This window comes from Xyrauchen texanus, chromosome 34 (assembly GCF_025860055.1).
Source record: "Xyrauchen texanus isolate HMW12.3.18 chromosome 34, RBS_HiC_50CHRs, whole genome shotgun sequence".
Taxonomy (NCBI): domain Eukaryota; kingdom Metazoa; phylum Chordata; class Actinopteri; order Cypriniformes; family Catostomidae; genus Xyrauchen; species Xyrauchen texanus.
The window spans coordinates 31,033,391-31,105,048 of record NC_068309.1 but is presented as its reverse complement, the minus strand read 5'-3'; the positions used below and the strand labels follow the sequence as shown (position 1 = coordinate 31,105,048).

At 36.8% G+C, this 71,658-nt stretch overlaps 5 protein-coding genes across 8 annotated transcripts in view; all 5 read right to left on the bottom strand.

Moving 5' to 3' along the window:
* LOC127627913 (vesicle transport protein SEC20-like) overlaps positions 1-6,997 on the bottom strand; it is a 7,108-nt gene extending 111 nt beyond the window's left edge. Inside the window, exons 1-6 of one of the 2 annotated variants that reach the window (XM_052104527.1) lie at positions 6,888-6,997; positions 6,579-6,676; positions 3,331-3,422; positions 3,130-3,231; positions 2,830-2,948; positions 1-1,011 (exon numbers count right to left, since the gene is read on the bottom strand). The exon at positions 1-1,011 is cut by the window's left edge and continues 111 nt beyond it. In XM_052104527.1, coding sequence (XP_051960487.1) covers positions 815-1,011; positions 2,830-2,948; positions 3,130-3,231; positions 3,331-3,422; positions 6,579-6,665 — 597 coding nt within the window. In that variant the 5' untranslated portion in view covers positions 6,666-6,676; positions 6,888-6,997 and the 3' untranslated portion in view covers positions 1-814. The remainder of the gene's footprint in view (positions 1,012-2,829; positions 2,949-3,129; positions 3,232-3,330; positions 3,423-6,578; positions 6,677-6,887) is intronic. The other variant, XM_052104526.1, reaches the window with a different exon arrangement.
* A 2,393-nt stretch (positions 6,998-9,390) lies between these two features.
* On the bottom strand, positions 9,391-13,297 carry LOC127627822 (uncharacterized). 2 transcript variants are annotated; one of them, XM_052104388.1, is made up of 9 exons: positions 12,725-13,296; positions 12,277-12,473; positions 11,969-12,040; positions 11,439-11,499; positions 11,283-11,333; positions 10,936-10,980; positions 10,792-10,856; positions 10,526-10,670; positions 9,391-9,711 (listed from the first exon to the last, which is right to left on the bottom strand). In XM_052104388.1, the coding sequence occupies exons 3-9, from the start codon at positions 12,010-12,012 to the stop codon at positions 9,439-9,441; spliced, it is 684 nt and encodes a 227-aa protein (XP_051960348.1). In that variant the 5' UTR covers positions 12,013-12,040; positions 12,277-12,473; positions 12,725-13,296; the 3' UTR covers positions 9,391-9,438. The 2 variants fall into 2 exon arrangements, with proteins under 2 accessions (XP_051960348.1, XP_051960349.1); XM_052104389.1 differs by having other exon boundaries at positions 11,969-12,473; positions 12,725-13,297.
* A 3,380-nt stretch (positions 13,298-16,677) lies between these two features.
* Positions 16,678-40,533, bottom strand: LOC127627599 (CREB3 regulatory factor-like). 2 transcript variants are annotated; one of them, XM_052104040.1, is made up of 9 exons: positions 40,430-40,533; positions 29,485-29,671; positions 29,260-29,385; positions 27,039-28,224; positions 25,360-25,554; positions 24,803-24,992; positions 24,322-24,395; positions 24,012-24,134; positions 16,678-22,555 (listed from the first exon to the last, which is right to left on the bottom strand). In XM_052104040.1, the coding sequence occupies exons 2-9, from the start codon at positions 29,491-29,493 to the stop codon at positions 22,437-22,439; spliced, it is 2,022 nt and encodes a 673-aa protein (XP_051960000.1). In that variant the 5' UTR covers positions 29,494-29,671; positions 40,430-40,533; the 3' UTR covers positions 16,678-22,436. The 2 variants fall into 2 exon arrangements, with proteins under 2 accessions (XP_051960000.1, XP_051959999.1); XM_052104039.1 differs by having other exon boundaries at positions 16,678-22,550.
* A 1,843-nt stretch (positions 40,534-42,376) lies between these two features.
* LOC127627795 (V-type proton ATPase subunit e 1-like) lies at positions 42,377-50,976 on the bottom strand. The gene is made up of 3 exons (XM_052104343.1): positions 50,767-50,976; positions 49,137-49,184; positions 42,377-43,758 (listed from the first exon to the last, which is right to left on the bottom strand). The coding sequence occupies exons 1-3, from the start codon at positions 50,868-50,870 to the stop codon at positions 43,665-43,667; spliced, it is 246 nt and encodes an 81-aa protein (XP_051960303.1). The 5' UTR covers positions 50,871-50,976; the 3' UTR covers positions 42,377-43,664.
* Positions 50,977-51,942: 966 nt separating this feature from the next.
* Positions 51,943-70,580, bottom strand: LOC127627794 (prenylcysteine oxidase-like). The gene is made up of 6 exons (XM_052104342.1): positions 70,225-70,580; positions 69,669-69,875; positions 69,322-69,496; positions 60,193-60,404; positions 57,247-57,387; positions 51,943-56,823 (listed from the first exon to the last, which is right to left on the bottom strand). Exons 1-6 carry the CDS (start codon positions 70,316-70,318, stop codon positions 56,162-56,164), a joined length of 1,491 nt encoding a protein of 496 aa, XP_051960302.1. The 5' UTR covers positions 70,319-70,580; the 3' UTR covers positions 51,943-56,161.
* Positions 70,581-71,658: the final 1,078 nt, after the last annotated feature.

Below are 71,658 nucleotides of genomic sequence, written 5' to 3'. Positions count from 1 at the left end.
AATGGAAAAAAAATTATATATATATATATAAATTACATTTTTATTGCATTAAGAGCACTGCTAATTTTAATCTTACTAATCCTAAAATATACTTATTTTCTTTAAGCAAAACATTTTTGGGGGAGTGAAATGTGACCTGGACATGTTCTTGACAAGTTTCGATGTGATTAAAACCCTAGTTTTACATTTTTAAATAATTTTCTTTAAATTCTAATGTGATATATACAGGACATTAAGTATTTACGCAACTATTACAAGAAGTGGCAGCATCTTTGTTAAGTTCATAAGGCACAGACATCTTGCAGCAAGGTTTTTCTGAAGTTTATGCAGAGGTTACCCATCAGGGTCTGGAATATTACAGAATTAACCTGAGATCAAAACATTCTACTCTTACCCAAACAACAAAGTTGTTTACAGATATTACAATATTTTCACAAAAGCTAAAAACATGCAAATGAAATGGAAACGTAATCGTTAATACTAATATTGGAAATGAAAATGCTGCCGTATCTGCACTTATTTCCTCTTGAAAATCTCATTCTAATTTCTGCACCTAAAATTTTATAATACCACTTTAATGTCCTGTCTTATTGTCCTAGAGAATTTTCAAGCCAGTTAATATGGACTAAATACTTACATATATTTTGTATGCAAAAGATTTCATTTGCTCAGCAACTCCCCTGGCAGGGAATTCTTCATCCACAGAAGTTATTTTGAAGTTCATGCCAGGTCTGCTGTGATAAATGTGAGTCAAATTGGGTTGAAACCTTCACGAGTGAGTTATGGAAAAAAGTGGGTTGAGTTTCCTTTTCCACTAAATAAAAGGAAAGAGTCTCTTTTTCAGGATGTAGAGCACAGTTGCCAGAAACAGAGCGAGAGCTAAAAAGATCAGCAGTTTGTCGGTTAGTTCGCGCCGATTGTATTTTAGGATGAGCTTCCTCCCCAAATGGATGGTGCCCGTCATAGACTTAAACTCATCATTCGTCTCTTGCACAGTCCTTGAAGATGTAGCTGGAAATGGAGGCATTGGAGAAAATAAATGCAAACATGTAAAACACAATAGTCCCCACCATTTTAAAGGAATAGTCCACCCAGAATTCAAAAATATTCTGTCATTACTTACTCACCCTTATGTCATTTCAAATCTGTTTACTGTTGTTATTATTATTGTAAAACAATTAATTGTTAAACTATCTTTACACAGCTCTTTTCCATACAAAGAGAGCTTAGTGACCACATCTTTTAAGTATTAAAAAGGACAAAAAACACCATAAGAAGCTACACATTAGCTTCTGAAGCTACACATTAGCTTTGTGAGAGGAACATACTGAAATGTTCATATGGCTTCGCAAATCGCAAGGATATTAAAATAATTTTGTGTGCGTTGTTGTTTGGTCATTTATACAGTTGTAAGTAAAAGTATGTGAACCCTTTGGAATTTGCTGGTTTTCTGAATTAATTGGTCATCAAAGTCACAAGTATAGACAAACACAATGTGTTTAAGCTAACAACACAAAAACAATTCTTATCTTTCATGTCTTTATTAAAAACATCACTTTAAACATTCACAGTGCGGATTAGACCTGCACAATTTTCAGAGGGAATTTTGAACCATTCTTCCTTACAGAACTGCTTCAGCTCAGACATATTCTTTGTATATCTGGTGTGAACAGCTCTTTTGAGGTCATTCCACTGCATCTCTATTAGGTTAAGATCTGGGCTCATGAACAGAGATGTTAACCAGTTCCTATGATTCCTTCAAATCTTAAATTTTTTACCTCATTAAGCATTCTGCAGTGTGCCTTTTGAGTCATCTTGTCTGGACAGCCACTTCTAGAGAGAGTAGCCATAGAACTAAATCGTCTCCATTTATAGACTGTGAATGTTTAAATGACGTATTTAATATTTACAAGACAAATACAGAAATATATAAAATGTGTGTTATTAATTAAAAAAGATTGTGTTTATTCATTATTCTAATTTAGATGAAGATCAATCCAGATTTTAAGACATACGTATCCAAAAACGCAAGTAATTCCAAAGGGTTCACATAATTTTTCTTGCCACTGTATGTGTGAGAAAAAGAGGTAAAGATTATCTAAGTTCGAATTCTTTTTAACTATAAATTAGAAATAATTCTCATTACTGCAACTTATTACTAAAACATGTATTAATACCTTAAGAATTAATATAACAATTATTAAATGTCACATTTAGATATGTCCATCTAGATGTCAAGCATTAGACACATATTATTAAAAAATATATATTGGATTAATCTGAGGGGGAAAAAAAAGAAATAAAAGTGCGAATTGGTTTGTGTTTCTGTAGAGAGAAAAATAGTTTACCCTTAAGCAAATTTGGTGCATAATGATTTTTTTTTTTTTTAGAACTTTTGACATGTAAAGTTCAAAACATTTTCATTATTTTTCAAAATCCTCAGCTTCTCAGATTTTTGGCCAGGGTTAAATATGTTGTGGTAATTAAAAATTTTCTGGACATGCTCCAAAAAAAATGTTCCAAAAAGAAATGAAATATGTCTTGATTATTCTGTTTACAATTATTTCAGACATCCTATTTAATGCTCATGTGAGAATTACCTCAGTTCAGCATATGGGTTTGGAATGAAATGAGGGCGAGTAAACGATGACAGATTTTTTTTTAGAATGATTCTTTAATAGTGTTACTTAAACTCATTGTTAAATTCTGATTTTTATTTTTTTAAGCATTTCATATCTAGCAGTTAATTTTTTCCATATATACGAAATGTCATGCTAGAATAATGCATGATATTGGGCCCTATGGCATGGAGTGTATAGACTCTTTTACCTAAAGTGCCGATGGTCTCTTTACTCTGCTGCACCTGCTGTGCCATCATACGACTGATGCCCATCAGACTCTCTGTGATGTCACTGGAAGTCTGCACAAGACTCTCCTTAGTGGCTTTCCTGAATCCAAAGCAACATGATGAATTTAATAATTGTAAACTAAATTAATTTATTTAACGGGTCTCTGGAATCCTTGATTCTTATTGATGTAACAAGTGGGATAATGTACAGTCAGAATGTGAAGAACAGTTTCACTAGCATGACTGATCCAACAACAGCAGCTGTAAGCAGTGTAATTTACCGCTGTCTCAAAGAGTCACCCCCCTGAAGCAGTTCATCTTTCTCCAGGTTATCAATGGCCAGCTTACTGGCCAGATTGGCCTTTCTCCATGCCATCTGGTTACTGAAACAGAGGTAGTGATTATATTTTAAAATATAACTACAAAGTTATAAGAAAAAGATTATACCCAATGCAAACCAAACTATTTATTGTTTCTCTAACCTTAACATCTGCTTCCGATGGCCTTCAGTTTCACTCAAGATAGCTTGCTTGTCTGTCTCTCTGTCTTGTTCTTTAGCCATCTGCTCCATGTCCTTTTAAGGAAACATGTTTATTTTTGTTAGTTGCCATGGAAATCCTTGAGCAAAATTGTGTTACTATCAGCAATGATAATTCCAATGAGCATGTTTCATTGTATAAAGCCAGAATTCTGTTCTGGGGTAATATTTACTACAGATGTTTTCAGAGTTTATCATAAAAGAGATTATGTGTTGCAATTTTTCCACTAAGAAAAAGTCTTTTACATTTATTTAAACTAATATATATATATATATATATATATATATATATATATATATATATATATATATATATATACATACAGTATCTCACAAAAGTGAATACACCCCTCACATTTTTGTAAATATTTGATTATATCTTTTCATGTGACAACACTGAAGAAATGACACTTTGCTACAATGTAAAGTAGTGAGTGTACAGCTTGTATAACAGTGTAAACAGTGTAAATGTCCCCTCAAAATAATTCAACACACAGCAATTAATGTCTAAACCGCTGGCAACAAAAGTGAGTACACCCCTAAGTGAAAAATTTCCAAATTGGGCCCAAAGTGTCAATATTTTCCAGCACTGCTTTAACCCTCATGGGCATGGAGTTCACCAGAGCTTCACAGGTTGCCACTGGAGTCCTCTTCCACTCCTCCATGACGACATCACGGAGCTGGTGGATGTTAGAGACCTTGTGCTCCTCCACCTTCCGTTTGAGGATGCCCCATATATGCTCAATAGGGTTTAGGTCTGGAAACATGCTTGGCCAGTCCATCACCTTCACCCTCATCTTCTTTAGCAAGGCAATGGTCGTCTTGGAGGTGTGTTTGGGGTCGTTATCATGCTAGAATACTACCCTGCGGCCCAGTCTACAAAGGGAGGGGATCATGCTCTGCTTCAGTATATCACAGTACATGTTGGCATTCATGGTTCCCTCAATGAACTGTAGCTCCCCAGTGCCGGCAGCACTCATGCAGCCCCAGACCATGACACTCCCACCACCATGCTTGACTGTAGGCAAGACACACTTGTCTTTGTACTCCTCACCTGGTTTACATCACACACGCTTGACACCATCTGAACCAAATAAGTTTATCTTGGTCTCATCAGACCACAGGACATGGTTCCAGTAATCCATGTCCTTAGTCTGCTTGTCTTCAGCAAACTGTTTGCAGACTTTCTTGTACATCATCTTTAGAAGCAGCTTCCTTCTGGGACGACAGCAATGCAGACCAATTTGATGCAGTGTGCGGTGTATGGTCTGAGCACTGACAGGCTGACCCCCCACCCCTTCAACCTCTGCAGCAATGCTGGCAGCACTCGTACGTCTATTTCCCAAAGACAACCTCTGGATATGATGCTGAGCATGTGCACTCAACTTCTTTGGTCAACCATGGCGAGGCCTGTTCTGAGTGGAACCTGTCCTGTTAAACCGCTGTATGGGCTTGGCCACCGTGCTGCAGCTCAGTGTCAGGGTCTTGGCAATCTTCTTATAGCCTAGGCCATCTTTATGTAGAGCAACAATTATTTTTTTCAGATCCTCAGAGAGTTCTTTGCAATGAGGTGCCATGTTGAACTTCCAGTGACCAGTATGAGGGAGTGTGAGAGCGATGACACCACATTTAACTCACCTGCTCCCCATTCACACCTGAGACCTTGTAACAGTAACGAGTCACATGACACCGTGGAGGGAAAATGGCTAATTGGGCCCAATTTGGACATTTTCACTTAGGGGTGTACTCACTTTTGTTGCCAGTGGTTTAGACATTAATGGCTGTGTGTTGAGTTATTTTGAGGGGACAGCAAATTTACACTGTTATACAAGCTGTACACTCACTACTTTACATTGTAGCAAAGTGTAATTTCTTCAGTGTTGTCACATGAAATGATATCAAATATTTACAAAAATGTGAGGGGTGTATTCACTTTTGTGAGATACTGTATGTGTAATTTTACATATATATATACACACACATATACTAATAATTTTTTTTACATTTGCTAAAAAAATTGTAATTGTTAAATTAATGTAAAATGTATTGTTATGAATAGCAAAATACAAACAACAGTATTGATTGACAATGAAACCTTCAATGGATAGTTCACCCTAAAATTAATATTCTCTGATCATTTTCTCACCCTCGTGCCATCTAAAAAAAATTGTTTTTGTTCAGCAGAAAGTAACACATATTGATGTATTTTAGAAGAATATTTCAGCTCTGTTGGTGAATGGTGACCAAGATTTTAAAGCTCCAAAAAGCACATAAAAGCAGAATTAAAGTAATCAATAACACTCAAGTGGTTAAATCCATATCTTCTGAAACAATATGATAGGTGAAGGTGATTCAATAGATCAATATTTAAGTCATTTTACTATAAATCGCCACTTTCACTTTCACATTCTGAAAGTGAAAGTGGAGATTTAAAGTAAAAAAAACTATTAAAATATTTATCTGTTTCTTACCCAAAGTGATTAAATCACTTCTGAAGACATATATTAAACAACTGGAGTCATATGGATTACGGTTATGCTGACTTTCTGTAATTTTTGGAGTTTCAAAATTCTGATCACCATTCACTTGCATTGTATGGACCTACAGAGCTGAGATATTCTTCTTAAAATCTGGGTTCAGCTGAAGAAAGAAAGTCATACACATCTGGGACGACATGAGGGTGAGTAAATGATGAGAGAAATTTCATTTTTGGTTGAACTATCCCTTTAAACTAAAACAAATACAAGTTATCAAAAACAATGATATGCTAAATAAGAATATAAATATTAAGTATTTAGAATACATATATTATTTATAATACTATAAAATGTCAAACTATTGTTATTATATTATTATTCTACCAATTATCCAATTATTATTATTATGCTATTATAATCGATATTATACAATTATAGCTTACAAACAAATCCCATGGTAAAAACAGTCTTCCAAAAAAGGATTTTTCTTTTCTTTCTTTCTTTCTTTCTTTCTTTTTTCCGTAGTTAAATAAATAAAATGACAATGATTCTTAAAAGCTTCACGTTTGAAGGAGATCCTGCATTATCTTAATATTTCAGATATGTAACAATAACTGTACAAACAATGGTATGGTTTAGCTAACTAGGATTGTCATGGTAAATTTGTTAAGGAATATGAAAGGAATTATATGATCGTTTAAAATGTTGACCGTACCTCACCTGTATTCTCTGTCTTAACTGACTGAACTTTTCCTTCACCGTGGCATTCAGATCCATCAGCACTGTCTGCGGCCCAGAACATTCTCTGATGTCCTGATACAAAAATCATCGTATCATTTTATTCAGTCATACTTTTGTAAAACAACAACCTTCAATGTTTCCATATAATGCTCACTGTACTGTTATTAGATGGAACAGCATAAAACAACAGTTATGGCAATATATTTGTGTTTTTACGGTTAGCTTGAAGACAGAATTGAGGATAAAACCATGAGAATGTGTTTCTGTAAAGAATTAAGTCTACCTGAATAAGAGCTTTGATTTCTAAATCGTATTTAATAATTTCTTGGCCACATATTCGGACGTGTACATCAGCGGAAGACGCCATGTTTGTTGTTATACGGAAAGTCAGAAGGTCCTGTCACACGATTGGTACTGCGCATGTGCGAAAATGCGTCTACTTCCTGTCTGAAGTATGTCGAAACAATTTACGGCAATTGTAGACAGTAGTTATTTGAGAAAATTGTTATGTATATTTTGATAAGTCACTTGTGATTTGTATCCTTTTTTTGGCAATAAAGATGACTTTATTAAGTTTAAAAAAAAAAAAAAAAGAAAAAAAAAAGACAGTAGTTATTTGACACTACCCGATCAGTACCGGAGATAGCTTAACTAGTGATTCTCTTGATATAAAGACAATAATTGTATTGTTCCTATTGATGCATATTTCTTATTTCTCCCCTACGAGTGTTTTGAATGTTTTTTTCTTGTTAATAATAAAAAAAAAAATTTAAATACACTTTTTTTGTAAAATATATTTCAAGGTTAAAATGTGGCACAAATTAAATTGATAAAATATATGGAAATATATATATATATATATATATATTTGTATTGCTTAATGTGAACATTCAGTTCACAGTGTGGTACAACAAAGTTAATACACTACAATAAATATAAATATAAAGAATAACAGCAATATAAGAATAGTTAAGGAAACTACTTTACCAAACTCAAAACAGAAACAAAACTAAAAAGTAACTAAAATAATAAACTAGAAAGAAAAAGAAAGTGGGAATTACTTAAATTAAAAGAAAATTACACATTAATTAAATTAAAATGTTTGTAGGCCGTGCAAATTGTACATGTTCTGAGTGCTTTTTTGTTAAGTGAAGTATTATCTCTTGTAAGAATGCCAAAAAAATAGGTTTACAATTAAAAATATTTACATTTATGAATATAAAATCTACATAGTCAAATAATTACATTTATTATAAAGCAGGCATTTGGATCTGCTTCAACAAATTCAAAAATAACAGTTTTAGGATTCTTTGAAAAACTTAGATTTTTAGATAAACAAACTAACATCTTCCCAAAGTTGCAAAGAATAAATGCATGACCAAAACAAATGAAGAGAGGTTTCAGTGTCATTCTGACAAAAAGAGCAATTAGTGTCAAAATCAGATCTAAAATGTTTCTTTAAGAAATTTTTGACAGGGTAAATATTATGAATGAATTAAAAAGATATTTGTTTTACTTTGCTTTTTTGCATAGACCATATATTTTTCCAATTTAAATGATCAAAGAGTCCATTCCAATATGAGATTATAGGAGGGGCAGAGACAATGTTCTCAAGGAATAGAGCTCTTATTTTATGATTCCTTCCTTTTTTTCAGTGAAACATATCACACCAATAGGTGTGCTTACAGGTTCAGGAGAGGGTAATGAACCCATAAGAGTGTGTATTATTTTTGAAAATCATGTGTAAGCCAGATGGAATAGCATCCATAACTGTTATATTCTGAAATAAATTCAGTATACCTAAAAAGCAAACCTTCATTATTAAAGAGCTGTCTTACATGAAATATTCCATTACTGAACCAGTAATTATAGAACAAAGATTTATTCTTAAATAGAATGTTCCTATTGTTCCATATGTAACACAGATGAGGAGAAAAGTTTAGTGCCAAAAGTCCATGCCAAAAGAACTTGTTGGTGAAAGTTAGATAGATTGACAGGGACTTATTGAATACCATAATTACATAAAAAAAAAAAAAATTGCACCACCAAGTTGTGAGAAGGCAAGCTGAGGGAAAATATTCCAAATAGAGGTGGGGTTAAGGAATCGATTAAGCCAGTTTTTTTTAATTGTGTTATTTAGTGAGCTGAAATCAATGAAGTTTAAGCCACCCTTTTTGTGAGAATTTAGTATCACTGACTTTTTCAAATAATGGTATTTGTTTTTCCATAAAAATTTAATTAATATCCCATTGATTACTTTACACGTGGGCTTATCAATGTACAATGCCTGAGTGGCATTAATTAGGCGAGACAGACCCTCTGATTTAACAAGCAAAGATTGTTAAATTTTGTTAAATCAAAGATAGGTCTCTCTGCAGCCCCGCAATTAAGCCGCTTCATTGTTTATGTAACAATTGTGTTCAAATTAGCAGTGCATAGTTATATTTGGTTATTTGTATACCCAAATATGTAACAGCTTTTAACTGAAATACCACAAATTGTATCGTACTCTTTTTAATCAGAAGTAATTCACATGTATTGAGATTAAGAGGTAAAAACCTCAGGCTTTAGAAAAGACATGAACATAGGGTGCATAGGGCTGCTGTTAAACTGAATAGTTTACATTTGTTAGAACCCATTTGGGAAATACAGATGTGTTTATAAGTGTGTGTGCATTTCTTTACATTTAATATTTTATTTTCTAAAGATATGTTCTACTTATTTCAGCATACTTTAACAAATGTCTGCATTTAAGAAACACACAGGATAAAGTTATTTATTCATTCAATTTATTTAATACATTAATTAATTGCTTCCATCCCTCACTGACTCACTCACTGGAACATGGCATTGACCTTCAAGCCTTGTTCATCAACACAGTATGACAAAAATACTTCCATGTCCTTTTGACACTGAAATATAAACAAAAATTCATCCTTTGTATTGGAGAATTCACCCCCCAGGACCTTCCTGAGGGCATTTTGTTGTTCATCCCTGTTCATTTGCAGAAATGCAGGCACTCTCACATCCCCATGGAATAAGTCTCTGTGATTGTGAACCCAGTGCCAAGCTGCATGAAGGTCTTTTACAATGGCCTGCTGTTGCACCTGGTGAAATAAAGGATAGATATATATATATATATATATATATATAAAAATGGCACGTAAACTAATTAAACTATATATCGAGCAAGCATGCATGCAACTGCTATGGTTGTTATCCTTGAACAACAGGTGTATTCCTTTAAAATCCTTTAAAAACAGCATGTATTTCTGTTAATCAGCAGTATTCTGACATATATCCTTGATGTATTTCCTAGATATCCCTTATATGATATGTTCCTGGCATGCTGTTTTGCCTTGATGAGTTAAAATAGCTTTGGAGCTTGTATTTTCTTTCATTAATCAAATGGTAATGTGAAGGAACAAATAAGGCCGCCTCATTGTAAGGGTTTGCTGAAATGGAGGTGAAAAGTAAAAGGTATGGTGAGGACAAGGCTGGTTTGGCTCTTACACAAATGTTTCTAAGTTGATGTGTTCTTACCATGAACTATGACATATGTCCAAAATATGTGGAGTTACCAGCTGATGTATGTTTTTTAAAAAATAGATAGGTGTGGAATTTTCCACCAATATTTAATTAATGAAGGAAATAAAACATATTGGTGGCGAGGGAAAGAGACAAGGGCAATAATCCCATTGGTCAGAGATAGTGGGTAAAAGATAACAAAAGGTATATAACTGAGAACTTAGGAGGATAAAGTCAGGACAGACAGCTGGCTGGACTCATGTTTGTTGGTGTTCAATAAACTACAACTTTGGCATCTGGAACTCAAGACTCCGAGAGTTTTCTTACAACTTGGAGAGATTCATCGTGATTTTCCACGACACTGCTTGATATATGAACAATAAAATCATTTACCTTATCAGCGTTCTCTTCAACCACAACTCTTCTGCTGGGCAACAGGTTTGTGGTGGTGGATTTGGACACCCTAAAGACAGGCTCAAGGGTTCCCTGAAGGAGTTGGGATGCTTCTTCTGTCCAGTATGCAAATCTCTGTCCATAACTTTGGAAAATATGTAAATGTATATGCACTGTATTTGTAAAACAACTTTCTAGTATCACTTTGCCAACAGTGACTTAATACAGCCAAGATACTGAAATTTTATCTGTAGAGTCTGTTATACCCTTCTAGGCAAAACCTCTCCATCAGCTGAATACACCACCACTGGCGAATCAATGGCACCTCCTCCTAAAAACACAAAAACACAAATAAAAATTGGACATATACCAGTAATTTGATGGCATACTTGTGTGAAAATCCAGCTTACCTCTGTGAATGTTAATGGACATAATGTACAGGTGCTGAGAGCATACTGTGAAATACAAATAACACTGTAAGACTTTGATTTTATTATTTACATTTATGCATTTGGCAGACACTTTTATCCAAAGCGACTTACAGAGCCCTAATTACAGGGACAATCCCCCTAGAGCAACCTGGAGTTAAGTGCCTTACTCAAGGACACAATGGTGGTGGCTGTGGGGCTCAAACCAGCTGATTCCTAATTCCTTCTGATTACCTTCTGGTTACCAGCTTACCAGTTATGTGCTTAGACCACTACACCACCACCACCACTCCATGATCTAACAGCTTTGACAAATTAAACATTCTTACCATCAGCATGCAGACACCACAGGAATTCCCTGAACACTGTTGAGGAAAAAACTGGAAAAGTGCATCCAGTTAGTTTAAAAAAACTGATAGCTTGTTTAAACATGTATACATACATACTTAAATTAGCTTTACACAATTCCATCATTTAAAACATACCTCAAGGTCTCTTCCTGTTTTTTCAGTCCAGGATCCTGGGTCAGTGAAGGTTGCAATGTGTCTGGCATTCCAAAGAAAACACAAAATAAACGTGTAATTAAATGATCAGTTCTGTAGCCTAAGAACGAGGCTCTTATACGATCTTGAAGCCTCAGAACAAGGCTCCTATATGATCTTGAAGCCTGAGAACAAGGCTCTTATACAATCTTGAAGCCTGAGAACGAGGCTCTTATACAATCTTGAAGCCTCAGAACAAGGCTCCTATACGATCTTGAAGCCTGAGAACGAGGCTCTTATACGATCTTGAAGCCTGAGAACGAGGCTCTTATACGATCTTGAAGCCTGAGAACGAGGCTCCTTTTGGAAATGTAACCAAACAACATGCCTGGAACAAGGCCAGTAAATGAATTATCTTTAGTCTCAACCTAAATATGGCAAAATTAGCATCAGCCAAATGCTGGGAAAACTGTACACAAGCTTGAGACTAGCTTGTTAATCTCATCAGTATGCTAAATTATTGTACGCAGTACCTTAATGGAATGCAAGACTGGCACAACAGTCTTGATGGGGTCATTCAACTGGCAGTGGTGACAAGATCTGACCTAAAAAGCAAAAATAATTTTTTAACAAAATGTCTAGAAAAATATCCAGTTGATGGATATATGGACAAGTTGGTGATGACAATAAATATAACTTCTAAATCAAGGAGGTATCGAACAATCAGAGGTGGCAAAAATAGACACATTCTTAACTATAGACACATTCTTAAACATAGATACTTGTAAAGAAAGTAAAAGAAAAATAAGAAAGTAAAAGTACCACCAATGTAGTACATTACCCATTCTTTCACATCCTGGATAATTGTAGGCCAATAGTAGCCAGCAATAACCCTGTTTTGAGTGCCTCTGACACCACTGTGATTGCCAGTCCCAGGGTTATTGTGGCACTCCATTAGAACAGACCTCTTCTCTTCCTCTGACAAGACAACTAGCCGCATGTACTGCCTACTAGGACCGATGTAGAAGAGCCTGTCGTCTGTTTTTAGAGGAAAAAAGAAAAAGTTGGAAAAAGTAAAAAGACTACATTATAAACTACATTATATTCACTTTTTTTATTTTTTATAATACCCATGTATTAACACCCAGATACGTGAGCTGAACAAGTACAGTTAACGTAGCTTAATATATTAGCTTAATAAGATATTTTAAACACTATTTGTGACTTAAGCACATGACCCTGGTTGTTCCAGACAGTCAGTTCTCTTTTTTCTTTATAAAATCCATTACCTTTAATAGTGAAATTCGTAGACGCCCGTTTCACCTTCCGACGCTCTGTGGGATTGTCGGGAATTTCTCCTTTTAAGAGAAATTCTTGAATTTGTACATACAACACAAAATAATCCATATTTAAATCAATCACTCTCCAACTCGATTCTATAAATCGAGCACATGCGCAGTACAAATCGTGAGAGTAAAGTCGACCTGTAGAGCAGACTGTCGTAAAAACGTTAGCGATGACAGGAAGTGACATCAAATATGAGTTTTCGCACATGCGCAGTACCAATCGTGTTTCCGGTACGGATCGAGTAGTGACAGGCCCAACCCTCACGGCTTATTCATAACGAGTTTAGTCTTGCAAAATAAGTGGGCATAGTCAGATACATTTCACGAGATCAGACTGGTTCTGGACCCGATGCAGTGGCCTGAAGAGTGAAGTTCTGGGTATATCATGAAATCCGTTTCAAAAACATTTAATTGCATCAGTACTTGATTGAAGCACTTACAATGGAAGTGAATGGGGCCAATTTTGGGAGGGTTTAAAATACAGAAACATGAAGCTTATAATTTTATAAAAGCATTACATTAGTTCACCAGTTAAAATGTGTTTATTATTTGAGCTACATAGTTGTTTAAATAATCATTTTAAAGTAATTTTAGGGGTTGTTGACATTATATTGTCATGGCAACGAAGTTGTCCAATTAGATATAACTTTACGCCAAAAAGATTATTAAGTGATTTTATCACACTACAATAATGTTTACACACATATTGTTTACATCTTGTGGCTATACTTTAGAAATATGAGTATTTTAATTTAAAAAAAAGTGGCCCCATTCAGTTCCATAAGTGCCTCACTGTAACTCAGTAGTAGAAATAATTATTTTTATGGAAATCAACATTATGCTACAAATGCTGCTAATTGAGATTAACTTGTAATGAAAATGGAATATTCCATTAATATCACACATTGTGGAAAAAAAAAAGATAAGAATTTATGTGACTTTTGGAGTATAATGATAGCCTAATTTAACTACATAATTTTAAATGTCACAAGTTTTTTGGCAAAAATAAAATAACCTATAACCACTCAAATAATTTTTCTTCTATTTTTTAAATCTTTTTTATCATAATAAAAAATTACTATAAAATCATTTAGTCCATGAATAAATATATATAAAAAATAAACCTAGAAAGCAAAGTTGGGTCTGACCACGCATCCAATTTTTGTAAAATATTTGCAAAACTTTGTCACATATTATGGTGTCTGTGGTGTTGCTCAGTTTCAGTTCAAAATATGTTTTTCATGAAAGTAGTAACAGTTAGATATGCTTGTGCTTTCTGCATCTGAAATATCTCATCTTAGCTAAAATGACTGGCCTTTTTGAAGAAAATATCTTCAATGTGTTACTACCGGTCACACTAACAGTGGGGTGGTGAGGTAATGCTTTCCAAAAATTTTCTAAAATATATGGAAATATGCTATATATTTTATTTAACTTAAATCTATAAGGTTTTTAGACATTTTTTCAGCTGGTTGGTCATAATTATTGTATTTGTGGGCTCCAAGCATACAATGTGGATTCATTTAAACTATAAGAAAATATGTTAAAAACATTCACACAGTACTGTGATGGGAACCATAAGCGCACAACTATTAGACGGGATAGTAGGTGAAAGTTTGCTGTTTTATGCTGACTAAGAAATGCATGACAACAGAGTGAGGAAGAGTACAAGAATAGGAGGAAGGGAAGAACAGAATGGCATAGTTGGGCATTGGGTCCATCATACTGTACATTTAGTGCACATACATTACTTTTCTCAAAAATATATTTGTGTAAAGCTACTACCTGCGAAGTATGACTTTTGTGACGTAACTCAGAGTTCTTGTGTTCACTTTTTAAGGTGTTCTGATAAAAACACACAGATAAAGTACTGTACGTTCTAATGTTTATTTCTGATAGTAAAATCAATAATAGAATTAGACTATCATGGTTACAAGCAGAATTGTGGTACCAACTCCGGGCTGATCCAATGAAGTGACATAATTAAAGGTATTACAAAACTCGAAATCAAATAAGAGGCACAATAACACAAACAGACACATTTTGAAGATCAAATCACAACTGCTTTTAAGCCTACTTCACATCTAGACATTAGCAAGGCTCAATGAAACCTTGCTATTCTCCAAGAAGTTGTGCCGAAATAAAAGAAAGAAAGAAAAGTTAAAGTAAATGTCATAAGCAGGTCAAAACAAAACCAGCACAACACTGAAACATAAATAGAACAACTGTCAAGATATTGTATTTGAACAGGCGTATATATGAACTACAAATATAGACATGTCTAATAGGATCAAGTAACTGTTAGTTTCAGTAGGATACACTTCTGCAGAGTTTTGCTTAAGAATATCACCAAGAGATCTATGACAGAGCACTTAGCAATGAAATACAGCCTTCCTACTGTGACTAGGAAAACAAAAGAGAGATGTTTTACACTTGGGGAGTACACACACAGTACTAGCTACTGAAGAGTCCCATGCTAAATTATCAAGTAGAATACGTACAACATTATTTAGAAGCACAAGTTCACGGATTGTTTTTTCCTTTTTCTTTTTTTTCAAATGGGTGACAATTACGTCAATCATTGAAAACTGAATGTTGCATGGATTTAAAAAAAGAAAGAAAGAAAATATCGAAATAAAAACCTTTTGGTGGCCTGGATAAATTTTGCAAACCGCTTCCAATGTTGAAGGTCAATTCAGTTGTTGAATGTAAATTTGGCAAAGGTTGGAAGGGGGTGTAAATCATTGCAGCATAATCAATGTGAATAAGTGCGCTGATAGGACAGATACAAGGGTTGGTTGTCAGCGTATTTGGTAACATTGGTTGTAGGGTAGTGAATCGAGTGTGTCCAGTGCACATCACTGCAAAGTTAAGAGATCCAGGGCCAACAGTCCAAGTGACCCTACTAGCTCACCATGTCTTCCTCAACATAAAAAGAAAAACAAAGCAAACAAGCGCTTTCACCGCTACATTTACATGCCCCTTTTCCCACCCTTTGACCACTGGTTCAGTCCAAGTCCAATATGTGGGCCCAGTACACGGGGCCAGGTCTTGGCACAGGTGTTACAGTGGCTTGAGCAGATGTCGTAAGAGCAACATTTTGGAACTGTTTCTAGCGCAAGATTGACAACACATGCCAAGTCATAGCTCTCATGTCACTGAGGGCGTTCAAGTACATTTTATTTTAATTCAGCACCATGGGCGGTGAGACAGGACTCCTACCCAATGTCCAAGAGTTTTTGAACCCAATAAAAAGAAGAGCTTCTTTCCTCCATCACCATGAAAGGAGCCATGCAGCGGAAACCAACAAAAGTAGACTCTGAGGGAGTGACTGGGTGCAAGGAAAGCATGCCCATCCCAACATCGCTGCTTTGCTTATCCACGAGTGGTTTGCCATGCCACCGACAGATGATTTCCCACCCTCCGTGACCGAATTCCATCACAGATCGATCTTGAGGTTGAACAATGCGCACATCTGCTTGTGTCGTTTTCATGTTTTTTGGAAAACCTTGATTATGTTCATTGGAGAACAACTGCTGAAGGCCATATTTGTTTGTTGATGAGTGACTCTGCTCCAAGAAAAGTCATAGCCAGCAATCTGAGGAACAGTAGAACCAGAGGAATCAGGAGGCACAATAATCTTGAGCATTTGTGAGGGGACACAATCTTTCCAAGCTTCAACATTGTTTTTGCAAAGCATCTTCCACTCTGAGGGCTTGTGTAGAAACACCTTATTCACCACTGGGTTTCAGCTATCTCAGATACATTTTACAAAGCATCATGTAAAAATGGAATAACCTGCTTCTACTAGAAAACATCACAGTTGAGGATGTATGGAAAGGATGTATGGCAAGTACATGGTAAAAAAGAGGAACAAAGGCAGAGACAACTCAAACTTGTGCAAGAACTTACTGTTTTGAGCATAAATACAAATGAAATCTCGAGACAAAAAGAAAACGCTTGAAATACATATAGATATTGATGATATAAACATTTTAAAAATGAGTCTATGATTGCAGCACTCTTTGGATAGTCTTTCAACCAAAATGTATGGGACATTGTCTCAATGTGTTGACTTGTTTAATCATACTGAACTCCACTGAAGGAAGACTACATTCACTGAAAACTGTAGGAGGGCAAAGCAGCAACAGTTTTCTCCTGAAGCAAGCTCACTGCACAACACAGCAACAACAACAAAAAAAGAAAAAAGGGGGAAACTCGTGTTTTAATTCTTGGCATATTGGGCGAAAATCTCTTTGCAATAAAAAAGGTCAATAGGTCAAGTTTGGATTTTCATGTTTGAATAAGGCACCTGATTCTGCAGGCATTGTTTAAAAAATAACTTTGGAAAAAATATTTTTTTTTTTTCTAAAACCAAGTGCAATGCGGGTCATTTCAGCTTTTTGTACTTGCAAGTGGAACAGAGTGTAATGGAGATTACATCAAAGTATGTGCGACACATATAAAACACTTCTTTTCCCCTTTGTGCTCATTGGTTCAAAGACTTCTTCTGCCTCAAAGTCCACCGCAAAAGCTCCATGAATAGTCAGTTGCTCTTTACAGTACCAATTTAGCAAGGTTTAACATGCATGAAAATCATGCCATGTATATGCAAACTCCATGGTGCTGCAACAATGGTTTCAAATATTACTATCAAAAGGGATGACAACAGCATACAGATGTGTTAATGGAACATTTAGAAGCAAAAAGGTACATTTAGAGTCATGGTATGAAGGAATGCATGTTTTACTTTAACCTAAAATCATCATTATGCAAGCGTGACAGTTTCTGATGGTCAAACTGCAGTCTGTATGTGAATCTACTTTCAAAGAACAATCAAGTTTAAACAATTACACAAGATACAGAGTAACAAAATGCACAGAGTGGTAGAATGCTTCGTAAAGGTCCATTAAACATCGAGACAAAAAGGAAACCAAAACAGAAACCAAAATACAACATTCAATAGGTTACATACATTGGAAAGAGCATGTTTATTTAGCAACAATAAGACAGGCCGCCTTCCGTGAAATGCTTATCAAAAAATCTAATGATTTCTCAGCTTAGTCACCATGTTGTATATGACCATCAATAAGAACCAATTTTAAAATCCACTTGTCCAATAACCATCAATCAGGTACAATTGTTAAAAAAAATAGAAGTGCTGTAAACTAAAGCAACATCCTTTCATACTACAGAGTAAAACCTGCATAGTGCACCAATAAGATTAATCTTTCTTATATACATCAAACACATATCTACACAAACAGGCATACTTGAACCATATAACTGACAAGGAAAGGTGTAAATGCTTGTTTGACTCCTCTTGAATATATACTGTAGCCATTTTTGGACAAATTGAAGGCAAGTTACTCATTGAGATCCAAATGTATTGGATGAATTTGCGGTATAAAGATTGTGGCATCTCTTGATAAATATTATTTAAATAAATGTTGCTTGTAGCTTGTGAATGGTATATGCATATGCTAAAAGTAACAGGGAATGGTATCTGATTCTCTATACAATATTACAAATATTTAGCAGCTTTGCGTCCAAAACTATTGAATTATCAACAATATGCAGACAATAAATCAAATCAAAAATGGATTTAATAGCTAGCTTACACTTTTTTTCAGAATACATTTGATGTATTTTGAGAGAAACAGCATATCATGGTTTGGGTATCTCTAAATAATAATGCGCATAATAAGAAAATGTAAGTGTAATAATTAAACCAAAAGACCACGCAAATATTTTAAAAACACAAAGCTACATTATTTCCCTTTGAAAAAAGTAATATGATACAAAATTATGGAATATGCATTTTATGTCAGATTACGCTGTGATTTTGAGAGCCTATTATGCATGTTAATGTTAAATAAAGCTATATTTAGCTAAACAAACACACTTTTATAAATGTTTAGGCATGTGCGTGTGTGTGTGTGTGTGTGTGCATGTGTTTTTTTAAAATATCTCTTTATATAAAACAGAAGCAGCAGAAAAAGAAAACAAAATACGATAAAAATACTGGCTTTAAATAGCAACCTTTTCCTTAACTGCTTGAATGCCACAGAGTCCCCTGGTTAAAACACTACATCGCACAGCTCACTACCATGTTGAATGTGAGAGCTTGCAACAGCATACTACAATATCTAATAAAAGCTCTCAATACAGCAGGCCGCCAACAGAAGGACAACATGCATTTCCATCTCTATATGCTCATTGTTACTTGCCATCAAGTTATTGTACAGAACAATTGTCACTTTAGGCTAATTCCATAACAAAATGATTTGAAAGCTGTAGATGGCACAAGAAAGGCCAGTCTTTGCCACCACAACGAATGGCTTTGTAGCTTTTCTGTCTTTTGAGAATGGATGGGTTTTACAAAAACAGAACTAAAATTCAAAATTCAAAAGAAAACCTCAGTCCAATTGATTCCCCATGGCAAATGGAACTGCCTTACAGTACATCGATATAGCTATATATTTTCTTTTTCTCTGAGTTACTGTCTCAAATACCTCAGATTTACCCCAGTAAGTAAAAAATTATTTAAAAAAAATCAATAACAACAATACCCATCTCTGGCCAGAGAGAATGTGTCAACACTGTACATCGACCTGAAGAAAAATCCAAAGCAGAATTTGTATTTTTCCATAGGAAGTGTCTACTGAAGGCAAATGAAGATTGTAACGTCAGAGTCCTCACTACTCATTGAGACACAGTCTGTCTCCATTCAACACCTCTCTGTCACACTGCCCTGGTCAAGATAGTAAAAGTCAAGTACACATCGCAGCATTCAAACGAGGTCGGTTAAGCAGCAACTGGAAGTGGGGAAAAAAAGCTTTTTTGTTTTGTTTTTTCTTTTAGTCTAGACAAAGTGCTTATGCATTCTTCCATGTAATATAGAACTTACTATACATATATACATATATACATATATATATATATATATATATATATATATATATATATATATATACACACACACACGTATACATATACATATACATATATATATTCAACATTTAGAATAAATCTAAAATAATTTCTATCTACAGACAAACAAAAAAACCGAATAAAACACATTGGACGGTATATAGAATGTTTACTACGCTACCAAAAGCAAATAAAGAAAAAATATCTTTACAAAACTCTTTTGATGTTAAAGCAAATAATGTCCTCCCTTCTTTGATCAAAGATGATATTGAAACAACAAACTTCCAGATCAAGAATAAAGTCACTTTAACACGCCTTTAGCAAACTATACAATTGTACCAGGAGGAGATTTTTTTAGAACAAAGCAGCAACAGCCAGAAAATCTGTTGGTAAGGTAAAGCTATCCCTTCCAGATGTTTACTCTTGTGACCCGGGACAGTAACACCCCACTTACTTTGCAGTTTGGGGTTATAACTGTATTTAATTTTCATATTAAATTTTTTTTGGATGAGAATTTTAACTGACAATGCCTCATTAATCAACAAAGATTTTTCGTTTCAGGGTAAGTGATCTAAAAAAAATGTTTTATTTGTACGGGCAACGCAGTATGGAAAGATAAAGGCAATCTCTACAAAAATATATGGAATTATCCTTTTCTCTTTCAATTTTTTCAAGAATACCCAAGAGTAAGAAGATACAGCATAGAAATATTTTATGCTGAGAATTTGTTTTCAAAAACGTGGCATATCTTAATATTCTGTGCGTGAATTAGTGTGTGTACAAACTAGAAAAAAGACAAGGACTTAATTTTGCATCGTTTTTGTATATTCATTCTCCTCAACAAATCGAACTATTTAAAGAATGTAACCTTTTGTTTTTCTGATCATAAAATGAAAAATATTAGCATCTCCTTTAACTTTATAGCTAATTTTCTTTCTTCAAGGGAGGGGAAACTGAACTGCCAGAACTAACTAGGTACCATTTTTTTCAAAGCAAGATATTTGAGAACATAAGAACAGTACAAAATTCTACAAGGATGCAAATTAATGCTTCTTTCTGTAGAGAATTGGACCCAAGCAAATTTCACAGTTGGGTAAAAATTCCTGACCCTACCATTTGTCCTACATTCAATACGGTGTCAGGTAAGCTGTGCAAAACCTTACTTAGACTGGCTAGTTGCCATTTTAAAGTTGCATGTGTCTTTGGTACAAAAACAAAACAATCAAAATATAGTGTGCAAATCTTGTTTCTTTCTTTTTTTTCATATTTTACATGTGAATATTTCTTATATTACGACACAGCCAACCCCGTCCCATCTTAAACGAAGTACCAAAAAACCAAAGTAAATATTTTTTAGAGCCATCTTGTGATACAAATCAGACTCTGTGGCATACATCTATATTTTTCATGTTCCTATGTACATTCAGAGTATCTTAAAAGAGCTGAAATACATTACAAACCCCCAAGTGCGACATTCCCCTGCAATGACTCGACGTCTTGCCTTCTGCAAATGGTCCTTTAGCTCTCTAATGAGTTTTATTAACTCCACAATAACAAGGCACAATGAATCTTACTTTTATAAAGTACAAATATAAACAGAACCCAATCTGGGAATCAACTTTTAAGCCCCTTCCACTGAGAATTTGCTAAACAACATCAAGGGTGATTTGATGTGAGGGCACTTCAACCAAGCTTATAAAGGAAAAGGTTTCTTATGGTTTCATCAGTGGATAATAACCACAATTCTGTCTATTTACAATATGGTATTGAACTGACCATCTGCTCAAGTCATAGAAAACAGAAAAAGCTCTCTCTCTTTCTCTCTCCGCCCTTGGACAATCAAAAGACTATGGAAAAGGCACCCAAGGCCCATTTCCGCACCTAGTACTCTCTTGACGCATCCTTGACCTACTTATATAAACTGAACATCAGTAAATACGAGCTGTTCTCAGTTAAACATTGATATTCGTGTGATTCTGTATTTGCCTTGCAATAGTTGTGGTTGGTGAGTAAAGGTATATTTAGATTGATCCTCAAAATTTCTACAACAGCAGGAAAAGCAAAGCCTAACAGGAATTCCACCTGGACTCTTCTGTCCTCGGTTGAGAATTTAATACGTGTAAAAACTAGGCCAAACTAGGGTGAAATCGCATATGCTGCATTCAACAACTCAAAGTCTGCATTTACACCTTTTTGACTGCATTTACACCTTTTACGGACTGAATACCTCCGTAGTTTGTTTGCAGAGTTCGCCTCTGCTTTTTACAACCCTAAAAGTGATAGTTCACTCAACTGATGGGCGAATTACCCCTTTTAAGGGAAATTGACAAATTTAGCTGACCGCAAGGGGAAAAGGGCTACAGCAAGAACTGGTGCTCATCTTTTTGCTTGTTTTCTCTCTCATTTTAAGGAGGTATGTGGTATATTGGCTTTTAAATTTGCAACATGTCGGCCTGTTGATGGAGATACCAGCCACATGCACACATGATAGGAAACAGACTACTGAGTGCAAAGGTTAACTACTAGTTTCATTTCCATTCCAAGAGGTGAATATATACATACGTATGCACAATCGAGCGGGTATCGTATGCATGTATTCACTTTACATGTGAGGATTCGTCTCCAAGTGAAATGGACATGCAGAGAGTTGGGCCGTTACAGTGTGGGACAAGAATGGCGCGAATGGCTGTGTGTGTGCTCCAAGGTGCCTGCCGGCTTGGCTCTACACCTTCGATGTGGGCACACGCAACCCCACCAGTCCTCCGGTGGGATCCCCTTTGCCAGTGTTCTCCAGGATCTGATTCACGAAGTCTGAAGTCTGGCCAGCCACTGGTGGCTGCACTGCAAGAACAAAACAATTGTTATTATTATATAGCAAACTGCTGTTTCTCTGTTAAGTGTTACATAAAGTGGTTTGGCCCTATATTGCACAGTGTTGACTCTGGGTAACAACAGTCTTTCCACTTTGCAAGAACACGATGCATATAATATGGCAAAAATACTTGATAATAAAGGGATTATGTTTGAATTAAACAATAAAATGCTTTTTCTTGGTCAAAATATGTCTGTTGTGGCTCCGCCTCTACTGAATCTCCAGCGCCACAGAAAAAAACGTTGTTCGTGCACAGCTCTGTTCTGAGCACAAGTCAGTTCTGTACTCACTTCACAAAAGTAATCTTGTGAACAAAATACACAACATTAAACAACCAGCCTAATATTGTGTAGGTCCCCCTCGTGCAGCCAAAACAGCACCAACAAATGCATCTCATGATATTCTTCTCACCACAATTGTGCAGAGCGGTTATATGAGTTATTGTAGACTTAATAAAGTCAGTTCAAACCAGTCTGGCCATTATCTGTTGTCCTCTCTCATCAACAAGACATTTCCGTCCACAAAACTGCCACTCACTGGATGTTTTTTGTTTTTGGCACCATTTGGAGTAAATTCTAGAGACTGTTATGTGTAAAAATCCCAGGAGATCAGCAGTTACAGAACTACACAAACCAGCCCATCTGGCACCAACAAACAGTGAAATAGCGAATGTTCCATTCATTCCAAGTAAGCATTTCTGCTTTCCTTCGCCTACAGGGTTTCATCTCAGGGGACGCACAGAAACCTCAAGTTTTTTTTTTTTTTTTTTGCAAAAACAATACCAAACAATTCAATTCCGACATTGAGAGAACGATTTTTTATATTTTCTTCATTATGTGTAGCATTCATGTTACTTTTGGCTAAAGCATTTCTGAAAGACTGAACCAGACTGAACACAGCGCAGCAGTCAAAGATGTCTGTCCAGCACATGTTTACATAGAAAAACAAATGAAAAACAGTGTGGACAGGCGGATTCACGTGACACTTCCCCAAGTTACCTCTCAAAAAGGTAGCCTTTTGTTTTAAATGATTGTAGGTAAATATCCACTTCAAACAATACTCTGTTTTGTCTCATATTGCGATTTAGTTTTACGAAGTGAAAAACTGCTGCAAATGATTCACTGAGATAGCAGTCTGAAATAATCGGACTAACCCATCTGGCCAATTCACTGAAAAGAACGGACTCAAAAGAATGATTCGTTCACGAATCGTGCATACCTTGTTCTGACTCTACACAGCTGACAGAAATACGGGAAACACATAAAGGCCATATCAAAATATGGTCTTGAAACGGAGTATGGTCTCAAGTACTACAACACTGCAAGGTGGCCCCCATGAAGAATAATGAAAAACAGAAGAAAACAATTGTGCTCTTTAAATTCATGTAGGCATTTTTTTATTATGAAATCAAGAAGACTTTCTTACCTAGGGTTTCCTCAATAAGTTTGTCCAGATTCTCAGTCATGCTTGTTTCTTTGTCATGTGAGATAACTTGAACTCTGCTGACTATTTCCTCTTTGATTGCATTGATCACAAACAGCAGACGATCTGAAAATTAAGAAAATCCCATTAGTGTCACTTTTTGGGGTATATATATAGACATTTGATTAGTTAACAATGCAACAATAATGGTGCTGTTTCAAAGACTCGCAAAATAGTTTACGTCAGCTCAGGACGAGACTATCTGCTACTATCTGAAGTATGCACTTTTCTATTCCATTTCTAAACAATGTACCGTATTCAGTGCCAAGTCCCCATAACTTGACTTTGTTGGCCTCATACTGAGCTTTCTTCTTCAGTCTGCAGGCCCTGGAGGAGAAAAGCATGCAGAAGAATCAAGAAGTGTGTTTTTTTCTAGGGCATACTTCTGCAACGAGAACATTTTAAACTACATTGATAAAGCTATCAAATTGTCTTGTTTCATCCAACAAGAATAGATATAATTTTTGTGATAAGAAACTAAAGATCTCAGATACATGTTGCAAGGATTTAATGGTAAGGATGATGGCAAGTAGTTTAGAAGGTGAAGTGAGCAATTTCTAGATTAAAATTGTGAAATGCATCACCCATGGAAAATGTGCCACTATAGGGCTACAGGTTTCTATTATATTCACTGCCCTAAGTCAAAAGAGCCAACCCCCATGTCCAGATGCTGGGGTGTTGAGTTTGAGAAATTAATGTGGTTCAACCAAGAAGTAATGCAGATATGGTTTTACCTGGATGCAAGCTTGTTCTTCTCCTTTCGAGAGCGAGGACGAGCAGTTAATGGCAGCTCACTTACAGGAGTCAGGTCACTGATGACTTTATTGAGCTTCCGAAGTTCATTGCCAATCTGGAGCAGCTTTCGTGGGTTTGGAGTAAGATCTTCCACATCCGTCCGACGTGATTTCTTTAATGTGTATTTTCCTGTCATTCAAACATAGTCATTAAACATCAGGTTTAAGAGGAGTCGAAAAGACTTGCTGTAAGTAGAAATATGTTCAATATAATTGCTAGGATAGGCAAGTTCTGTCAATCAGCACCTCTTAATTCAGGACACAATAAAAGCAGTAATTGACTCAAAGTCCAGGTCCAAGATTCTATGGGATCTTTCAGCTAGAAAAACTTATATTTTCAACTTATTATCTTATAGAGATTGCTGCTATGACTATTTAACAGAATAGCTACTATTATTGTAGGTGAAATTGTGAATAATTGATCATTTCCAATGATGACAATATTCCTAAATCTTCATAAATGTTAAGAGGGAACCTATGATAAACACACGTCTCACCATGGTGCAGCCCATTGTTTTGGTACATGTTGCTGGGCAGAGTGTCTCTATCCCACTCAGAGGGTTTGAGCATGCGCTCTTGTTTGGATGGGATGAGCTGCTCGCTGTACTCCCAAAAGTATCGGCGCTTACCCCGCTTCCTGGAAATCCCAGGCGTAAGGCCTTTGACATCTTCAACCATATCAGCATCACATCCTGCTTGAACAAGTGGACAATAATGAGATGAAGAAAGTAACAAAAATATATGAACATTCCTTAACCTGCACTGATAGCATAACCAAATCATTTTAAAAATCTATCAATAAACTTAATTCATACATAAACAGTCACAAGCTTGGTCTAGATACAAGTAGCTTAACAAATACATTTGAGGGCAACAGACAAGAAGGTTTTTTTTTTTACCAGGGATGGATGCTAAAACAACTTCATAAGACTGAGTACAAGTACTGATACTTTTGTTTTGGTACTTTCCATGACCATTATTTTTAGAAAAACCACAACTTTCAGGTACAGTACAGCAAGCCGGATGATTTCAAGTGTGTTATATTCAACAATGATCGAATGATCACCAACATCAAATATAGGACATTATCACTAACATATCATAACTACGTAAATTAGATTGCAATGTTTGCAAACAAATACTTTGCAACACTTCCGGATTATTAAGGCCAACCTGTTTTTGATTCACGCTTGATTCAAACGGAGTTGGCCATCTAAAAAAAATAAGTAAAAGTTGACAAAGGTGGAGATTAAAATAAACTACATTTATTTTTCACTATAAACTATGTCACCTTATAATAACTTTCATTAATAACATTACAAATATTAAGAACATAACAAATACTCTTACATTATATAATAACTCTTTTTGAAACAATAAATCATTTGAACTATAGCACTGCTCAAATTCTGAAGAACCCCTTAAGTCCAGTTGCTTGTTGTGTGATTGTCACAATAATTTGTCCTATTTTTTTTTTACATATAACAAGCTTATGACAAGCGTAAGAGCTTATGTTATTTTAACTGCTTCAAATTTGCTGAAATTATTCAAATTTGCAAACACTACTTGACAGCAATGGCATTCTAAGAGAATGCACATAATGTATTTGCTTAGATCTAAGCCTGAGTGCACTCCAATTATGCTTTGCACTTGCTTGGTGGCACTAAATTGTGTACCTCCAAAACATTGACAGTTTGCCTTCTGCCGCTGAGGTGTCTTAAGGCTAAAGTATGCTAGGGTTTTCCAATTACTGTTCCATCTCATGCCTAGTGCACATAGGGTAAATTTCTGCAGACTATCAGCATGCAGCCCAGTTTGTGTAACCATGCATGCACTTGCAACCATGCAGTGGTTAAAAAGTATCACAAAGCAGTCAAATTGTGTATGTGTTGAAGGTGTCCATACAGGCTCGTGGTCAAGAGTACACATTGACTGTGCTCGACCGTGTGTAACGGCACACAGAAAAGGAAAAGATTACCCTAGCATTTAGTGTGACAGCGTTTACGAAATTTTGGTTGGTTTCAGAAAGTTTTTCAAAGCTACCAGTACTTGAATAAGTATCAGACATATAAAGATATTAGTATACATGTTACTGCATATCTAGTTTTTACCATTATAAGCATTTGTGGATAACAAGAAGAAAAACTGAAAAAGATTGAAACATGTAGTTTTGCACCTGGCTCGGAGAATGCATCGCTAACATAATCTTCTTTGTCACCCTCATAGTCCTCATCCTCCTCATCCTCGTCCTCATCATTTTCGGAGAGCTCATGTTCACTGCTGAACCCTTCATCGTGGTCTTCATCATCAAGGTCCAGTGCCACCTCCTCTTCTTCCTCATCTTCCCCTTCATCTTCCTCCTCTTCCTCTTCTTCCATGTCAGCAGTTGCTTTCGCTGCCAGCCTGGCCCTGGTTAAAAACAACGAGTAGTTGTGCTCTTCCTCCTTCTTTTTGTCAGCGGCAGAAGTGTCAGCTCCAAGGGCACTCGCGGTGAGCAAGGTTTCACTGCCGGCAGCTGCAGGAAAGTGTAATTCATGTGGCACTGCTCCCAGTGACCCTACCTCAGGGCCAGCGGGTACCTCTCGTTTAGGGGTCTCCACTCTCTTTTCGCAAGCCAGGGGGCTGACAGTAGGTGTGGTGTTAGTTGTGGCGACTGGGTCCTCACTGACCAATGAAGCAGTTGACTCATTCTCCTGGACTAAAGGGGAGCTTGCAGAAACACTAATCTTCCGGATAGAGCTCTCCAACAAAGGTTTGCGTGGTACGCTGATCCGAACCTTGGCTTTGCGTACATAATCCATGTTGTTCAGCCCGGGTGGGGCTTTGGTAGTCCCCTGCAACTGGGCCTTGGCCATTGTATCAGTGCTGGAGGGGACAGGCCAGGTGGCTTTCTGGGATCCCTCCGCAAAGTCCGGCAGAGGGTTGGGACTCAATGAGGCGCTGGTTGTGGAGGTGGTGTATCTGTTGCTCTTCTTGGCCACGTTAGGAGGTGGAAGCAAAAGCTGCTTTTGACCCACCAACAAATCTGGATGGTAAAGAGTTTCGCACACAGGCTGCGAGTCCTCACTGTTGAGTTGGGCCAGGGTGGGTGTCCGTCCTATCACCTCCTCATCCTGATAAGGGCTGGAGAAATCATCAAGGCCCAGGAAATCTACTTCCTTGGTGCCCCAGATATCACAACTGGTGAGGTGAGTGTACTTGGTCAAGTCTTCCCAGTATGTGTCCCACTGCTCAAAGTTTGAGCTATAGGCTGGGTCGTTATCTGCCAGCTCCGGTAGATGATCCATGCTGTCCATGTCTTTGCAGTCCCCTACTGTGAAAATGTCTCCTCTAGGGCTCTGGCGACAAATCATATCTCTGTCCTGTGAACAATTAAAAAGATCACTCCTTTTATAAACAGTAGCAGAGAAGAGAAACTACTGAAATTGTTAACAGTGTCATTTTTAATCTTGCGCAATCTTGTCCCACATTTGACACTCAGTATGTTTAAATTAAAATTCGATTTCAGTCACACTAAAACAACTTATTGTTTTAGTGTGACTCTTTTCAAAATGTCATGTAAATGCTTTAGTCTGACTGAAATTGGCTAAATTACCAGTCCGAGTTTTATGTCAGACTAACAGACCTAGATAATACGATTGTAGTTCAGCTTTGTCCTGCATGTATAAACATTACTTGAACCATTTTGGTAAGGTTTCCGAGCTGCTATTTTCTAGTGATACAAGTGGCATAAAAGTGCAGCTCCTATCTACTTGAATGGGGAAAGACTGAAATCTATAAAACGGTTAGTCAAGATTACAATTAAAGAACATATTTAAAATCAGCAGTATAATCTGACAACACTGATATCATATATTGTGCTTCTTTAGCTTTGATCATGCTAAAAACCCAATTTTTCAGGCTGTTACAGCTAATGCCCATATGCATTCTCAAGTTAACTGACAGGCAATGTCTGTATCTAAGAGGTGATTGGCTCTTCTAACTGTAAGGCGGGATATCCTTTTGTACACCCACAATATATGGTGTTCCAATTTCTCCCATTCATTTTAATACAAGTGCTCTGTTTCGGGCTAAAACAGCTATAAATTAGCATGTACATGTACTGACTGTTCATACTTCTATCCAGGGTTCATAAATGTACAGTGTGATATCTCGAAACCTGACTACCCAGGATTAATTACTAACACAGTTTAATGTTTTTATTTGCATTTTAATGAGGTAAATAACATTCCGTAACAAGACAATTTTGAAATGCTAAATTTTAAGTGTGAAATATTCTCAGGTTTAAAGTGGCCTTAATCTGGGGTTTAAAAAGACATCAGACCAGGGTTAAGCGTAGTGTGAAAGGCATTTAGGTTTTAATACAGCCCAACAGTAATGTTGTGGTATGAACTCACCAGTTCATACATGAAGTCTGGGTCAGAGCTGTTGGCCAACAAGTCTGTGCTGGTCAGTGCCTGGTCAGCAAAAGAGCAGTTTTGAAAGGCATCCCCAAAGGGAGGGTCCATTGCACTTATGCTGGGCTGTAAGAGGAACGCAACAGAAGTTGTACCACAAATCACCTACACCTATTTCGCAATATATCTCAATGGGCAGCCAAATTTGAGTGACAGGGCCCATACCTGAGGCATTGCCAAGCACAGATCTTCAGTTCCTTGACGGAATCTTTTTTGCCTCCTCTCCTGTCTCAGCCCCCTGGTTCTTATGTCAATCTCTGGCAGATAATGGATTAAGTATAAAAAAAGAGAGTTTTTGTTTTCAATATGGAGGCTTCAGCAGCACATTTAACTATGGCTGGGTTATCCTCCTCTGTTGATGGTTGTATGTGAAAAGAAAACAGATGGGAAAGAGAGGTTAGCTAATAGAAATGTTACAATAACACACATTATCTGCACAAACATCAGCATACAACAGCGGATAATCCCTGCGCAGTCTGGTAAACTAGCTCTCTGTAAACAAGATGTCACTTACAAACAGCAAACTGGCACAGACTATGAAACAATGAGAGGAAACAGCTGTCAACAACAACTGTTTGCTGCCATTGGAGCAATCACAGACAGGTTCATCTCATAGACATCAATGCTGTTTTGCATCGTCAAACATCCGCAGAAATAGTGGAGTTTTTCCGGAAAGGCCCGAAAAGATCCAGCCATGGTCGAAAAAGTTGTCTGAAATCCATGGAGAAAGAGAAAGGAGTTCTAAATTGGATCAGTTTGATGGGCGGCAATAATGCAAGAGCGTCGAACACTGGGGCTATTTTTAAACAGCCTCGGCAGCCCCCTTTCCCCTTGACTGACAGACAGCCATAGCCGACGAGACCCGAGTCACTGGACACTCTTTGCATAACAAATTAACAGAAATATGCTGGAGCATGTGAGGCTTGCGCTGGCCAGCTTCAACACAGAGCAAAACAAGCCTGCCTGTCTTGTGCTTGATGACATCATTTCCTCCTGGTGCACGGAGCGAGTCAAATAAGCATCTTATCACCCTTTGGCTTTGTGCACGGCAGGGTTTGCATACAGCCCACAGACAGAAAGTGAGAAGAAAACACAGAAAAACACTTCCCTTTAGCACACTTCTCTTTTACTGCTTACTCACTGATAGCTTACGAACCATAACAATATTTGTGTGTTTACTGAAGAATGCGAGTGATGCTTGCCTGTGCAAAAGTTGCAGATGTTGAGGTTTTGTGTATTGTTGCCAGGACATTGCTAAGCGGTTCCTAAAGTGTTCTGAATGCTATTTAGCAGTTGCTAGAATGTTCTGGTTGTTTCCAGTCACCCTCACTTTCATTGCATTTTTTCCATAAAAATTTAATAAATAGTGATTGAGGCTGTCAGTCCCTAACATTCATAATATCTTCCTAATATCATGATTCCTGTGATGTATAGATCTATTACTTCCAGATCATGTTGACTTGCATTCATCAGGACAATGCTTGCTTGTTTGCTACACGTGAATATCAATGTCACAGTCTATTCATCTTTTTTCTGTTGTCTGTCTTTCTGTATTTTCACAGCTTGCATCATCCACTGTGATACTATAAGCATAGCAATTCTCAGGCTCGTTAATCAAAATGTGCATTTGTAAATAAGTTACATGTGAAGATTAATCACTTCAGAGTTATAGAGCGCAACAGTCTGGTTACTGAAGTAAAAAGCAAATGTTTTTATACCATAGACACATTGGATTTCAACGATAACTTATACACCTTTAAAGACAGACCTACTGTGAGCTATGAGGTTGTTCATCGATGGTATATGCTTCCTTTGAAGCCACCCGTCTTCTTTATCTCAACTTCATTGTTTAAAAATCATGTTTAATAGCGGAATTGTAAACAACTACATTACCCATGGTACAGCAGAGAAAGATCAACAAATCAGAGAACAGTGGCCAACGAAACCCGCGAAACATGTCTCGGAGTGACCGCCTACTCCCACGATGCACTGTGAATGACGTAATCCAGTCGGTCTCCCTACATCCTTAAATTACTTATATATTTGTACATATTGGGATATTTTGCATTAAACTTAGATGTACTGATTCTATACTTATAATCAACAACCTAAAATCAACTGTTTTATATATTCCCAATAACATCATTCGCAATGCTTTATGGGATTGTAGTTTGTGCCCACATGAAAGACAGTAAGTACACAATCTTATACCTTTGTCTTTATGGCAAACTGTCAAATATTTTTTGCCTCAAAACAAAGTTTGTGATACTGTGATTCACCTCAGAGATGGTTGGTTTTGTTTAAGGCTCACAACTCTTTTATGAAGGATTTTATTACAAATTCTATGGAAGAAATGAAAGGGGAAAAAACTTCCAGAACCCAGGAGGCTGAAAAAGTGGGTGGGAACTGTTGTGGTTTATTGTCTTTCAGACATAAGTATGTTGGATAGAGGCATCTCCCTATTCTCCTGCTCTAATTGCAGCCCTGATGAGATAAGATATCACAACAGGTGTATATATTATGGCAGGTTTGCTCATATAGAAAGCCCATGTCTTGTCCTCCTTTCTGTCAAAAAGTCTGTTCTTCCAAACAGCTTAGATACATCAGGTCACCTAAAGTGAACTGAATCGCCCCTTACACGTTAACCAGACTAAGGATCGCAATGACTGATTAAACTGCCAAATACAGAAACCGTGGGGCTTTAATTGAAAATAACCTATATAGATGCATTTGAACAAAAACCTTCGTACTTGACCAAACATATGAAATATTTTTACCAGTGATCATCCAACTTTCTCCACATAAAAGCCTACATATTAATTAAAATGTATTGCCTCTCATTTCTGTTAACTAGGACTTCACTTTGCCACACATAATTTTTTTTGCAGTGTGCACTTGGAGGCCACCTGTTTGTTATGCACAAGCTGAAGAATCTTAAGCGTAGGCGTGCTGTGATAAAATTGGTGGCATTTGTGCTAACGCTACAGACACACTGTGGCTACTACACAGGAAGTATGAACGAAGACAGAAGAGTGCTTATTTCATGTTTAACTTAGGCTGCAGTTTAGACATAGCTTATAAGCTCCAAGCCCTTTTTCCAATACTGTTTGACAATGCTGCAGCATCTTAACAGGACAGTCTGAGCTAATTACAAACAAGCTTGCATTCTGCAGTCCAGGCTTTAAATGCAGAGACTAAACTGCACATTTCAGGGGTATCTGCTTGTTGAAATAACGACTCGCTGCCTGTAAATATGCAAATTATCTCTCACTATATGACAACTGAAATAATGAAAATAAATGTTGTGGATAATCAGGTTCAGGTTACTTTATTTATACCTGTAGGTAGATTTGGTTTGCAGTGGATGAGTTAATACATTTGACCAATGTTTTACAAAGACAACCCAAACAGTGTATGACATAAAAATATAAAAACGACATGATTTTAAAAAACAACACACACAGTGTACGACTGGTTAATTGGTGTAACCCAATGATCCTTTTTGAAAACACACACCTTCATTTAAAAATAGGTAGCTGAGAAATTCAAGCCTTAAGGCGCAGTCACATTAACCTTTGTGCAGCAAAATTCTGCAGACAAAGATGGTTTTGGTGGTGAGTTGGTGCGAAAGCAGCAAAAAACGAATTGCCAAGCGGCCTCTTTTTAATGCTCACTTTAAACTCTGTGTGACCGAAGTTTTAATGAAACTCACTGCTAAAAATTTTATCATTGTCCATTGTGAATATTCAGTGTAGCGGTGTACAAAGCACCGTCCACACAGAGGACACTGCCAAACGAATCAACTTTCTATTGGTCAACATTGCAAATTCGCCTGTGAAAGTTCCCCTAACTTGAACTCAATGTGAAATCTCCGAATAAGCAGTCACCACATGGCCCATCATCAAAGTTCTAATGCTTAGATTTAATCATATACACCGATCAGCCACAACATTAAAACCACCTGCCAAATATTGTTTAGGTCCCCCCTCATGCCGCCAAAACAGCGCCTACCAGCATCTCAGAATAGCAATCTGAGATGATATTCTTCTAACCACAATTGTACAGAGCAGTTATCTGAGCTACCGTAGACTTTGTCAGTTCAAATGTTTTTTGCACCATTCTGAGAAAACTCTTGAGACTGTTGTGCGTGAAAATCCCAGGAGATCAGCATTTACAGAAATACTGAAACCAGCCCATCTGGCACCAACAATCATGCCATGGTCCAAATCATCAGATCACATTTTTCCCCATTCTTATGGTTGACATGAACATTAACTGAAGCTCCTGACCCATATCTGCATGATTTTATACACTGCACTGCTGCCACATGACTGGCTGATTAAATAATCGCATGGGTGTTTGTTGGTGTGAGAAGAATATAAGCTCAGAATGCTATTCTGAGATATGGATTGACACTGTTTTGGCAGCACAAGGGGGACCTACACAATATTAGGCAGGTGGTTTTAATGTTGTGGCTGAATCGGTGTAAATATTATGTATAGTCTACATGTGCTGCACGCAGTGGATTGGTGCTGTGCTTTGTCATCTCATACAACAAAACACACATAGTGCACGATTCTTAATGTCTGTGGAGATTCCGGTGTATGAATATGTGCTGTCATCTTCACACATTCACTTAAAAGCATGCAGCTCATGCATACTAAGATTGCAGCCTTTCATGGTTAAATAATTATCCTAGGATACATCAAGATTTTATTTTGATTAATTGTTAATCAAATTTCCCCCCCAAATGTCAAATTTGAAAGTGAGCATTTGGATGCAGTCGTGTGTTAGCCAGACAACGTGCAGGTGTCGAATTGAGTCGGTGCTTGGTGCTACCGGTACTGCATAAAATGGTATTGTTTTCATTTATTTTTAAAATCGAATCAAATCCCTTTATTGTCACTCAACTATATACACAAGTGCAACAGTGGGTGAAAGTCTTTGGCGCAGTTCTGAACAACATAGCAGTCATGACGGTGATGAGACATTTACCAATTTACAATAAACATCAGATTTACACATCATTTACAAATAATAATATACAACGTACAGTATACAATATAGATCACACATAACACAATACAACTAGTATATATAAAATATACAGTAGGTTGTATTGTGCTGTATTGACATTCAGGCTGTCGGCTGATAGTCTGATAGATTGTTAAGAAAGAATATAATTTGTGACAGTCCAGTGTAAGATTAATAAAGTGCAGTGCTGATGTATTTTGGTCGTGAGAGATCAAGAGTCCAAAAGTCTGATTGCTTGGGGGAAGCAGCAGTCATGGAGTCGGCAGGTACGGGTCCTGATGCTGCGATACTGGCTACCAGATGGTAGCAGTGAGAGCAGCCCATGGCTCGGGGGGCTGGGGTCTCTGATGATCCTCAGAGCTTTTTTCACACACCGCCTGGTATAGATGTCATGAAGGGAGGGAAGCTCACCTCCGATGCAGGGCTTTGCGGTTGAGGGCAGTGCTGTTGCCGTACCAGGCATTGATGCAGCCAGTCAGGATCCGCTCTACAGTGCTGGTGTAGAACCGTGTGTGGATGTGGTGGTTCATTCCAAACTTTCTCAGCCTTCTCAGGAAGAAGAGGCACTGGTGAGCCTTTTCCACAACAGCCTCAGTGTGGGCGGACCATGTGAGTTCCTCAGTGATGTAGACACCGAGGAACTTGAAGCTGCTCACTCTCCACCGGTGCTCCATTGATAGTGATGGGGCTGTGTTCCCTGGCTTTTCTCCTGAAGTCCACCATAAGCTCCTTGGTCTTGCTGACGTTGAGGGAGAGGTTGTGCTCCTAACACCAGTGTGCACCTCCACACTGTAGGCTGTTTCATCATTGTCAGTGATCTACCACCGCCGTATCATCAGCAAACTTGAGAACACAGCCCTGCGGGGGTCCAGTGTTGAGGGTCAGTGATGAGATGTTGCTGCCCATTCTAACCACCTGGCGTCTGCTTGACAGGAAGTCCAGGAACCAGCTGCACTGCAAGCTGCTTAAGCCCAGAGCCCAGAGTTTCTCATCAAGCTTTTCTCATCAAGTAGTCTACAAACAGCATTCTCACATATGTGTTCCTTTTTTCCAGGTGGGAGAAAGCAGTGTGTAGTGTAGATACAATGGCATCATCAGTGAAGCAATTGTTGCGAAATGCAAACTACAGTGGGTCCAGTGAGGTGGGCAGCACAGAGCAGATGTAATCTCTGATTAGTCTCTTAAAGCATTTGCTGATGATGCGTGTCAGAGCAACAGGACACCAGTCATTTAAGCAAGTGATTTTGGATTGCTTTGGTATAGGCAAAATGGTGGACATTTTAAAGCATGTGGGGTAAATACCATAAAAACACCAGCCAGTTGGTTTGCACATGCTCTGGTGACGCAGCCTGGAATGCCATCTGGACCAGGGACTTTATGGATATTCACCCATCGGAAGGATCGGGTACATCTGCTACAGAGACGGAGAGTGAACTAACCGCTGTAGCTTCGGCTGAGATAGCTCTCTCTGCGAGGGTGGTGTTATTTCCCTCGAAACAAGCATAAAAATTATTAATTATTATTAATTACTATCTGGGATAGAGGCAGCAGTGTTCAAAACAGCTGTGTTTTTATTCCCTTTGAAGTCTGTGATGATATTAATTCCCTGTCACATGCTTCTAGAGTCAGTGGTGTTGAACTGTCTTTCAATCTTGTCCCTGTACTGGCATTTGGCTGCTTTGCTTTTTTTGGAGGTCATAACAGGCTTTGCATTCCCAGAATTAAAAGCGGAGGTCCGTGCATTAAGTGCTCCACGAACATCACTATTAATCCATGGATTCTGGTTAGGGTAGATCCGTATTGTTTTGGTCGGTACAACATCTTCTATGCACTTCCTGATAAAACACGTTACGCTATCAGCATATACCTCAATGTCGTCATCAGAGGCAGACTAGCATTGGTCCGACCAGCATTGGATCGTTCTGAGGGTGGGTGTGTCCTGTTTCAGTTTCTGCCTGTAAGCGGGCAGAAGCAGAACAGAAGAGTGGTCAGATTTGCCAAATGGTGGGCAGGGCAGGGGTTTGTAGCCACCCAGTAAGGGAGAGTAGCAATTGTCCAAAACCATTGCAACTTCAAGTTGGCTTTGTTAAAGTCCCCGGGCACAATGAACGATGGTTTGTGGTTTCCTGCTTGATTATACTCCCATACAGTTCCTTGAGTGCGGCGGGATGTACACAGCAGTGATAATGAGCTGTGAATTCCCTCGGTAGCCAGAATGGTCGACACAGAAGCATGAGAAATTCCAGATCAGGAGAGCAGAAAGACTTGATAGAATGTACGTTCCTCTGATCACACCAGGATTTGTTGATCATAAAACATACACCACCATCTCTGTTTATACCTGAGAGGTCTTTCGCTCTATCCGCTCAGTGCACGGAGAACCCAGCAGGTTCGATGGCTGAGTCTGGAATCTCTGCAGACATCCAAGTTTCTGTTAATAATAGAGCAGTCCTTCATCTCTCGTTTGGAAGAGATCTGCACTCTCAGCTTGCAGAGCTTGTTGTCCAGAGACTGAACATTTGTCAGTAGAATACTGGGTGGGGGGTCGATTTGTCTGATAAGAACACCGGCTCTCCTTCCTATTTTCTGGCTGCATTTCTGCGGCCGGGCCACCCAGACAAAGGGCTCTGCTGTCGTGTTTGTAAACAGAAGGTTGGCATTGAGGTATTTAAAGTCCTGTTTTCTGTGTGCTATTGTAGAACCAATGTCCAAAAGTGTTTGTCTATCATAGACAATAAGGCAGACAACATCCAAGACAAAAAACATAAGAATTGTAGACAAAACAAACAAAAAACTGTAACACTGAGTCGGACCTGGCAACGCAGCAGCCATACTCGGCACCATCTTGAGCTTTTTTTTTTACCAGTACTTTTGACATCCCTATTTGTAGCATAATGTAGGTTACCATGAAAATTATTTTGACTCCCTCATTTATTAAAAACAGAACAAAAGCAGTTTGTGAGAAGCACTAATCATGGATGTGAATGGAGCCAGTCTATAAACGCTAAAATACTCATAGTTTCAAAATTATAGCAACTAGATATAAACATTATAAATTAACACGATTTTAGTGTGATAAAATTGCTTACTAACCTTAGCTGTGTAAAGTTATATCCAACAGGGTTACATTGTTTTCATGTCAACAAAGATTCATTGATATACCCTTACACAGATAAGGTTAGTAAACAATGTGTGATGAGGAGGAGGGTGTGGCCGGGTCGTAAGGATGGACACCCAGCGCTGAATCATCCCAATCAGCCGGGAGAGGGATAAAGAGGAGCAGGAGATACAAGTTCAAGATTGAGAGATGCACGAAGCTGTGTGTGTGTGTGCATCAGATTTAATATTGTGTTTTATTAAAAGTCTTCTTGATTGTTCATCCAGTTCCCGCCTCCTCCTTTCCATAAAACAAGAGACCTTTCTGTTACACTTATGCCAAAATCCAGGAAGGAGGAAGGACAGCATTGGTGACCAGGTGAACAATCCACATCAGACATTTAATGAACACTTATCAGTGTGTAAAAAAAAAAGCTTTCTTTTCAGCAGACATGTTCAGCATAGATACACACACACACACACACACACACACACACACACACACACACACACACACAGCTTTATGCGTCTCTCTCTCTCGTACTGGCGTCTCCGCCTTCTCCGCATCACTCTCCTGGCTGACTGGATGAGTCAGTGCTGGGCGTCCATCCTTACAGCCCGGCCACGCCCTCCTCTTGATCTCACAATGTTATATCACTAACATCAAGTTAATATGTATAATGTTTACATCTTGTGGCTATACTTTTAATAATAATAATAATTATGCATTTGGCAAACGCTTTTATCCAAAGCGACTTACAGAGCCCTTATTACAGGGACAATCCCCCTGGAGCAACCTGGAGTTAAGTGCCTTGCTCAAGGACACAATGGTGGTGGCTGTGGGGCTCATACCAGCGTCCTTCTGATTACCAGATTACCAGTTATGTGCTTAGACCACTACACCACCACCACCACTAAAATAACCCCATTCACTTCCATTGTAAGTACCTAGCTTTATATATATATATATATATATATATATATATATATATATATATAAATGAGTGACTAATCTAAATATATTTTATGGAAAACAACATTATGCCACATGTGCTTTAAATTGATCTTAACTTGTATTGAACCTGGAATATTGCTTTAAGTTTGCTTAAAGTTTGTAAACTTCAAATTATGTACATTTCTAAATTCAAACTACACTAAGATTAGCTAGCTACTTGTTATAATGCAAATAATTCAGGAAGTACATGTCTTCTGTTAATCCTTGAACTTTTCTTAGACAAATATCAGATAGAGTTGGCAAGGACAGTCAAATCCACTACATCCACTATCAGTACAGGCCTATTCAACTTCCCATTCAAGGCTGCTGCCAAAATATTGTACATTCATGGTACAACTGATGGTGTGTGCAAGCAACATGGGCACTCCTAATAATCCCGAATGTATAACAAGCTCCAAGCCCTAAAGCAACCATGTGTAATATGTTCTGCTTCCTGTAGGTGACCACCCCCGCAATGTTTACATGAAGACAGAATGACCTACTAAATATCACGTATCGACTGCTTACATAGGCACACTTCTGAAGACTCACGGCTTAAATAAATCTCCATAAAATGTATTATACAAATACAATGAATGCTACTTTAAATATTACAGTAACGTGTGAAAAATGGGCGAGACCATATCTGACCTACTAACAGTTTACAACACTCGAACTCAACATGGCCCCCTTCGAAAACAAATCGAGTCAACCAAAACGCTGCGACTTTGGGCCAACGCCCACGCTTTTCCATTCTGTGATTGGCTGTATGCAAATATATAACCCGCCTCCGCGTAGAAATGATTGCTCAGGCCTGCTGTCAAACAAGCACAATTCTCGCATGAACTATTCGCGTTCGGTTGAAGCGACAAGCAACAAACAACATCGAAGGCCTCCCCACGTTACGTAAACAGATGGAATGCACAACATTATTCCGTCGTAAACTTTTATATTACTGACAAACACTCAATTATTTACTATTTATGGTGCGACTTGCAAACGGACAATATCTTACGGTAAACTGACTCGATCAAACGGCTCAGAGATTAATAAAAAAAAAACACGAAAATCTAATTTGAAAGGTTCAAGTTCGTTTAGCAGCACAATTGAAACACGCTTATTACAAACACTACGGATGGTTGTTGATGCACCATAAGCATAATGGAAACAGCAGAAACTACCACGTTTGTATCCCACTTCGCATCGTGGTCATGGGGGGCGTGTATCCTTCTAGAATTGATGGGGTTAATTCTAGTCAGATATCGTGAAGTCATTATATACGAGTACAGATTTTTACAAAAAGGCCTTAAATCACTTGACCACTTCGAATATATCAATAACACGTTTATTCGTTTGTGTTTATGATAAACGGGTGAATGCAACTTTCAAACAGCCGTCTAAGTGCACCATCTGTGCATTTTTGTGACATGCCTAATTTATTGCTGATAATGTCACTTCATTTTTTTTAAATTCATGGTTATGCTGCTTCAAACTTTACGAACGTCCTAACTTCCTTTAAAATGAATTTTCCAAGTTCAACCAAGGGATGTTGTAGCTGTTCGATAAAGCTCCTGCCTAAAACGTTATGTCCAGTAAATTAATAATTGTCTCAACAGCAAGTAGGCATTCTTCTAGAAGTATTTTGGTAGGTAATAGAAAGCTAGCGACCAGCATCTGCTCCTCAGCAACAGTGACTGACCAGCTAAACAACAATAGGAAAATATATTAATCTGCCTAAACAAGTGGGCACCTCAAGCACAGGGACCACAAAATTGCTCAGTCTGTGTAAGAAATAGCTTAGAATAGGTTTGTGCTGAAAGAGGAACTAAAGAGCTGTTTTCACACTATGGCCTCCGCCTCCGCCCCCTCCCCTCTTCTAGCGAAACGTAGCCCGAGAGCTAACTAGAAGAGACAATGTTTTTATCATCCTTAAACAAATATCTTTGCACACTTCACAGCGCTAGCATAGTTAAAAAGACAACTCACCTTTATGTTACCCATATACTAGTAAAAAAAAAAGATAGTATCTTCGAGTTTATTCGTCTTTATGAAAACTTCATGTCATTTCTTCTCTATCCACGCCGTCTTCCTCTCTCTGGTTTGTTTTGTTTATCTTCTTCCTGACGGGTTCCTGGAAAGCGCGTGACTACCAAGTCACATGCTTTTCCGCGGGCCAATCAGGGCGAGCGCTGCGTTCTGACCCAAAACAAAGCCGAACTACAGTATGTTGATTAAATAATTTATGTATTTAAAATGCCTGGACACAACAAATACAAGGTGCATATATTTTTTAATTCTTATTAACCCTTAAGACACGCATTTGGATACAATAAAACCAATAACAAGATATAGAGTTTTGAGGGGAAAAAATAAACAAAAAATAATAATTGTGAAAACACTGTACCAAAATATTAATATTAAATTAATATTTTAAAACTAAACTTCAAAACTACTACTCAAATCAACATGTGTAGGTTCTTGCTACAGTGTCAAGTAAAAGTATGTGAACCCTTTAGAATTAGTAGGTTTTCTGCATGAGTTGGTTAAAAAGTAAGTGAACCGTTGGATTTAATAACTGGTCGATCCTACTTTGGCAGCAATAATCTCATCCAAGCGTTTCCAATAGCTGCGGATTAGCCCTGCACAACATTCAGAGGGATTTTTGGACCATTCTTCCTTACAGAACTGCTTCAGCTCAGCCTTATTCTTTGTATGTCTGGTGTGAACGGCTCTTTTGAGGTCATTCCACTGCATCTCTATTGGGTTAAGGTCTGGGCTTGTTGACATCTTGATAAATGTGAGAATTATTTTATCCCCCCAATTAGGCAAGTGGTCCTGTTCTCAAAGCAGCAAAGATGTCCCGAATCACGATGCTCCCTCCACCATTGGGATGTTTTCATGTTGGTATGCGGTGCACTTTTTTTGCCATATGTAGTGCTGCGTATTCTTTCCAAACAATTTAACCTCAGTTTCATCAGACACAAAATATTTTCCCAGTAGTATTGTGGAGTGTCAAGGTGGTCTTTGGCAAACTTCAGGTGCACAGCAATGTTTTTGTTGGAAAGCAGCGACTTCCTTTGTGGTGTCCTGCCATTGACACCATACCGGTTTAATGTTTTCCACATAGTAGACTCATGAACAGAGATGTTAACCATTTTCAATTATTTAAAGTTTTGAGCTGTCACTCTAGGGTTCTTTTTTACCTCATTGAGCATTCTGCAGTGTGCCCTTTGACTCGTTTTGGCTGGATGGCCACTTCTAGGGAGAGTCCATAGAACTAAATCGTCTCCATTTAAACACATTTGTCTAGCTGTGGACAGATGAAAATCTAAGCTCTTCGAGATAACTTTGTTACTCTTTCTAGCTTTATGCAGACAACAACTCTTGATCGTAAGTCTTCTGAGATCTTCTGGTCTTTTTTAACAAGGCATGGTCCACGACAGCAGATGCTTCTTGAGAAAAGCATTCATAACAGCTCTTAACATGACTAAAACCTTTTAGGTGATCTCACATTTTTTATAACACTTGATAAAACGAAGAGAGGTTCATGTGCACAGCATGCAAAAAAGAAAGAAAACATTCAATATCAGCTTGGCGCAATTTTTCTTGGAATAATCTGAGCAGAAATCCTAACACAAATAATAATGGTATTTAAAAAATCTGTTAATACATAGTATATCATTTAATAATATATATTATAACAATGCAAAATGTTAATACAACAAACACAATGCATTTTTTTATATTATCTTTAAGGGCTAATGTAATTGAAAGACTTCCACTGAAGCTTATTTTAATACTAAAATGTAATATTTCTTGTCAAACCAACCTTTATTTATTTTTATTATTATTTATTTGTTTCAGGCATAACGAGATGTTATACTGATGCCTTATATTTTACTAACGGTTAACTAACGTTTATATTATTAATTATATAAATGTGGTATACTAACCTTTTGGGACTATGCAAATCTGCATTTTATTTTAAAATGTTTTGTTAATCACCGTAGTAATTACAAAAGGTCACATGAAGACTTAAAGTTCATTAAGAGTGTCCCTTTCCAGAAGCAATAATAAATACATACTGTATGTAGAAAGTGCATAGTGATATTCATACAAACACAATCATGACACTAAAATAATGCAATTAACATTAACTAAACTTTATAAAATATAACACCAAACACCCCACAATAAAGAAACATAATGTGACTGGTCACGCAGGGACTTCTGGGAACTCCTGATTATTGTTTTGCACTGAAATTTAAAAAATAAAGTACATGTATTCTCTTGTTAAAAATTATATAAATTTTTATCGTTAATAATACAGTAAAATTATACTTTTTACATCTAAAAAAAAAATAATGTGTACAATAATTTACCGTAAAATTACATGTATTGTCTTGTTAAATAAATTATAAATTTTACAGTATATATTAAAGTATAAACTACCCGTAAACCAATTAACTTTTTTTAGCTGTTGCATTTTTATACTCTCTTACTGTTAAAATGACGGACATTTTTTTTCAGTGTAGATACAGGCTGTAACATGGCAAAAAAAACTGTGATAACAGCTTTTTATATAACATCTCAAGCTTTTGCAAAAATTGGCAGAGGATGTTTAGAACAGCTCGCAAAGAAATAATACATATGTTAAATGACAATATTTGCATGGTATCTTTGCTCTATTTAACATAAACTAGACATATGAATTCAAATACCTAAAAAAAAAAAAAAAAAAAAAAGGTTGTTCGAGAGAATGTCCCAGTGTTCAAAGATAAACATGTACAGGATTCCATGAGAGGGAAGGGGCTGTTTACTTGTTTAGGGCCATGTGCAGGGCCTTGGGTCCGTCAGCAGGAATCTGTATGATGCACTGCTGCTTGGATCTTCCCAAGGCCTGGGCTGCTCGCCAAGACTTTTAGTAAATAATAGCATCTATTACTCCCAAGAAGGAAACAAAAGTATAACTTACAAGAAGATGAAAGAAGCTTTGTTTGGCTTGAGCTATTGCTGTTAGTGTGGCCTACCATTCTGGAAGCACAGGACATGCTATGTGTATAGACTACAGTATATACAATACTTCTGAGACAAGTCTTAGAATCAGTTCACTTTGATAGCATGTGTCCTCTAAATGTTTCTTGTTCTGTTATTATCATGAAGTCTTCCTTTCTTTCTAATGTAGTTTTGTTATTGTCCTTATTGTGGAATGAGCCATCCACTATGGCCAGTGCTGGTTCAGGTACCAAATAGTGTCGTTGCTCAATGCTGGTCCGAATAAGGGGTTCAACTGGGCCAGGATGGCTATTAACCAGCTGTTAGGGAACAAGAACAATGATGTCAGAATAAATCCAAAAAGCTCTTCCTCACTTTTTTGCCAAACTATGCTTTCTTTGGGATTCCAAAAGAGTGAATGGTCCACTTCGTCCTGGCAACACATTTTACCAAAAACAAAAATGTACAACGTGACTATTTGCTGCATTGACACTTGATACTAAAGCACACCTTCAGGGCATTCTGGTAAGTCACAAAATAAAAGGAGGCATGTCCAAAAAGTATTTGGTCTTTATATTTTATCAAATTATATGTTATAATTTTTGCATTATATAAATTCTAACCTAACCATGTGCCATTTTGTTTTATATTATACAGGGATGCAAACTAATGAGATGAAAAAGGTGAGAACGTCATAGCAGGTGTTCCAGGGGTATATTTTCAGAAGTTTGTATGATGTATTTAAAGCTTGTTTAAGTGTTTAAACTACCCCAAAGGAGGCACTATATTGCAGAAAATGTTTACTCTTAAAACATTAAAGTCTCCATATATATATATATATATATATATATATATATATATATATATATATATATATATATATATATAAATCAGGCATATGAGGTATAATTTGAAAGTTTATAATCTGCACTTTTCAGAGATAACCATCATCTTATGTATTTATGCTACTGAAAATAACAAAATAAGGCCTCAAAACATTGAAAGTTGAAAATTAGTGCTGCCTAGAGGTATTGATTAGAAATATTAATATGAAAATATAAGTCCATCACATAGCACATAAATGGACAATTTACATATCAAATAAAAGCTCTCATTATCAGGAATGTGACTGTACAGTTTGAAATCATTTCAAAAGAATGATTTCTGTAATTCATCAAATACAATCGTCTATTTGATGCTCCGATAACTGCTGCTCTTAACCCCAAATAGCTACTTGTCTGTGAGCTTGCTTGGCAGAATAATCCAATGTTATATCTTAGATGTCCAGAAGAAAATATGCAGTCCAGCAGGAAAAGCATGCTAAAAAAAATCACCGGAAATATATGTTATCACCTATTGATTAGAATGTTATATATTCTACACAGCAAAGGGGAGGATCTCAGCTTTCTAATGATAGTTAGATTGAGCTTCTAGTCCACTCAGAGGCCGAGATATTAGATGAAATAACGAGGATGATGCATGAACTGAAAACTGTCTATGGACAAGCACATTTTTGATGGCTGAAATGCGTTAGAGCACCACCTAAATTTCAGGTCTGTATATTATGATGGAATGTGATAGAAACATTTTTTTTTGCTACCATCTAGTGGAATTAAATAAAACTTTTCAAAGTGAGGTAGCGTGAACAGAACCAGAATTACATGTTTACAAATTTAGGACAACCAAAAAAACTTTGGTATCATAAGATTATGAACACATACAATATTAGTTTAATTAGTTTAAGGGGTTTTAAAGTACCCATTTAATTATATTAATAAGTAGGTAAAAGTTACTAAAAATAAAAAAATTTACCAAACAATTTGGACAGTTGTGTAATGTTAGTGCTACATTCACTGTTACAGTAAAACACTTACAATGGAAGTGGGGCCAGTACATAGATATTTAAATACACAGTTTCAAAAATGTAGCCACAAGACATAAACATTATACATGATAACATAACCCTAGTGTGAAAAATTCTCTGTGCAACAAATTCTGTCGATTGAATACTATTGATTAACACCAGCTGGTTAAAGTAATTGCAAAAATGTTTTAGATGCCCTTGATATTTTGTCATGTAATGCAATGACATGCTGACCTTTTCAAGTGTGCTTGTTTTAAAGGAATATTCCATTAAGCTCAATCCAGGGGCGGATTTAGTCCTATGGGGGCCCTAGGCAAAGTACAGGGGCCCTCTAAAATGACACACATTTACATCAGTTTTCTCTTAAAGGTGCTGTAAGCCTTTTTATTATTATTATTATTTAAAATGGTATGGAGATAATATTCCTACATCCTGAAAGATATCACTGAAACACAGTACGAGTCCTGAGATACCTCATCGGTCTGTGACAGCACTAGACTGTGCAAACAGCAAGGAAAAATGTGTAAGCGGTGCCAACTTTCTAAAAAGGAGTGAATAATAATGTATGAGAACACATTATAAAAAAAAAAAAAACAATCTGGCTACTATGAACTACAATACATAACACTACAATACCTTTTTGTCTTTCTCACTCTCCCTCTTTCTTTATGCACTTTTCCTCCATCAACTTGACCTTGAATTAACTATCCAAATTATTAGACTAAAAGTTGACTTTGCATGTTTCCAGAAGGCTTTGAACAACTTTTAAATTTGAAAACATAAAAAAAGTTTGCTAGATTTATGCTGCTAAATAAGGCTGAAACACGTCAACAGTCTGATCATTTTTTTTATTTTTGTTCTTTACTAGTGTCAACGGCCAGATCATGATCATCATCAACACTGTGTATTGGTGACTATAGTGAGTGCTCTGCTCGTGGAAGTGGTGGCGGTGCTGGCTGTGCAGCAATCTGATCTGTTTGGAAAGACAGTGTTACCTTAGGAAGTCTGGATTCCATTTACATTCTTTCTCTCTACAAATTCAAACCAAACTGAACAAGCAACAACGTAGCTTAACTTGCAACAGAGTATACGGTGATATATAAGGAAACTGTCCGAGTGGTTTGACTCACTTTCACCTGTTTGCGAACTGTTATAGATGCATAAAAACCTTGGAATATTCCATTACAGCCTGATCTGAGGGGGAAGGGGGTTGCTTGCATAGATGGTGCTGAAGATAACAGCAACAGCAATCATGTCGGTGTTGTAATAGTGTTATTTAAAGTTTGAGCACATGTTATTCAGCATTAATGATAATAACAAAGCATATTATTTCTATATTTAGGGGCCCTTGAATTCTGCTAGGCGGATGCCTACCTTTGCCTAGTGCTAAGTCCACTTCTGGGACAACCAACAGCATTTGTAACATAATGTTGATTACCGCAAAAAAAGTATTTAGACTCATCCATTTTCTTTTCTTTAAAAACAAAACAAAAATGGAAGTTACAATGAAGGACTAACAATGGAAGTGAATGGGGCCAATTTTTGGAGGATTTAAAAGGCAGAAATTTGAAGCTTATAATTTTATAAAAGCACTTACATAAATGTTTCTGTTAAAACCCATGTGTTATTTGAGCTGTAAAGTTGTTTAAATCATCATTGGTAGAGCAGGTCGGCCATTAATCAATCCCGGCCCACATGACTCCACATGCCGAAGTGTCCTTGGGCAAGACACTGAACCGCAAGTTGCTCCCAATGGCAGGCTAGTGCCTTGCATGGCAGCTCTACCACCATTGGTGTTATTTGAGCTGTAAAGTTGTTTAAATCTTCATTGGTAGAGCGGGTCGGCCACTAATCGCAGGATTGGTGGTTCAAATCCGACCCACACGACTCCACATGCTGAAGTGTCCATGGGCAAGACACTGAACCCCAAGTTGCTCCCAATGGCAGGCTAGTGCCTTGCATGGCAGCTCTGTCGTCATTGGTGTATGAATGTGTGTATGAATGGGTGAATGTGTCACAGTGTAAAGCGCTTTGAATACTGTTAAGGTTAAAAAGGCGCTATATAAGTGCAGGCCATTTACCATTTGTTGACTACATCATCATGGCAACAATGTTGTAAAATTGTCTATAACTTTACACAGGTTACCAGCGATTTTATCAAACTAAAATAATGTTAACATGCATATTGTTTACATCTTGTGGCTTTACTCTTGGAACAGTGAGTATTTTAACGTTTACAGATTGCCCCCCCCATTCACTTCCATTGTAAGTGCCTCACTGAAACTTTGACTTTTCTCTTTTTTTTTTAAGAAAATGAGGGACAAGTCAAAACAATTTTTGTGGTTATCAATATTATACCACAAATGCTATCGATTGAGCTTAACTTGTATTGAATCTGATTCCTTTAAGTGTCTAAATACTTTTTGGGCCACTGTTTTCCAAATGATATATCATGAATGTAAAGATACAGGTGTAAATTGGCAAGAAACGGAAAAAAACTTTACATGCTTTGGAAAAGTGCCAAAGAGTTTTCTAGAATGACTGCCTTCCCCTGCACCCAGTATGGTTGCACACTGAACATTTGTTTGAAATCTTCTATTCCTGCACCGCTGCTTGCTTTATAAAATAGGTGAGGAGATACATGCCTTTCAAACCTCAAGTGTGACATATCATTTGGAAAGCCTATTTAACTTGTGCCTATTTATAGAACACATTTACCAAATCTTTTCATATCTGGACTGGACCGAGGAATTTGTGAACACAATGGCACAATGACAATCAGATATGGTTCTGAAATGGGCTCAATATTTATAAACAGGTTGCTATGTAAATAGATTCTGCGCACAACTGAATTGAGAAAAGGGTCCGCTGTGTGTCCATGCTGTTTCCTGGATCTGCTTGAGCAAGATAGACTGTTCTTTAATCAGTTCAGCTGTCAGGGTTGGCAAGAAATCTGCTTGCATTTGAAGTTTGTTGCATGGGTATCTATCTACCTCAACGCAAGCAGAATATCAGCACATGGACAGGACAGAAAATAAAAGAGCACTGTAGTACAGAAACTGCATGGAACATATTAAAAACAACAGCATACTATATTTGGGAATAGTAGAATATTAAATATAGACATATTATAATTTATTTTTTCAACATACAGATTTAGGTTATTAACAACATAAGCCCATTATGTATTGTTGAAAGCATATACTGTTATTATTTTTCCAGTTTAAAAAATACAAAATTTGGTGAATTGCTCACTGTATTCATCTGAAAACTGCTATATCTGTAGACAAAGGTCAGATAGTTAATTCTCCCGAGAAACCCTGTAGTTTCTTAAAGCGTTTTAACACTAACAGCCTTTTTGTTTTTCACAAGCTTAGGGCAGAGAAACTAGGTGTAGAGAAATCTTTACATTTTAAAACAGCACCCTCTTCTGTTCTTTGTGATATCAAGGAGTAAATAAGAAAGATACAACGGAAATGGAAATGAGTTATGCAAGTATCTTACATAAGCAATTTTCCTGTACTTTGTGGTCATTCAGTTTTTTTTTCACCCTTTAAAGTGTCCAAATTAGAAATATAATCCCTCAAAGTATGAATTGAACATACTGTAGGTACTATACTGTAGGATTGAAGCAGTTGTGAACAAAATAGATCTTCAAAATATCTATCAAAAACTTCAACTTTGATATTAGTGCTTTGATAAAACTTTATTCTCTTAAGCAGTTGGACGCAATATCTGGCTTCCTCTATACACAATATTTGAATTATTTCTGTGAGGAGAAAGCCTTTTTTTCTAAGAAATATCTTAGTTTATTTCAAAGACATTCATACTTACAACAAGTAGCAGCAAACTGCTGTAAACACGAGCATGGTTACGATGACACTGTTGGAGACAAACACATTCAGATTATTTTGTACTTTTTAGAAAGTTCTTGCACATTAATAAATTCATCTGTATAATTATGATGGACCAAGTATGAATATGAATATATATATATATATATATATATATATATATATATATACACACACCATGGTCTTATTGGCTGGAATGCGTGCTGTTCATGTTCTGTCCCGTTGAATGCACAGGTAGTTCTGGTCAGTTTAAATCACTGTTTGATATTGATGCGCTGTTTGTAACCATATCAACATAATATCACATAATCACAGAGCAAGCAGAGTGAACTATAGCAATAGTATAGATAATATAGTGGAATTCAGGTTGTTTTGCATGGAGGGTGAGTGAAGGAAATCAGGACCTATTAAATGCGTCTTTTGCTGTCTGGCAAGGTGATACAAGACGATTTAAACTGTAATGTGTTGTGTATGTTATGTGCTGAAGTGCCGCCTAATGCCACTTTACAAAGACGAATCTGCCCTATTCCAGCCTAGCTGAAGTACCCCCAGATCATCACCGATGCTGTGATCCTTAAAACATTAGTATTGTGCTGTTTAAAAATGAATATGAGCTTGTTTATTTCCTTGTGTATTTATTATTTAAACATTTATTTATACATGTTTATATATTCACATTGATTTATTTATTAACACATTTATTTATACATGTTTATATTTTCACATTTATTTACACGTTTATATTTTCACATTTATTTATTTATTTACACATTTATTTATATGTTAATTTTGTCATACTTGGTCCTCTATATCCAGAACATCAATGCATGCTGTAATTGAATGACCAATCCTTATAGGCAAACAACAGACAATGTATAATTTGCAAATATCTTCTATATATTTACTTAAATTTACTAAGTAATTTATATATATATATATATATATATATATATATATATATATATATATATATATATTCATATTTCATACATTACATTAATAATCCTTTATATTATAAGAATTTGTGCTGATTTTAGCATTTATATTTATATTATTAATGTTAAACCTGAATCTAAGTCAACTTTCACTAAATATTTCTCTTTTGTATAGGTGTAGATTCATATAAGTTATTATTTGATATAAGTTATGTATATATATATATATATATATATATATATATATATATATATATATATACTCCTTGATATTACAAACAAGAATGTTTATGGAGTTTGATGTGATGATGTCACAGTGACTAATGCCTTAGCCTCAGTTGAAAGTCTGCTTCAAATCTGAAATCGTCACCAAACATATTTCCTTGGATGTAAACATGATACCTTGATGTGGACAGGAAATTCAAACTATAAAGTTCGAGTGACTTTAATTTTCACATAACAATTATCAAATGTGGTAAAGTAATAGGCTATACTGAATTCTTTATGAATATCATAAAAACAAGAGTTCGGGAAATACTACGTTTGTTACAAACTTTCCTGTTCCTCGTCATCTTTCAAAATACTGTCACACTTGCAGTAATAACTGTATTGCGCTTAATGCACAGAAACAACTAAAGTAAACAAAACTTTCACTTGACTTTTATCAACGCATACCCTCTGTTCGGCCCTTTCGGAATAAACCACGGGACAACTCCACCAACAAATCCCCAAAACAAAGTGACAACAGCCATTGTGATTCCAAAATTATGCGGGTCCATGTCCAGTGGTTGCCTAATTTAGAAGTTGAGTTATTGTTTCGCGTATATCCGTGAGCTGTGATGATTAGAGAAGTAACTCATCAGGAAGAGAACGTTCATACACGCCTTTGTGACGTCACCACACCACGTCTGTTCAAACATGTTCAAATACAATTTCCTAAACTTGGATTTCCTAATAAAAGTACTCATCATACTAAGACATTTTGTAATTTGTCTCGGTCAATGTTTTTCTGTCCAAAATAAAGTATGTTCCCTCCTCTGACACCACCATGAAAATATGTAGCCTAATAAAGACTCTTTTCCTATTTTCTCAGACCTAAAGGTGCTAAGCGATTTTATTCATGGAAAACTATGCAAAAACTGTTCTTAATCCCTTAAATATATTAATGAAATAAGTTTGACTGTGACAGGTGTACAGAAGCGTGTCGCGGACATTGACCCTTTTCACCTGTCAATCATTTTGCTCGTCCTCATTTGAAGCAGATCATTGAGTCTGTGATTCATAATGTTTGTCAGTTGAGGGCGCTATTGTGCCGCTATTCAATTTGACAGCCACAGGAACAAACAATCTTCTGTTTTGCTAATTTGTTTCAAACTTATATTTGGAGGGAGGGGTGTTGGAATTAGGGGGCGTGGCTAATTCAACGGCTCAGTCACGTGAAAGCTTCAGAACGCTGAATTCGCTTACAGCGCCTTCAAGATACTGTTCCTCTTATTCACCATAGAAACCTATGCGCAGCCATCTTGGAAATGTTGTCTCGGAACTTCCGTTCTAGCGGTTTTATATATATATATATATATATATATATATATATATATAGATAGATAGATAGATAGATAGATAGATAGATAGATATATAGATAGATATTTGTGGTGTTGATGTCAATGTGTAATTAGATAGCGAAGTTGGTTTACAGGATATAGAGTTGTCAAATGTTGAGTATTTTAAAGTGTTCAGGGGATGTCACAACTGGAAGCAGAGTGGGAAGATTTTAAAACTAGAGTACTTCAGCTGGGAAGGGTGCTACTATATTTATACACACAAATACTTGTGAAAGTGTATGTTTTATTTTATATTCCATTTACAACACTTTTAATCACATTTAAGCCTCTTTAAAAATGTAGGGTGACAAATTAATTTTAAAGAGTACAATTGTAATTTACTTGCATGTGTAGTAATATGAGCTGTTACTGTTTGAAATTTCATGTCAACTAACGTTTTAACAAATTATTAACAAGTTGAAACTTAAAAAATTAAACAGAATTACATGTATAACAATGAAACGCTTATGTCATTAAAAAAAAGTGCAGTAGCTGTCTGAATGTGATCTGCCAGGTCAATTTACCTTCATGAATGTTGGAAAACAAACACCTCAATGAGAATTTTCAAGTATTAAAGGGGTGCTGTAGACTCACACATCAACTCTTGATGAAAAATACTTTCTGTACTCCCACACATAATCCATTTTGATCAACCCTTCTCAGTAGCTTCAATACAAACAGGAAGTTAGATGACAAAATTCGCAAGAGTGTAGTGCGGAAAGGGGGCGGGCTGAATAAGATGAATCACACTAATAATTTGGAAATTACATTTGAGTGGTAACAGACTTCAGAGTTGTTGCAACTTCAACCTACATTACCTGAATTAACATGAAATCTCCCTCTGAGTGGATAAAGAGTACTAACAATTGTACTATTTCATAAGTCTGTGTAAGTCTTTGAAAGAATACATCTAAAACATTCCTAACTGTAAGTGCTCTTTTAACAAATGTGCAGACCAATTAATTTGCTTTAGGTTTCTAATTTTAAATTGAACAAAAAAGCACATATTCAGATAGCGTTTTTTAGGGATAACAGACTTTTTGGCCAATTAATTTATATATTTGTTCCAGCCGTTTGAATTACTGGAAAAATAAAAACAAAATTTTACAGAGATCGCACTCACAAAGAGCCAATTACATTTTACAGAAGAGCATAACTAAAAAAATAAAAATCTATTCACTAAATAGAAATTCCCAAAACGTTTTATTAACTTTCTAAGACATAACAAATTTCCATGATTTTTCCCCTGTATTTTATTTTTTAATCTCAATTTATGTTCTCTATTCCACTTTCTGCTTCTAATTTAAAGCATTCAGAGCAACCGATTATTATGTCATGTCACAGAAAAATCAGATGACTTTTGTAGTGCTTTTCTTCCCAAATAACAACAGGATTGTTAAAAGGCCATATTATATGAACAGAATCATTATTCTACATTATGTTAATTTTAAGAAAAGGAACTGTAATTACAAAAGACAAGAAATTGACTGAGATGACCACGAGCCATGATTGAAACGAGACAGTTAAGCAAGCTATCATAATAAACATATTCTTAATTTTAAGAATAATAGTCGTGTTGCAAAACACAGAGTTTGATTTGGTGTATAGACATGGTATGTGACTACACAAATAGCAGGTAAATAATAATAATAATAATTTGTGGAATTTAGAAATTGACACTACAGAAAGCATAATAAAGACACATTATCCAGTGTAAAGAATAACTTGCACATCTCTCCACAAGGCTGTTCCCTTCACCTCTCTATGATTTATTTTTGTTCTTCATGAGTGCTTGCTCAGAGGCATCAAGTCGGTCAATCATAGAGAACGGTCCACACATTATCGCTGCCAGTAGAATTTTGCAATTTTTCACACATACACACTTCAATGCTACAAACATTTGGTAAACAAGCAAGCATGCAAACGTTTTGGAAGAAGGCAATGTCAACACACTGCAAAAAATATTATTAATGAGTATTTTTACTGGAGAACAAGACAAACATATTTAAACATCCTTAAAACCAGATAAATTCACCTGTGAGTGAAACTGTGTTAGCTATTAAGACTTGTTTTCAAAGAATCTATATAGCAGAGTTGTATTTTGCCTTGTGACAATGGGAGATTTTTTCTCTTGTTTTATGAAAATAGAAGTGAAAATCAAGTAGGAAAAAAATCTGCCAGTGACACAAGACAAATACAATTATATTTAAGATACAATGTTTATTTATCTGGTTTTAAGTATTATATAGTTTACTGGAAAACAAGACTATTTTAAAAGTTTTACATTTTTTTTATTTTTAAATGCAATTTTCACCCTGGTGCAAATAAAGGTAGATGCCATTTACACCCCAATGCAAATTAAGGCAAACATTATTTGCACCCCTAATTAAATACTAACATACAGTGTAGGGGGCATCACTGCAGTATGTTTGTGTTTATTTAATCCCACAGACCAAACCCTACTCCTGTCCTTTATAAAAATTAACCATGGTTTTTACTGCAGCAACCATAGTATCACCATGGTATTTTGTAGTAAAATAATTGTTACCACAAAATTAAACATGGGTTATAATATTTACACCATATGACTTTTGTAACTAGCGGTGGGTAGAGTAGCCAAAAACTGTACTCAAGTAAAAGTACAATTACTTTAATACATTTTTATGCTCCAAAAAGCACATAAAGGCAGCATAAAAGTAATCCACAAGACTCCAGTAGTTAAATCCATATCTTCAGAAGTGATATGATAGGTGTGGGTGACAAACAGATCAATATTCAAGTCATTTTTTGCTAGAAATTCTTCTCCCTGCCCAGCAGGGTGTGATATCAAGAGAAGAATGTGAATCACAAAAAGCACAAGAAGAATGTAAAGGTGATCTTTTTCTCATCCACACCTATTACATCACTCCTGAAGATACTGATTTAACCACTAGAGTCTTATGGATTACTTCTATGCTGACATGTGTGATTTTATTTAGCTTTAAAATGTTGGCACCCATTCACTTGAATTATATGGACCAAAAGAGCTGAGAAATTCTTTTAAAATCTTCATTGGAGTTCAGCAGAAGAAAGTCATACACATCTGGCATAAGGGTAAGTATATGATTATAGAATTAGCATTTTGGGTGAACTATCCCTTTAAGGGCTCTTGTCAGATTTGGATGAAATTGTCAACAAGAAGAGAGGTTTGGAAATATTTCTAGTAATTATTATAGTGAAAGTGTGAATAATTGGGTTATGTCCATGTGGGACATTGTACATAATGCTGAAATATAAACCAAAGCAAGATCATGCTTTATTAATGCCTACTATTTCATAGCTTTTAGTTGTTAGTTCAGTGCAGTTAGTTTTCAGTGTGGAAAGAATTTAGATCATTAGTTCTCTACAAAAGTACCACCGCTCCCTAAACACAGAGTACGCATACTGCATAGGGCAGCACATGCAGAAATGCTGTCTGTTCGTGCTCCAGTTGCCAATTATACTGTACGTTCAGCAGAGCAAAAGGCATTTACACATAACGTGGATGTTTACATGGATTTATACAGTTAATCCGCCCGCAGTAGCTGCAGTAGTTACTAGTACCTCGGCAAGGGTGCGGGGTAACTGCGTAAATACTGCTCATGACATGTGGGACAAAGCGCACTGATATATTGCTGCACTGATTTAAAAATGTACACTTAAAACTGTTATAAGAGCCCATATTTACACAATCACACTGACATCACCATAACCATCACCATGTCACAGAAAAGCCAGCGTTATCAGAGCCACAATTTACCTCAGCGTGCTGCCTTAAATTGAAGCTGCAATTTTAATCTTGAAATATCCGTCTTGGTTTAAAATGGTGTGGCATGACAAAACTATTCTTCTTTCACTGTGCAGAGTGAAGAAAGTGTTTCACTTAGTTAGAAGAGTTTGATGCAGCAGCAGTGATGGACTCATCTTGAGTAAGTCTGTGATAACATGCTCAGCTGTGTCAACTTCCACTGTCGTAAAAGTTCCATTCTATAATCTCTCAATAAATTAGTCCATAGCAAGAAAACAAACTGTTTGCATGTGTGAAAAGAAAAATAGATTTTTTTTCCTTTGAATCAAGGTAATTTATCTTGCCCCATTGGCAAATAGCTTTTAATATCCCATGTCATTTTGCTTCTCAAGTAAATGTGTCATGTATTATGAATGTTTAGTTATTTTACTGGAAAACAAGATAAAAATACTTAAATCAGAAAATAAATTTTGCAGTGTACCAAGTATTTATGTGGAGTGGAAACAAAGATGGAGACATGATTTTGTTTCAACTGGTTTTACTCAATGGATCAATTGTAGATTGAGAGGTATGTCTGAAGTAACCAGTGGTTGATTAGGTCTCTTTACAATTTGCTACTGTCAGACAGATCCAGAATCAGGCCAGAATGTTACACAGATTTGACAATATGTCATGTCACTATATCATTGTAGAACGGGTCTGTCACAGTTCCATCTTCACTTTGTGCATGAGATCTTTCTGGTCAATCATTTCAGATTGTCTATTCCAGCGGTGGTAGGCCAACAGCGCTATGTTTTTAGCAGCCACAGAGCTCATCTCCATAGCACTCCCAGCCCATTCAATGCCATTAAGGTAGTACAAGCTTTCATGCAGTACCACTGGTGGCAAACCTTGGGTGCTTCCGTAGTGAGGGTACGCCAACCAGTCTGTGACCTGCACTGAATAGTAAGACTTAAAAAGGGTCTTCAGCTCATTCTTCTCTAGAGGTTTTGGAGAAAAGACCTTGTATACTCCAGCTTCCTGAGGCTGTTTGCGGCGAAAACCAGAGGTTATGTTGACTGGACAGACACTAGTGGCACTGTTGAAGAAGAGTCCAAGAGTGTCTGTGGTAAGTATGCTGGCAAATGGAAAAAGCTTAGGGTCGGTGAAGCCAAAGTAAGTGCAATTCAGGTAGCCATGGACAATGGAGGCAACAGTTTGGTGGTAGGAGCCCACCATTTCTGGTAGCTGAGGCTCAAAGCCCTGGAATGAGATGCCCGAATTCACATTATGCTGGAGAGGCGTCGCTAGTACTACAATGTCGTAGAGCTCTGATGTCCTTTCATTTTGAGCAGTGTATGCGAGCTCATATTGGTTGTAGTCTCCTGATTAAAAAAATAAATAAAATAAATCACATTTAACTATTGTTTCATGCTATTCAATAAGCTTACCACACCTCTTTTATATTTTAAATGGGCGTTCCCACTGGCAGTGATTTGGAGCAACAAAGCAACTGAACATCATTAATTTTAAATTAAAATCAGCAATATAGGTGGCAATTAATTTTACTTTATGCAAATGAGCAGTGATATTATGTAGTGACAGCCAATGGGAGTGAAGACAGTGGAGCTCACGTGATCTGCTTGCAGTCGAGAAGAAATGACTACTTACAAACTACTTGCTCAACTCCAGTGAGGCTTCATTGGCTTAGCTCCAAATTATTATTTTTAACACTGGTTTTCAGAGTATTTTTCTATTTTCAAATCTGATTATGAAATTGAAATGATAAAATTGGTTATGTGAAATACCTATTGACTGGAGAGCAATGGTTGTAACCTGACTCTGGATGAGATTGGCCTTTGCTTGTTTAAGCAGACCTGAGCAAACCAACTTGTTCCCTCCCTCCACAGCCCAAAGATTGGCCTGTGCACCAGCCAGAGACACAGCACCTGTCAAAGGCAAGTACATCAGTACAGACATTAAACCAGATGGTTAGAAGAAGACTACCTGGTTAACTGGTTAGTATTGACTTATTGTCTGAATCTGACCACAAAATAAAAAGATTATTCAGAATTCTTTCTTCTCTGGTAGCTCTCTCACAAGATACAGTGACCCCAAAAAGTATTTAAATCACTTTTGGACACTTAAAGTCTAAATATCATTGCATTAAATACAAAATATGGAAACAAAAGATGCCAGAAATTCTCTCAAAACTAACTTACCTTTGAGCTATTTTTCAATTAATTTAAACCAACTGGTCTCAACCGGATATACAAGGTCAGTGACTACAGGTTCAGTTCATCACATTAACAATGGGGCTATTAACGTTAACTATATACAGAGGTTAAATTGGGGCAGAACAGGGGTTTTAGGGTTTCTCTTTATAAAATGTATCCCCTCATTATACATCTTCTACCAATTGTTGACAACCAGAAAGCATCTGAATAAGAACAATATTATCTATCGTTTTATAATTTGAAACCTAATTAACTTCTTTTGTGCAATGTTTTGCTTGAAAAACTGTGCTATATTTCTTTAAATAATGACATTAAACAATGTTTAAAACATTTTCAAATTATTGTTGGGTGCACTGCATTGAAGGGGTAATATCATGAAAAATAAAATTCTCCTTAATATTTTGAAATAAATTAGATGGTATGAACTCTAATTTTTAGAACTCAACACTTACCAGGTCAAAAAGACTCTTGATACTGAAGTGGGGTGCACACAGTACGATTTTTATGGTCCTTTGCAGTTGCTGTTTGTCAGACTGTACGATATGATACCAGGAAGATCTAAGCCATGCCACACAGCACAGTATTTACATCCTAGCCAAGACTTTGGTCCCAATTGCACCGATTGATAGATTGATAGCACTGACTGGAAGTTTTATCTGGCTGTTGTAGGAGCAGTCACACTGCACGACCGCAACGCAACATTTTTGACACTGCCAGAAATTGGTTGGAGGACACAGACGCAATTAATCAGATTTTGCCCTACAACAAGAGAAATCTTTTACGATTCCCTAAATTTGTCTCAGAAGGCAAAATTTTGGCCAAAATCGTACAGTGTGAACCCGGCTTAATCTGCAAAAATGTCTTGTTCTGAAATCAGTGATTGTGACATCACACAGATGGCTAAATTAATATATGACCACATATACACAACAACACTTATTTGTGTGCTCAGAAAATGTGCTCAGCTAGTCACAGTGAAGTAATAGAGTAGTAGGATAAATAAAATTATTCCTAAACACCAGCAGCTCACAATTAGAATGTTACTATGGTTTTATTCTACAAAACAGCAATATCAAGCAAACAAATATTTTACAGCAGAGCATAACTGCAAAAATGAAAATTCAGTACAGAAAGAAATGTATATTTACTATATTGATTTCCCTCAATGTAAATGTACACACACCGAGCACTTTATTAACACTATACAGCCTCAATTCTTTGTGGCATGGATTCCACCAGATGTTGGTAACTTTCCTTTGAGTTTCTGCTCCATGCTGACATGATTGCATCACAAAATTCATGCAGATTTGTCAGCTGCACATTCAGGCTACGATTCTCCCGCTCTACCACATTTCAAAGGTGTTCTATTGGATTCAGATCCGGTGACTAGGAACACCACTGAAGAACAGTAGACTCATTGTCATGTTTATGAAACCATTTTGAGATGACTTTTGCTTTTGACATGGTGCATTATCATGCTGGAAGTTACCATTAAATTGTGGCCATGAAGGGATGCACATGGTCAGCAACAATCCTCAAATAGGCGTTGGCATTCAAGCGATGATTGATTGGTATTAAATCAGCACACAGTGTGCCAAAAAACATTCCCCACACATTACACCACCACCAGCCTGGACTGTTGACACATGGCAGGTTGGGACCTTGAATTTATGCTGTTGGCACCAAATTCTGACCCCACCATCTGTGTGCAGCAGAAATCCAGATTCAGACCAGGATACATATTTCCAGATTTCAACTAAAGTTTTGGTGACCTGTGCCCACTGCAGCCTCAGCTTTCTGATCTTGGCTGACAGAAGTGCAACCTGACGTGGTCTTCTGCTGTTGTAGACCATCTGGCTCGAGGTTCGACATGTTGTGCTCATCTAACTTTACTTTGCACCCATTTGAGCATCGTTCGTTGCTTGGTAACAGACATACGAGTTGATTACCGAACTTGGAGTGGTTTAGGATTTCCTAATTAGTGAGAAGATACGATTTTGTAAGATATGATAAGAATCCTAAATCAAGTTAGGATTTGATTCTGTAATATGAATTTGTGAAACCTCCTAACTTGATTAATCAGATCTTAAGACAGGAAGTTTTCTGTAATACGCCCCCTGACCTGTATCTACATGATTTTAAGTATTGCACTGCTACCACACGATTGGCTGATTAGATCGCATGAATAGGTAGGTGTACAGGTGTTCCTAATAAAGTGCTCACTGAGTGTACATTCACTATAGAAATCTCCATGATTTTGAATGACTTTTAAAATGTCATTATTTCCTTGAATTTTCAGTCCTGAAAAACACAATTCACGAGTTCACTGGTTCATATAGTCTGGAGTGCATGAAAGTTCTTAAGCTCCAATGTGCTTCCCCGGACAATTTGAAAAAAGCAAGGATTAAAGAATTTTTAAATACTAATTGATATAGGCATCAATCTTAAAATTCCCTGATATTTCCAGGTTTTCCATGACATTCTATAGCATCTATAACAAAAATGCATTGTGCATACCTACAAATGCTGGGATGCTGATGTTCTGGCCATAGTTGACCCTCATGATTGGGGCTATGACTTCATCTATAAAGTGCTGGGAGACACCCAGTTCTAGCAAAGACTCAGAGAGAGCGCGCTGGGTCATGTTGATAAATCCTGAACCCCCCAGAGAGCGCAGCAGCTCCTCAACTGAACTGAAGGCATAGCCATGGGCCTGGTATTTATAGATTCTGGAAAGAAAAGGAGATCAAATGTATTAAAGCGAGACAGCAAAGAAACAGAGCGAGAGAGAGCAAGAGAGAGAGGGAGGATTATGTTGAGACACTGATATCTGGGATATCAGATGATAATAAAAGAATAAGATCAAAGCATCCTTTAATAAAGGAATAATTCACCCAAAAAGGAAAGTACTTCAGTGGAACACAAAAAAGGAAACTGTACTGGTCCCTATTTTGCATAAGGGTGACCATTTCTAAAACTTTAAAAAGAATGCAAAAGCACCATAAAAGTGACTTGTGCATCATATTCCTAGTCTTCTGAAGTAATACTTTAATGTGGCACTGGTGTAGTGGGTCTCACTTACTAATACATTTGCACAAATTGCATTCTTTCATGCGCAGAAAAGATCTCACGTAAAAATATCTTGCCTGAGAGCACATGCAGCAGTTATCTTTGAGTAAAATCAAGTGTGCTGTTCTCAAAGCCAGTTTAAATGCAAAAACACCTTTTATGTAGGTCTACACTACATGTGATCAGCTGCATTTTTTAAACATGTCTTTATTGTAGTTTTATAGAGACAAAACATGCATGCAAGTAAAATTAACATCAACACTTATTCATGTATATTCCTCCTCTAGCATCTCATTTTATAATCAACAAGTACAATAACAGAAATGTATTACATTCAGAGCATTGGGCATACAATTGAAGGCATGTAGAGGTGAATGACAACTCAAAGATCGGCGATATACACATTAGTGTTATCAAAAATACGGGACGCCGGTACCACGTTGGTACTCATACAGAATTTCTGAAGGTACCGGAGTACCGAGCACCTGGTCTACCCGGTTCCCAGTCAGAGTCAGGAACTATCGAACACTCACAACAAGCAAAAGATGACGACAAGCAAGGTAGCTGCTGCTGCGGAGTCTCAACTGAATCTTGTTGAAAAGAAAAGTGGAAAAAGCCAGGTTTGCAAATTCTTTGTATTTGAGGCTGATGAAAAGGGAAACATCATAGATCAGCAAAAACCTATTTGTAAATGCTGCTTTCACAATTTTCTGACGAAAGGAGGAAACGCATCAAACTTAATAAAGTACCTGCAAGACAGACACCCGGATTAATTCAACCAAATAAAGCAGGTGAGTTTAAAAGCATATTATCATTTGTATTAGGGCTGAAACATTTAGTCGACAACGTCGAAAAAAAAATTGTCGAGAAAAATATTAGTTGTCTAATAGTCGTTTGATGTCATTTATCGTAACATGACATCACATTAAACTGTAATGATGAAGCGTGAGAGCAGCACTGCAGTTCACGTCTGACAGAGGAGAGGAAGAATTACACAGATCAGTCCAAATGCACTCTAAACTTTCACTTTTCACAACTTTTTATGTAGATCCCAAAGTATTAGGGAATTATTAAAAAAAATAAAAAATTCAGAAGCACTCTCGTTGTGCAATAAGCGGAGCCGGAGCTCTTTAAAGGAAACATGCATTACATCTTAAATGCAGTTATATTTAATGTGTTATAGCTTTATTAAAGTTCAAATAATACAGAAGCAGCTCATGTAATAACTATAAAACCAGAAACTGGCATTTCTGTGTGGTCAGTGCCTCTTCAATGAGTTGCGTGAATGTCCCGATCTAAGAGGGAGAGTGGAATATGTTTGAATGTGATTTCTACTACTACATTTCAGAATATTTTTATCTTTCACATTCCATGATACAATGGAACAGAGTTCCCCTATGAATTTGACATTTATCACACAGATCTGGAATATAAGAATTCAATTTATTGATATTTATAGGAGTGATTCAAGTTCTCATTATCCAATTATACAAAATCATCTTAAATCTAGTGTTGATTGATATGCACTGGGCCCTGCTGCATATTTGATTCCATTCCCCAATGCACAATTATCAGTTTCTCTGTATTTACTATTTATAAGTACAGTTAAAGTCAGAAGTTTACATACACCTTAAACAAATACATTTAAACTCAGTTTTTCACAATTCCTAACATTTAATCAAAGATAACATTCCTCATCTTAGGTCAGTTAGGATCAGTACTTTATTTAAGAATGTGAAATGTCAGAATAATAGTAGAGAAAAATATTTATGAAACCTTTTATTTCTTTCATCACATTCCCTGTGGATCAGTTAGTATTTGGTAGCATTACTTTTAAATTGTTTAACTTGGGTCAAACGTTTTGGGTAGCCTTCCACAAGCTTCTGACAATAGGTTGCTGGAATTTTGGGTCATTCCTATAGACAGAACTGGTGTAACGGAGTCAGGTTTGTAGGACTCCTTGCTTCCACACAGTTTTTCAGTTCTGCCCAGATATTATCTATTGGATTGAAGTCAGGGCTTTGTGATGGGCACTCTTAATACCTTGACAATATTCTGCTTATCCCATTTTGCCACAACTTTGGAGGTATGCTTGGAGTCATTGTCCATTTGGAAGACCCATTTGCGACAGGCTTTAAGTTCCTGTCTAATGTCTTGAATTGTTGCTTCAATATATCCACATAATTCTCCTTCCTCATGATGCCATCTATTTTGTGAAGCGCATTAGTCCCTCCTGCAGGAAAGCACCCCCACAACATAATGCTGCCACCCACATGCTTGATGGTTGGGATGGTGTTCTTCGGCTTGCAAGTGTAAGGCTGATATCAAGAGGTCGTAAAAGTCAAAGAACTCTGCCAGAAACAACGTCATGAAACTCTCACAAAGATGAACATCTCCACCCAAGATAACACTCCTTACTTGCTAAGGACCATACAACATAAGAGGATTTCTGTTCATACATGTTTGATATCATACAAGAGGTCGCAGTGCGACTGGTAAGGTGGTCTCATTCCCTTTTCAGAAAAACAAAATCTCCATTAAGATTTTAGAACTTAACAGAATCATGCACTCTATTAGAGACATGTCCCTCCCAAATCTCCCACAGGGACCACATGCTGTATGCAGATTAGGTATATTCTTTGTAAGCATCAAAGGACCTAATCAATCACAAGTTTCAAAGGTCTTTGCCAAATGCTGTATAATTCTGTAGGTCTGTCCCATCCCTGCCTGTATGTTAATGAGGTATGTCCCAGGACTTCCAAACTTAACCACTCCCCAAATTCCCTTGTTCATGGTTTGGGTATTTAAGGAAATGTGACACATTGTGCAGGGCTCTCTGTAATCAGACGATCCCAAACAGTTTACTGTTTGTAATTTATTTCAGGTCATAGCAATTCGAATTTCTTATGTTTTGATAAAATGTCTAACTTTGACTTATCACTGTCTAATTGGAATTGATGAATTGATTATGTTACCTGATCAATAAATTGTCAACATTTGATTTTATTTTGACTGACTCTGACATTGTGTTTCCCAAACAGATTGAACGATTCGTATGTTACCACAAGTCTGCGTCACATTAGTGACGACTAATATTTGGCATCGATTCAAGTGTACTTGGTTTGCAAAGACAAAAAGGGAATTTCCGTTTAGAACAGCAAACGCTGCTTGACCAATCTAAATTCGGGTGTCTAACCTCTGTTTTAATTTGATGTTTCTCCAGATAATTGAATATACGGCTACTCTGTGTCCATTCTTGAGGCTGCTTGTGATGTTTCGTGCTACTAATTTTGCTGTTAATCTAACTCTTGCAGTAATTATTTATCATAGTCATGCAGCCGGTGTTATTCAGTTGTGTGCTGAAAGTCAAAACGTTGTCACTTGCTGCATGTCCTTGTACTGGAAAACCACAAATAAAACTATGCAACATAAAAGGAAATGCACCCAGAATACATTAAATACAGGTTATGTTTAATCTATGGCAGGTCGCCACTTGATGTCCAATGTAAAATCTGTCCTGAAGCAAGACCAGTTGAGAAGCACTGAGTTAAAGGTACAGACAGGAGCCGTCTACAGTATATGTTAACTGTTAATAATCTTAAAAGCTCACACAGCTGATGCTATTTTTCATTTGGTAGTTCAATTAACATGTAAACTAACATGCTTTAGTTATATAACATGTTATAGTTAAATTTTTATAATGTTTATAATTTGATTTATTCTGTTATTCTTCTTTATTTTATTTTCAAAAGGGAGACCTTTTTTTTTTACACATACTTCAATTAAATAAATGGTTTCAAGTTTCAATTATAATAAAGTGTTTGCTCAAAAAAAAAAATAACCCTTCTGTTTTCACTGATAATAGTAATTGTGCAATACTGTATACCGTGACCGTTATCATACCGTGAAAATCTCATACCGTTGCAACCCTACCTTCAAATTCAGGAGGTCCATGTTGGTGGACACTGCCTGGGATGGCCATGGCAGAACCTTGATTTTGTTGTCAGTGAACCATTTTTGTGAACCATTGTAAGCTCTCTGGCAGAGGCAGTCAGGTTTAGATTTTTTATCTGTTGGTATTTGATAGAGTCTGTGATGCCATGTATCCGAACAAGATGTCAAGGCCCTCTGGCTTAAAAACAGCCCCATCCAGCACCACATTTAACCACTGACATTGGGTTCATCTTCATCTCTGTATGTGCCAAACCCTTCTCTGGTGTTTGCTGCTAAAAAGCTCTTTTTTTTTTTTTTGTTTCATCTGACCATAGAACCAGATCGCATTTGAATTTCCTCTAGTGTCTGGCAAACTGAAGACGTTCGAGTTTGTTGTTGGATGAGAGCAGAGGCTTTTTTCTGGAAAACCCCACAAACAACTTGTGGTGATGTAGGTGATTTTATTTTTTAGACTTTCTTACCCCAAGACCCATCTATTTTCTGCAATTCTACAGCTGTGTACCTTGGAGATTCTTTGGCCAATTGAACCATTCTCCTCGTTTTGCGTGGAGACAATATAAAGACACGTCCTTTTCCAGGCCAATTCTTAAGATCTCCAGTTGATTGGAACTTGTTAACTATTGCGATGGTGGAAATTGGTATTTCCAATACTTTGGCTATTTTCTTATAGCCACTTCCCATTTTGTGAAGCTCAACAACCTTTTGCAGCACATCAGAACTATATTCTTTAGTCTAACCCATTGTGATTGATGATTAAGGGAATTTGGCCTTTGTGTTACTTCATATTTATACCCCTGTAAAACAGGATGTCATGGCTGAACAATTTCATGTTCCTTGTCACGCAGGTGTACTAATTTAAAAAAAAAAAAAATATGAATAGAAATATAGTTCAGCTATAATTTTACTCATAAGAATTTCTAGGGGTGCCAATAATTGTGGCCAACATGTTTTGGAGAAAAATATTTAATAATGAGATATGTCACCTCTTTCAAATGTTTTCCTTCAATTAAAGGTTAGATTTATGTGATGTTTTTTTATGAAAGATCAAAAGAATAAACAATGCAGATTTTTTTTTCACAGCCATCTTTGCTCATATTTACCATGGGTGACAATATTTTTGGCCACAATTGTAGCCGGTTCAGATGGTCAAAAATGTTATACTAAAAGTATAACGGTAAACTGAAAGAACAGACACATTCTTTCAGAGTTGGGCAGCGAATCTTCACATAATGACAAAATATGATGCATTATATTTTGATTATGCAATCTTTTGTACATTTTGTAACATACTATTTTATAACAGCCTATAATAATGAAAAGACGATACACTGGAAAAACAAGATGCAATGCAGCAGCCATAGACGTTTGTCAGACATGTTATTATATACAGTTATGAACATGTAATTGCCCGAGTACTGGACGAGTTGTTGTATAAGGTTGGACTATAACACCAATTTAAATGAGATATGTGCATATTTTCAGATGGTATATGATATTAGTTTTATAAATACCGTTAAGCACTTTAACATTGAGCTTAAAGGCATCTGCCACGGCTCTGATATGCGGGCCGCTGAAATGACATTGTCATTTATTGTAATGCGATGGCACGTAACAAGAAAACGTACCGTCACTTCACGTGCAAGCAGACGATTCTCAGCGCCCTCAACAAACAAATCTGCCGATGCTGATAATTAAAAAACGGCAGAATACCAGCCGATTTATCGGCATCTGCAATATATCAGTCGACCACCATCACAGATATAATGCTTATGTTGCATGGCGACTGAGATAAAAAAAATTCTAATTCTGTTAACGGAAGTTTGCCTTTAGTCTGACACAAAGGTAAACTTTTTTTGGGCTATGTATCTTTTTTTTGTTCTCTCTCTCTCTCTCCACTTTTCTCCCCAATTTGTAATGCCCAGTGCGCTCCAAGTCCTCGTGGTGGCGTAATGACTCAATCCGAGTGGCGGAGCATGAATCTCAGTTGCCTCTGCCAAGCATCTTATCCTGTGGCTTGTTGAGCGTGTTACCACAGAGAGAGAGCACCTCACGCTATTCCCCACTGCATCCACGCACACCTCACCACACGCCCCGCCGAGAGCGCGAACCACATTATAGCGACCACGAGGATGTTACCCCATGTGACTCTACCCTCCCTATAGCAATCGGGCCAAGTCGGTTGCTCAGAAGACCTGAGTGAAGCCACTCGGCACACCCTGGATTCGAACTCGCGACTCCAGGGGTGGTAGTCAGCGTCTTCACTCGCTGAGCTATCTAGGCCCCTGGGCTATCTTAATATAGAGAATATTTTGTTAGCCTATACTTGTTTCAATCTTATTAAAAAAAGCTTTTTAATAAGCCGTTTAAACTTTTTTGGACAGCAAAAACTAGCCAAAGTGATATTACTAGGAAGAGGATAATTAAATTAATAGTGAGTGTGTGCAGAAAGCTTACATATAGCTTGTGATGACAGAGATCCTGATAAAAATTGAAATGATCAGTACTGGAATTGGTATAGGCCAATCAGGTGACAAGAAGATCTGTGATAGGCTGAAACATCATGAATGGATGTTTCAGCCTATTTCATCCCTAATGAAAACTTTCACCCACAGGTTTTTTGCACAAATACAGTTCCTTGAAAAAGTACTTAGCCCCAAGTGCAGTTTTCAAACTTTGTTGAATATTTGAAAATTTTAAATCTATTAAAATCTTACTTTTTTCCCAGCTGGTACACAGAACTGTGTGACAAATAAAATAAAAAGTTAAAATCTCTTAATTTAAAACTAGAAATAAAAAAAGTATTCCTACTCTCCCTATATACTAGGTTAACCTTGCTCAGGTGTAAGATATTGTTGCTCTAGTCTCCACTAGTGTTGTAAATTAGTGGATCAGCAGTTTTCAATAGCGGAGTATGGAATGGCACACTACCCCCATTTGGACTGAAACGATTAGTCGACATTATCGACAAAAAAAATGTTCACCAAAAATATACGTTGTCAAATAGTCGTTTGATGTCATTTAACGCAACATGACATCACATTAAACTGTAATGATGACACGCAAGAGCAGCACTGCAGTTCACGTCTGACTGAGATGAGGAAGAATTACACAGCTCACAGTCCAGATGCATACTAAACTTTCCTAAACGGCTTTAAGTGATGTAGATCACAAAGTATGAGGAAATTATACCAAAAAAAACTAATAAGTAAAATTCAGAAGCACTCTCGCTGTGGAATAAGCGGAGCCGGAGCTCTTTAAAGGAAACACCCATGCGTTACATCTTTAATGCAGTAATATTTAATGTGTTATAGCTTTATTAAAGTTCAAATAATACGGCAACAGATTATGTAAACAACTTCAAACTCTGAAACTGGCATTTCTCTGTGTGGTCAGTGCCTCTATGAGTTTTCGCAAATATCCCGATCAACGGGGTTGAGATTGAAACTGCACCCAGCTGATAAACACTCGGTCACGGGGATGCTCGTACCTCAAGCGCGACTAAATTAGAACATGATGGCTTGTGGCTTATTTAATCATAATATATGTCACTGTGCATTTCTTATTCTGAAGAAAATTGGCAATATGCAGCTTTATTAATAAGAGGGAGTTTATTTTTTTAGTGAGTTAAAGATGTAGTAAAGTGAACAGAATGGTGAGTGATAGTCTTTGCCCCGTTATACACTGCAACAAAATATATTTTTGATGTTTTGGCTTGTTTTCCAATATAAATATCAAAAACTCATTTAAAACACTGTTCATTTTCTTTAGCAGTTATACTGCAGAAGAAAAAATTGTTCTCGGAGAATGATGAATATAATATAAAAAATACAAGTATTTTAAAATATCTAAAAATCCTTTAAAAAAATAAATAAACATACATTCATCTGAGCAGCAGCATATAAGATATTTAGACTTGCTTATAGAGAATAGATCTTGAATGTAAGAATATTTTGTCTTTACTGCACTCGCAGAATTATAACCAAGTAAAAAAATACACTTATATACAAAATACACTTATATTTAAGATACAGTCTCTTAAAGCAAATCTAAGTGGAAGAAATATGGTTCTACAGCCACTTTGTCTAGGGCACGTGTTTTCAGCAGGACAATGACTCAAAGCACAAAGCCAGAGCAACAATGGAGTGGTTTAAATGAATAAAATGTGAGTGTTATAATTAAATTGAGTGGCCTAGCCAGATTCCTGACCTCAACCCTATTGAGCATCTGGGGAGAGACCTCAAAATTGCTGTCCATTGCCAATACCCAACTAACTTGGTACAGCAATTTTGCAAGGAGGAATGGGCTAATATTGCTCCATCACGTTGTGCAAAGTTGATAAAGACTTATCCAAAAAGACTGATGGGTGTAATAGCTGAAAAGGTGGTTCAACCAAGTATTAAAGTAGGGTTTTCAATTCATTCTTGACATTTCGGAAAGTGTTTTTTTGTTGTTACTTTTTTCAGCTGCACTGTTGCGGAGTTCAGTGATTCACAAATAAAATAAATCCACTGAATTACTCAATCTCAGGTTGTGCAAATCATTTATGTGAAATAATGGTTGGGGGCTGAGTACTTTTTCAAGGCGCTGTACGTGCAGATGCAAGGTTTCAAAATCTCGCCATACCTCATGAACTTCTCCATGATCTCCTCCACCCACATCTGCAGGCGGATGAAGCTAATCCCATAACGCCACCACAAGCGAAACAGATCCAGCAGATACCAGTCCGTTTCCGCCAGAATGAACTCCTCTCCACCAAATACTGCCGTTTTCCCAGCCACACTCTTACGGTATTTCAGACCTGTGAATGGATGTGGGATGGGTTATGCGCTTAAGTTTAAGAATTAGGGTCAGGGGTTTGTTCAAATCCTTAACCCTAAGCATGAGCAATATAATCATAATAGTGATAGTGATGCATTCCTTGGCAAACACCTTTAATGTCTGAATGATACATGTTTATGCATCCAACTAACCCAGTTGTTGGACAAAGTCCTGCATGTGCAAGTTGAGGGAATGAATAATTGATCCACCGGATTCATAGTCTTGTTGGTTTACAGTGACAGTAGCCAAACGACCACCAACAGACCCCTTCTCAAACACATCAATTCTCACTTCTGGACCAAAATGTTGCCTCAGGAAATGAGCTGTAGCGGTTCCTCCAATTCCAGCCCCCACAACAGCTGAGAACAAACAAAAACATGAGTGAACATACTGTATGATAAATACAAAACTTGAGTATACAGTATTAAAGACACAATATGAGTAATCATACTGTATTATGGATAAACAACATGAGTGATCAACATTAGAAATACACCACATGAGTTAGAATACTGTGTCATGAATACAAACATAAGTGAACATGGATACACGCATGCATGATCACTACAACATTACATGAGTAGTCAAATCAATGCACAATTCATAGCAATCATATCAATGTAAGTATTTAACGCAATGACAAACTTGCACTAATTGATGCTACACAAAAAACAACACAAATACTGATATCATGATCATCAGGCCTACCTATTTTAGAAGGAGGGGCACCATCACGTTTAGCAAATTCCGAATCCGCCAATACGTGCACAAAAGCAAGAACAACGTATAGATACTTCTGCATGTTTATAACACCCGAAACGACATTAAGAAGTCAACACGAGAGTCATTCAATAAGAATCACAGATGTTACAAGTGCGTACATGTCAAATGAACGCTTGCTAAGTCTCTACGAATCTCATCTCATCTCTTGAAGATTATAAACAACAAATAAAAAATAAATCGATAAACATGAATTAGGATGATTTTGAATAATTTTGCTGCAGTAAAAGCTTTGCGTATTCATGTTCTCGTACAGACAGCCACAGTTTGGCAACAAGCGTGTATGATCATGCACGTGAACCCCTTTGACCAATCAGAGTAACAGAAAATCTCCTCTAACCAATCAGATTCATAGAAACTCTCTTCTGGCAAATCAGACTCATAGAAGCGTTCTTCTGGCCAATCAGAATCAGACATCTATCGTCTAGCCAATCAGATTCATATAAAAGGCATTTTTGACCAATCAAACTCATAGCAACGCTATTCTGATCAACCAGACTCATAAAAAACGCTCTTCTGACCAATCATAGTTAGATCAACTTGATGCGAAGTGTTAGCTCATCGATGGAATCGGTTAAAGGAAACAAACCGGGCATGTTTATTGATTGAAGGTTAATTTATGTATATATGATCGCTGCTGTGTTGACTGGAGGTAAAAGGAAAATGTTATGCATATAACTGACTCATCAAATAAATGATAACTTCTCATAAATTGTGCACCCACAGAATCAGCATTGCCATAAACAAAAATTATTTTACTTCCACTCTCCACAAGTGCAGAAGAGAACAATATTTTAAAATTAAAATGAATACAGATTTGGTAATGAAAGACAAATAATCTTGAAAATTATTTGATTAGATATTTTAAAGATTATTTTTGAAGTGCAGGAATGCAAACTACTCAACTTTTTGAGGCTAATTTGATCAAACTGTTTGGACAGATTTTCTATATTTTAATTGTTAAAATAGCATAAAAGGGGTACTTAAGGGGGTAGTTCACCCAAAAATTAAAATTCTCTCATCATTTACTCACCCTCATGCCATCCCAGATGTGAATGACTTTCTTTCTTCAGCTGAACACAAAGATTTTTAGAAGAATATTTGAGCTCTGTAGGCCCATACACTTTGAAGGTCTAAAAGCACATAAAGGCAGCATAAAAGTAATCTATGACTCTAGTGGTTTAATCCACATCTTCATAAACGATATGATGTGTAAGAGAAACAGATAAATATTAAAATCATTTGTTTAACAATAAATCTCCATGTTTACTTTCACGTCCAAATTTTTCTACTTTTGTAGAAAAATCTGTATTCTTAGTGAATATCGCCATCTACTGGGCATTGAGGAGAATTTATAGTAAA

What these genes read in the sequence shown, in the direction of transcription:
- LOC127627794 (XM_052104342.1), bottom strand. Translation starts at nt 70,318, where the DNA reads ATGCAGAAGTATCTATACGTTGTTCTTGCTTTTGTGCACGTATTGGCG. An exon ending in TGCCCCTCCTTCTAAAATAG is followed by an intron (nt 69,876 to 70,224) that starts GTAGGCCTGATG and finishes GTTTGTTCTCAG; the next exon opens with CTGTTGTGGGGGCTGGAATT. An exon ending in GGACTTTGTCCAACAACTGG is followed by an intron (nt 69,497 to 69,668) that starts GTTAGTTGGATG and finishes ATCCATTCACAG; the next exon opens with GTCTGAAATACCGTAAGAGT.
- LOC127627599 (XM_052104039.1), bottom strand. An exon ending in AAGAACAAGCTTGCATCCAG is followed by an intron (nt 24,396 to 24,802) that starts GTAAAACCATAT and finishes TTTCTCCTCCAG; the next exon opens with GGCCTGCAGACTGAAGAAGA. An exon ending in ACTTATTGAGGAAACCCTAG is followed by an intron (nt 22,551 to 24,011) that starts GTAAGAAAGTCT and finishes CTTGCAGTGCAG; the next exon opens with CCACCAGTGGCTGGCCAGAC.
- LOC127627822 (XM_052104389.1), bottom strand. Translation starts at nt 12,012, where the DNA reads ATGACCCCATCAAGACTGTTGTGCCAGTCTTGCATTCCATTAAG. An exon ending in CAGTCTTGCATTCCATTAAG is followed by an intron (nt 11,500 to 11,968) that starts GTACTGCGTACA and finishes TTGGAATGCCAG; the next exon opens with ACACATTGCAACCTTCACTG. An exon ending in TTGAAGAGAACGCTGATAAG is followed by an intron (nt 9,712 to 10,525) that starts GTAAATGATTTT and finishes TTATTTCACCAG; the next exon opens with GTGCAACAGCAGGCCATTGT.
- LOC127627795 (XM_052104343.1), bottom strand. Translation starts at nt 50,870, where the DNA reads ATGGACCCGCATAATTTTGGAATCACAATGGCTGTTGTCACTTTGTTT. An exon ending in CCGAAAGGGCCGAACAGAGG is followed by an intron (nt 49,185 to 50,766) that starts GTATGCGTTGAT and finishes TGTCTCCAACAG; the next exon opens with TGTCATCGTAACCATGCTCG. An exon ending in GCAGTTTGCTGCTACTTGTT is followed by an intron (nt 43,759 to 49,136) that starts GTAAGTATGAAT and finishes GTTCCCTAACAG; the next exon opens with CTGGTTAATAGCCATCCTGG.